The 63559-nt window shown below is 32.1% G+C and overlaps 1 protein-coding gene and 1 pseudogene across 1 annotated transcript; both read right to left on the minus strand.

The window, feature by feature from the left end:
• Window positions 1–27845: 27845 nt before the first annotated feature.
• On the minus strand, window positions 27846–48079 carry LOC108910941 (transmembrane and TPR repeat-containing protein CG31690-like). Its single transcript, XM_023455028.1, has 2 exons — window positions 47137–48079; window positions 27846–27964 (listed from the first exon to the last, which is right to left on the minus strand). The coding sequence occupies exons 1-2, from the start codon at window positions 48077–48079 to the stop codon at window positions 27846–27848; spliced, it is 1062 nt and encodes a 353-aa protein (XP_023310796.1).
• Window positions 48080–62836: 14757 nt separating this feature from the next.
• Window positions 62837–63559, minus strand: part of LOC111691758 — an 8769-nt pseudogene continuing 8046 nt past the window's right edge.

Here is a 63559-nt window from a genome sequence, read left to right on the forward strand (position 1 = left end):
ATAAGTTATCTAATTATCAGTTTAATTAAATTTGAGAAAGTACATAATTTTGAGACTAATCAAGAAAGAAATACGTCCAATTTTAGCGAAAAAAACAATTCACTTTTTATAAACCATTCATTTATTAATATTAAAATAACCTATTTTTACTGAAAAACTGTTAGTTCACATTAAGCTAAGATATATTTCTAATAATCTTATGTCATCTACATCTTAAAATATGTAGATTAATAATAAAGAGGCGAAATGTGATATTACACTAAAAATAAATTAACATTCAAATAAGATTTATTACAAAACTATGAACTTATTATTAGTTACTTTTCACAATATATATGCTAGGCAATATCCAAAACAAGGATTAGTTCATGGCAAACGATATTTATTTAGTCCAAATAAATCCTTTTTTCAGTGTACACCTACGTTTAATGCAAGGTAGTGCGATAATTAACGGCATTAGACGTAAGTGTGACCCCAGCATAACAAAGTGTCATAAACAGTTTTTGCAGTTAAACCTATATGACATTTTAGATAGGTGTTATTAGGTACTAGTTAGTATTTTAAACAATGATACATATTGGTAATCACAAATATATGTAATATATGGTGAATGTAGAAAAAATGTTGTGGTTGCAGAACGAATGTATACCGATAACTTTTCACTTCGGGACCAAATGCAGTAAGATTTGTGACACCCGTTCCAAGTCAAGGTCTTTTTAAAGCATTGCCTCCCGCCATAGGGCCCTACCTTAATGATGATAATACTCATAATATAAAGAAACTGTGACTTTGGATTGAAGATGCATCAGAAACTATTAGTCAGTTGTAGGACAACTTTGTAAATGGGCGTAATTATTTGAATTGGTAAGCTCTCTTATAAAGAGTTTCCCAAAAGTAACGAAGGACGCAGGATAGGCTGTTAGACAAAATGGAGCGCTATTCGACGGAAGACTTAACAATTGCAATATTATCTGCAACCGAACCTGTTTGTTCAAATTTGGCAACTAAACTTTTCACAGTTGAAACAACAAGGCGTTCCTTCTATCGAAAATTCCACGTAATTTGCACATAGTCTCAGCTACACACTCTCTGTATTTCTTCATTTCCACAATATTCACCCGTTCATCCGTTGTATAGCGCTCCATTTTGTCTAACAGCAACGTGTTTACAACAATTCGAATCCTAAGTTACTTTTCGGACATCCTTTATGGCAAGGAAAGAGATAGTCACATCGAACACTTGTGATGTAAGTATTATGTAAGAATATGACTCACCTCCAAAACTTCCTATACGTCCGCACTTTTTTGTTAAGTAAGGTCAGGATTCCTCTTTCTACTCCTTTTAAGCCATACATTTTAATATAACAAGACGGAGTTCTGCTAACTGCTCGTAAAATTTCCATTCTTGAAAAAAATGTTTTATTTTATATTTATAAAGAAATATTATTTGTTATAGAAACAAAATAAAAAAAATTATTCCTTCATAATTGTTCAGCTTAAGAAATAAAGTTAAGTAACGTTCTAATTGCTCTCCCTTGAGACTTCGGCTCCTTGTAACTAGTCCACTTAGTCATAATCTAATACAAACAACTCAGTGACTCCATTGTGTTACCCGAACCAGTAAAATGCCATCGATTTGATTTCCATGCAGACAAGCCAACAACTTTACAACATGCTAAACAATTAATCGACCATTATAGCCGCTGAATGTTTTGGGTCTATCGCTAGACTAGAATCTACAATAGGCAGACAGTTTGCGTTAACATAAGGAGATCTCTATGTTTGATTAAACCGCCCATTTCATTAGGATGTTGTCAGCGCTGCGTAAATATTAAAGTGAGTTTATTCATTTTGCTGTTTGCCACACAACAAAATATTTATGACAGCATTGTACCTACATGTTGTTTCAACATTTTTTGCGAGAATTTATGGCAATGCTATTTTTTAATTTTAAAAATTTTTGATATTATTCAAAGTACATATAAATAAAAATAAACTGAATTAAAAAGTATCAATAAGTTCAATTGAAGAATTGGTTTTTATATTCTTTAAGCTTGTCAAATAAATGTTTCTTTTTGCGTGAGTTTTGACATACAATTCTCAATGCCTAAACACTGAAATTCCCTTAGTCTTAATGGAGGGTCCGAAGACAGGTTCTTGTCACAAATCCTCTAAATGGGTATCCAATACAAGAAGACGCGGTTTTCCAGGAAAAAAATAAATTTCAAACAAAATACTTCCGCATTATAATGGGAAATAAATTCTTGATTATCCCAATTCGATCAATAACATAATGTGATCGGCATGATAAAAGAGAATATTTCGTTTTATTTTTTTAATAGCTTCCTTTAGTAATGGAAAATTTAGTTTCCTTTGAATAAATTTGCGGTGTACACCCAACACTATGTTGATACAAAGCTGAAATTTATATGAATCAGATTTAAAATAAAGTTTTCACATCATCGGCTCCGTAGTACTGATTGTAGTGAAAGAGGGGCAGTAAACAGAAATATACCCATAATGGATATTGATTGATAATTGATAATACTTTCAATAAAAACATTTTTGTGAATAATGACCGCTCTGTTAGGACTCCTGATTATTTAATAAGGTGACCAACAACAACATGTATTTTCTTCTCTATAAAAAACTTATGCTTTACCAAATGGCAGTTAAAAATCCGTAAAAGCTGACTTTCTGAAATTTATGCTGAAATTCCATAAGATCCAATAACTTCAATAAACTGAACAATATTAAATGTAATGTAATGTGCAGAACACAAAAAGTTAGTTCCTCTGCATAAACACGATATTGGCTGGAGAAGCAAACATCAGCATATAGACACTACTCCGAAACGCAGAGCACAAGATTGAATTTGATTTTATTAATAAATGTGAGCAAAAATCATTTCACTGAACTTTCGTTATGGCAATTTTCAAAAATTCCCAACGCAGCATATAATAACCATAAATAGTTTGTAGTAAGTAAAAATTTCATTGGTATTCTGAAGTTATTCTGCGGCTTACTCAATAATAATATGCCGACCCCTCTCCCGCCCAAGTCTCCGACTTCTGGTCTATCTCTTGCGAATAGAATGAGGAGTAAATTAATATTATTATATATATTTAAAAAAAAAAATAAGAGAAATGTACATTTTAATAAAGACAAACCCGGAAAAATATTTGTAAAGAATTATATAGATTTGCTGATATGTATGGAAACTGTCGATTATTTCCTAAAGTAAGACAGCTATCGAAAAATCATGAGATACAAGCGTTTTAGGTTTTTTTTTTTAAATCTATTACAGTAAACAAAAATTAAGTATACAGGGTCAGTCAAAAAGTCATGACGACACAAAGTTGCTTTTTCGGCACACTCTATATATTATTCAATATTTCAATTATTCTCGATATTTTAAACAAAATTCATATAATCATAGAATTTCCAGAAGAATTGCAATATGGAATAATATACAAGGTGTTCTTTTTAAGAAAAATCAACTTTGTTTCTTCATGACGTTTTGACTGATCCTGTATTATATTTTTTTTATTGAAATGGATTTTAAAATATCCTAAAACGTTTTTTTCTTATGATTTTTTAATAGCTATCTTTAAGAGTTAATTGACCTATTCCATTTGTGTCAGCAATCCTGTATAAATATAATGCAAGGAAAGTATTTACATAAGAAAAATAGTTGTAGAAATTAAAGTTTTAAGAAGTGTAAGAGGAGGCGCAAAAATCCTATTTTGGGTATCCGGTATCCAAAAAACTTGAAAGTAATCAAGTCAATTATATATCAAAAGAAAGTTTAAAATGCGTACAAAAATAAAATAATAACAGATTTAGTGACAAATCAAGTATAATGGAAGAATTTTCCATAAAATTTATCCGTAAAACATGGCATTCTAGAAAAGTCTTCTACATTCATTTGTTTATCAGTCTGGATTAAACCATGTAAAATGTAAAATCTATGTGAAACATAAAAAACAATTGCATTTCAGAAAAACTCAGAAACACCACAATAAGTGAAATAAGTAGTACCCATCAATAAAAATAAGCCAGGTTTCTACTAGAAAGAAATAAGAAAAAGTGCAAAAGGCAAAGAAAAGATGGAGCAAGTATGTAAATACCTAACTGGGATCATAAAAAAAAAACAAAAAATCAGCGAGTTGAAGACAAAGATAAATCCATAAGAGAACTAGGCTTGGAATAAAATAAAATCTGTCAAAATTTTATCAGGGCAGAAGTTAAGCAATATAAAACAAATCAAACAAGTAAGGTATAGTTTATATCGAAGAGAAAACAGATCCAGAATGAAAGGCTTAAATATTTTCAGAAACGGAAACGATTATAGGGTAGCTCAGAGATAATAAACAGTAGGATAAAGTTGGTTGGTTGTAGTCACAATCAGAACGACTTCGAAGGCGACAGTCAAAATGACTTAGATTTATAAATTAATTTTTATAATTATAGATTATTAGTAAGGAAAATAAGATTTTGAAACGAGGAATTGTTGGATATTTCCAAATCCTTATTTTAGTAAAATAGATAGCAAAAATTTGCAAAAATTGTGTTGGTTTGGAGAAGTTTAAATTAAAGAAAATAGAAATATAAATTCTGAAGGTGAAGACGCAGATAATTAAAAAATATGTATATTAAATAAATAAATTTATCTGTAGGAATACAACTCACTTCTCAGGCACAGCTAGTCTCTAAACAACTCAAAATAAAAGAATGAAAGTATGTAAAAGATATATCGGTCCTATAATGGAGCCCTGCGGTATACCCTGCTGAATTTTCTCAAATTTAAACGCATCATAGTTGTCTATCTTGAAGGTAAGCAGTAAAAAATTTCAAAGACAAACCTCTTATCCCATAGTGCTCCATTTTAGTTAATAGGATCGTGAGGAACGCAGTCGAAAGCCTTCGTGAGATCGCATAGGACGATGGACGTATGCTCACCCTCCTCAAACCCCCTAACTGCCTCCCTCACGACATGACGCACTGCATCGGATATAGAATGGTTAGGCCTAAAACCAAACTGACCAGCACACAGAACAGAATTATTTTCCAGAAACTTATATAGGCTTTTTTTGAGTAGTCAGTCTATAATTTTACCAAAAATTTGTATAATTTTTAGAATTAAGCTCGTACACGTCAGTACAGAGAGAATTTTTCAGTGATTTAACAGCATACAGAACAGTGTATTCGTTACTGGTTCTATAAAGAAGGAACCAGCAGGAGAAGGAGTACCAGCCAGTATATTTACATTAGATATATTACCAATTGGTAGTGTTTTTTTTTTATTGAACTAGCTATATACAGGGTGATTCATTAACAATGGGAAAATCGAAAGCTGCAGATACCACACGTGAAATGGTGACCATTGGCGCAAACATGCCTTATCCGAAAGTTGATAGTTTCGGAAATACAGGGTGTTGAAAGTTAAAATTTTAAATCGTTTTTTGCGATTATTCTGAAAATATGTAGTTTAGGAACTTGAAAATTTGTGAAGCTATATTTTTTTGGGCGACGAATAAGATGTGTGTTGTAATTTCAGCATTGCTCGTAGAGGGCGTCACTTACGACCCATGTTACCGAAAATTTAGTTAATAACTTTTTACCCTGTATGTCTAACATGAAACTTGATTCAAAACCTGAAAGAGCAATAATTTTTCCATTAATTGTGTATTCTCGTTTCACTACGGTATCTCGATCCGTTTTCGAGAAAAATCAATTTAACGAACACTATGTTTTGATAATACGAGAAATTAAAAGCGAAACAAACCAAATGTTTCTTCGTGTTATTACAACAATTAACAATAAAACATATAAAATTCGTAATAATGATTTAAAGTCAGTGCTCGAAGAATCCACCGTTGACATTTACACACTTTACACAACGTTTTCTGAGAGATCTTCGAGTTTGAAACAACATATTGGGATTGCGTTTGACTTCGTTGGCAGCAATTTGTATTCTTTGCCACAACTCTTCACACAAACCAATAGATTTTTCCAAATAGAAAAATGAAGAGGATTGAAGTCCGGACTTCTGGGTGGCCAAGTAAAAATGCTTCCACGGCTTGAAGAAGTTCCACTTTATTGAAGAAGAGACATGTGGTTCATGCACGACGGAGCTTCACCGCATTTTTCTTGGCCAGTCCGTGCATATTTATATGCAGTTTTTCCAAATCGTTGGATTAGCCATGTAATCATTTTTGCTTGGCCATTCAGAAGTCCGGACTTCAATCCTCTTGATTTTTCTATTTGGTCTCGAATGAAAGATATAGTTTACAAATAATCTATTGGTTCGCGTGAAGAGTTGTGGCAAAGAATACAAATCGCTGCCAACGAAGTCAGACGCAATCCCAATATGTTGTTTCAAACTCGAAGATCTCTCAGAAAACGTGTAAAGTGTATCAGTGTCAACGGTGGATCCTTCGAACAATTACTTTAAATCATAATTACGTATTTTATTTGTTTTATTGTTATTGTAATAATGTTTCGTTTTTAATTTCTCATATTATCAAAACATGGTGTTCGTTAAATCGATTTTTCTCGAAAACGGATCGAGATACCGAAATGAAACAAGAGTACATAATTAATGGAAAAATTATTGCTTTTTCAGGTTTTGAATCAAGTTTCATGTTAAACATACGGGGTAAAAAGTTATTAACTAAATTTTCGGTAAAATTGGTCGTAAGTGGCGCCCTCTATGAGCAATGCTGAAATTACAACACGCATCTTATTCGTCGCTTAAAAAAATATAGTTTCACGAATTTTCAAGTTCCTAACCTGCATATTTTCAGAATAATCGCAAAAAAACAATTTAAAATTTTAACTTTCAACACCCTGTATTTTCAAAACTATTAACTTTCGAAAAGGGCATGTTTGCGCCAATGGTCACCATTTCACGTGTAGTATCTTCAGCTTTCGACTTTCCCGTTGTTAATGAATATGTATATATGAAATAGTCATTAAATTGATTTTCAGATATTGTAGACAGGTTTACTGACTGAACCTTATTTCTCTCCTAGTTGACAATGTTCCAGCGTCACATGTATTTGTTTCACATTATAGACACGCCCACTTTAATAAAATCTTATTAATATTTAATTGTGCAATTTTAATGAAAGTTGTTTTCTTTTTATAATTAGTTTTAGTACATTTAAAATAATCTATTTTCAAAAGTTCTCTAAATACATCAACGTATTGTTTATGTTTGAATTTTCTACACGAATTTCAAGACGAGAGACGTAATTTGTTTTAGTGTAAGAGATAAGAGGATAATTACCTAAAAAGGATATATTATGCTCTGTCCAGATTAAAGAAGTTATCAACACATCTACCCTTGTACATCGAACGGAGTTCAAGGGAATATATTTCAGGCGGGAAGATTGATTTAAATAATACGACTTTCAACACGCCCGAACACATTAAAATATTTCCTCGGTAGATTTGAATCAAATCTACTTCGGATCAGACACTCGTAGGCAAATTTTTCCTGTTTTTACTCCAGGTTATCCTCTCCCTGCTTTTCTACCCTTCGAGTTTATTAGATTTGCATGAAAGGCAACTTTTTCACACCTCCATTAGGGTATAAAGCACGTTTGTGTGTTAATATTAACATCGGCGCAATTTTCAGGTTTTGTCTATTCGGCTTTTTTGATTTTGCATTGCGCTGACTCGTGGGATTTGTTTATTCGGCTTTCGCTTAAATAACGGCCCATTTGTCTGCAAAAAGTGTTTGGGCGTTAAAAATACTGATTTATTTAATTTTACTCAATTGCTGAATTGCTGTTCAGCCTCTGCCACGTTTACTTTTTTTTTACATAAAAAGTTAAACTGATGCTTTATGTAAAAATAGAGATCATAAACAGATGGAGAATAAAAAATTAATGTTTCTGTATACCGTATAAATAATGGCAATAGCCTGCGACTTGAATTCGTTACATATTTCATTGTTCTCAGTTATGAAAAACGTTTTAGATGACTCAAAATTAATGGAAATATAAAAAACTTTGTATTTTGCGGTAGTATAAGGTGTCTCAAACTCGATAGTATGGGCCTACTATGAGGATACAAAAAGTTTAAATAATATTTGAGACACGTGGTGTTAAATGTGATAAGGTAAGCTCAATTTTCAATAGAAAGTATTATATTTGGGATTTGACAGAAACGACTAATGCCGTCAATACATTACATTCCCAATTTTTTTTCTGTTAAAAAGCTCTCTTTTTTCTAATAAACTTTTATTAGAGGATTTTTTTCTGTATTACTTTCCGTTTAAAAGTTATAAACAATATAGCCCTAAAGAGACTCAACATAAATACCACCTAAAAATCAAATTAGCGGTGAAAGGATCAAGTAGCCGTTGGAAAGTAATTGAAGTTCGTAATGTTCGTTATTTAAAGTGCATTTTGGAGTATTTGTCTGAGCGTTACATTGAAAACAAACTTAATTTTACAGGGTAGGAAAGTACCGATGGTCCATCTGAATTTACGTGAGAGCGATAAAGTAAGCCATAGAAATCCATGCGATAGAGAAGGATGGCTATAATGAAGGCGTCTGTTAGTCACCGCCCGTTTCACCCTCCCACAAATAAGATCCACTTCTTATTTGTGGAAGGGCGAAATGGGCGTTGACTATTAGACGCCTTCATTATAGCCATCCTTGTCTATCACATGGATTTCTATAGCTTACTTTGTCGCTCTCACGTAACTTCTGATAGACCATCGGTACTTTCCTACACTGTATAGCTCAAATTGTAGTAAATGTAGAAACTGGTGATCAGAACCTTTTTCGGCACGTTCTTTGGACGGACGAAAGTCGGTTTGTCAGTAATGGTTTGCCAAACAGGCACAACGAACAGTACTGATCCTTTCAAAATCCCCATTTTGTAAATTCAGTCCAGAACCAAGACCATTTTGAAGTAAATGCATGGTGCGGCATCATCGGTAGGCATTTAATTGGGCCCTATTTTTATGAACATACATTGAACAACCCGAATTTCCTACGAGACGAACTTCCTGCACTTCTGGAGAATGTGTAGCTAAGGAGAAACCTATGGCTTCAGCACGACGGGGCTCCACCCCACAAGGCCAGGATTGTGCAGCAATATTTAGATAATATTTTCCCAGAAAAATGGATTGGGCTTAATGGACCTATTCAGTGTCCCGGAAGGTCACCAGATCTAACACCTCTCGAGTTTTTTATGGGGGGTTTTAAAAAATAAGGTTTACAAAACATCTTCGTGAGATATTAATTATTTGAAAGAAAAAATCACAAACGCTTGTAATGTGTTAAACGGCGAAATGTTAATAAACGTAGACCACAAAGAAGTCAGGCGAAGATTGGATATGTGTCTTGAATTGAGAGGAGGTCATATAGAGAATAGATTGTAATATGTATGTAGTATGAAAGCGTTTGCCTCATTTTTAAGTTTAGTTATTATTATCATCACATTTTGTTTTAACTCTATTAAAGAATTATCGAGTTTAATCCTTCTATTTATTCTTAATGACATTTATGCACTTTAAACAACGAACATTCAATTATTTTTCAACTACTACTTGATCCTTCCACCGCTAATGTGATTTTTAGGTGGTATTTCTTTTGAGACTCTTTAGGACGATATTGCTTATAACTTTTAACCGGGAAGTAATACAGAAAAATTTCTCTAATAAAAGTTTATTAGAAAAAAGAGAGATTTTTAACAGGAAAAAAATGTGGCTAAGTTTTTTTAAAAATTGGTGATTCCTGATTGGCCAGAAGGTTAGACTAAGGTAACAAGTTCTTAATTCATGGGATGAGAATAATAAATTATTAATTTAAAGCAGTAATCATATGTTTCTTATGTGACAAATCTTATGGTTCAGGAAAACTTCATACCAATTCTAAACATCTTCCATCCATTCTAAGCATACAAAAAAAGAAAAAATTGAATTGCCGTCGAGCCATTCACTGTACATCCACAGTTATACCTTTTATTATACATTTTCCATACATTGTCATATCATAACAAACATATAATACTGATGCGATGCACTAGCAAGAGACTGAACTGTATCACTAATATAAATTACGAATAATAAGCGGCCCAAAATGGATCCCTGTCCAAATTTGGTACCGCAAACTTGGGTGGCTTTAGCCACCCTGGGTGACTTTGTAGTAATGTAGACTGTTGGTAGTAATTTTAGAACATGAGACGCTACAAAAAAACAGTCGGTAGTAGAAACTATTGCAATTATACAAATGTTAGGTTAGAAGAAGCTATAAGAAATATAAGAGAGGGACGAATGTCTCAAAGACACGCTTCAGAAAGGTACAAAATACCAAGATCCACATTACAAAATAAACGTACATAACACGTACGTAAATTAACAACGTACATACAAATCTACCGGGTGGTCAAACTGTTCTAACGGTAGACGAAGAGAGAAAATTAAAATTTCATATCATAGCTGCCTCAGATTTCGGATTTCCTATAGATGCACTAGACTTGCAAAAAATTGTAAAAACATACCTAGACCGCAAAGGGGTGACTATTCGTAAATTTACAGATAACTTACCAGGGTCGGAATGGGGTGAGACTCTTTCTAAAACGGCACCCCGACCTTACACAGCGATTTGCTTCTAATATTAAAGTCGCTAGGGCCACTGTCACTCCTGAGATGATACACACTTTTTTGACAACTTACAGAGAGAAATAATTGGGGTTGACTCAGTAAACATATGGAATTATGACGAACCTAATTTAGTCGATGATCCGGGTAGTAAAAAAATCATTACGAAGCGGGGTTGCAAATATCCCGAGCGGATTAGAAATTCAACAAAACAATCTACAAGTGTAATGTTTTGTGGAAACGCGTTGGGTGAAACTTTACCACCCTACGTGGTTTACAAGGCTACAAACTTATACGACAGTTGGACGATAGGTGGACCAGATGAAGCTCGTTATAATCGCTCCAAAAGTGGCTGGTTTGAAGCAACAATATTTGAGAATTGGTTCGAATTTTTACTATTGCCACGTTTAAAAAAATTATAAGGAACTAAAGTGATCATCGGTGACAATATTTCATCACATTTAAGTGTACATGTCCTACACCTTTGTAATAAACATGAAATTAAATTCATATGCTTACCACCCAATACAACTCACATCACGCAACCGTTAAGACGTAGCATATTTTCGTCCATTGAAAATTAAATGGAGACATTTGCTCACCTCATACAAATTAAGTGGAAATAACAAAACCGTTTTGAAACAAGATTTCCCTTGCCTTCTAAAATCACTAGTAGATTCTCTAGCAGAAAATGGAAAACAAAAACCTAAAGAGTGGATTTGAAAAGGCTGGCATTTACCCCTTGAATAGAAGAAAAGTTTTAGAGCGAATTCCAGACAATGAAAAGCTAGACCCAAATGTACAGCTAAATATAATAAGTGCCTCAGTAATAGATCTTCTGCAGGAAAGAAGGTTCCCTCAGCAAGCCGAAGGCACTAAGAGGAAAAAAGTACTATTAGCAACATGTTTTCTGGCGCACAAAAAAATATATCTTTCTCCTATCGAAAGTTACAGGGTCCTAAAGTTTGAAAGTGGACCAATGCCATCCAAGTTTACGGTACACATTTTTTTTCAAATATTTCCCCTAGTTTTGTATGCACATAGTCCAAATTCAAAGACCAGTGGCGGAGAAACAAGGATGTCGTTTACTTATATAAAGTAAAACTTCTAAGCCACTGAATTAATTGGTAATAAAAATACATTTTATAATAGTCTGAAACATTCCGGATGAAAAAACATTCTTTTATTTTTGTCGAAAAATGAATGGTTTACGAGTTGTGAGACATATTATTCAAGTAAACAAAGCGTTGAAATAGGGAAAAATAAAACGCATTTGGGTGGTCCAGATTTTAATAGACCAACTTCGGGAAAGTTTTAAATAACAAAAATTAACGTCACTTTGCTATATGAACATAGGCGCAGAAAGCTACCGTTTATGAGATACAGGGCGTTGAAATTAACAAAAATAAACTATTTTTTTTTAAATATCTGGAAAACCGCATCATAATATGTCTCATAACTCTTATACCATTCTCTTTTCGACAAAAATAAAAGGGTGTTTTTTCATCCGGAATGTGTCAGACCGTTGTAAAATGTATTCATATTACCAATTAATTCAGTGGCGTAGAAGTTTTACACTAAATAAGGAAACAACGTCCTTGTTTCTCCGCCACTGATTTTTGGATTTGGACTGTGTGTATACAGAACTAGGAGAAATATTCGAAAAAAAATGTGTACCAAATTTGGATAAATTTGATGGAGCGGATTTCCAGATATTTAAAAAAATTGTTTTATTTTTGATAATTTCAACGCCCTGTATCTCATAAACGGTGGCTTTCTGCCCCTATGTTCATATAGCAAAGTGATGTTAATTTTTGTTGTTTAGTACTTTCCCGAAGTTTGCATATTAAAATCTGGACCACCCTGTATAAATGTCATGAAGAATGTCAGAGGAAATGTCACGTGTTACGGAAAAATAAAAACTTAAAATAAAAATATACAATATTATTGTAGGCGTGTTTATTAATGGTTGACTGCGCAGTTCTGGTTCTCTGGTTGATAGTGCAAATTGGTCAAATTAGGCTCAAACATATACACAATTAATTAATAACGACTGCCAAGAGTAACTCGGCACTGTTTGCTCTCAAATAAGCACGTGACTTTACATTCTCCATATGGATCAAATTGTAGATAGGACAGAAACCATATTTGTAATCTTAAAAATACAGATCGATTTGAGAATTAAGGATTAATCAGTCAGGAGGAAAGAAACTTTTGACCCACCCAGTTCGACTCTTGCTCGATGTTCTTTATCCCGTAATTAAGACAACAGGCAAGGCGACCCTTCTAACCTGCGCAACAAATAAAAATCTCGACTAGGCATCGCCTATAAACTCGGATTTATCCGATCAGTTTGTGTGGGCAGCTGCCCACTCATTGTCAATCGGAAGGGATTTATAAAAGAGAAGAGTAACGCGACACGTATAGTACATTAGCGCAGAAAGAACTCAAATTATTGTAAAAAATTTTCGTCAATTGTGAGGATTGGGTGCAAATAATACAGTTTTCTTTTGGGGGTGTATTATTGTGTTTATAAAAAAATATTTCGAGGAAAAGTTGATGACAAATTTACAATACTATTATTGGGATATTTATTTTGTGATTCTCTTTGGTCAAATTCCTTTCAAATATTAGAAGAGAATAAGTAATTTAAAAATTTTTAAACAAAGACCTGTTTTATATTTTGCTTGGGCGAGTCTGAATATAATTTGTTTTTATATATTTACGGTTATACAGTGTACTAATACTTAATCAATAATTGATTTAAATGAAAACCAATTTAAATACTTTAAAATTTTACTCTTTCACTTGATAAAGTCGGTTACAATTTTATGTTGACTTTTGTTCAAAGGATTCAGATAACTAGAACCAAGAAGAGGAGTTAATTTCTTTTAGATTTGAAATATTATTTATTAATTTCTATATTTCAGGAACATCTTCACTACAGGCAGAATTTAGGTAAAGCATCTTATTTAAAATTTTAGATATTTATTTACCTATAAGCTTATCAATAACGATATTTATTTATTAACATCGATTAACTTAATATTATAGTAACGTAAAAATAAAATCAATAGCTATAATAAAAGAGTAGGTTGATCACAACTTTTTAAGAAATAAAAATGATAGTATTTTCATATATTTCTATCTTTCTACCTTTTTAAAATTAATTGATCTTGATTCTAGATTTCAAGATTTGAATTTATTACTCTCCAGGGGTATGTAGGTACAACTATAATGTATCTATCTTAATTTATCCTTAATAAAACTAATATTTATGTTGCTAGAAATAATCCAAGAAAATAATTTCTGAACCTATTAAAGTATATCACAATCATTTCATTAGACCACTTTGAATGTACTCGGTAAGTTTTTTTTTATAGTAAAGTACTATACGTTTATACAGTTGGTATTCGAAGAATCTCAAATTGCATAATTGTTGGAATCGTAAAAACGCTTATCATACAAATTCATCCAGTTAGGAATCGTAAGTAATATAAATAAATGTAGCTTTGCCTAGAAGTTGACATGAATTGAAATTTAGTATTATTTTTTATATAGGTAGCATTATTTTTTATTTCAATAAAATATGTGAATGGAATGTCAATCATATCGGTTGTGACTAGATTGAATATAGGCAAAGTGTAGTCATCATAGAATAGTCCCGTTATTGCTGATATTTTTTAACTACTTACAAGTCCTCAGGTTTTAATGAGGAAATCACCTTGATCGGTAACAGATGACAAAAATGTGAGATGATAATATATTTTTTAATTTATACGGAATTTTTAGACCTTGATAATAATCTTGAACCAATAGCAGGTCCCAGTGTAATCACTATAAAGGAAAATTAAAAAACTGTAATCTAACAAGCTTCTGATAACAGTCTCAATGTTGTATCCATTACATCATCAATTACAACATCAAACCTTCGTAAAGGTAGGCCAAATAACAAAACCGTAAAACAAGTTTTTTAAATATACAGGGTGTTTGTAAATAAGTGCGAAATATTTTAGGGGGTGGTTGACGAAGTTATTTCGTGGAAAAAAGTTCATATAAACGTAAGTCGAAATATGCTTCGTGTCCGAGATACAGAGTGTTTAAAAGTGTTTTAATTCTTTATTTATTTTTATTAATTATTTCAAGTTTTAAAGATATTGACTCGAAATTTGAAAAACGCTTTGGATGGATAAATGTGCATTTTTTGGGGTGATCCGAATATTTCTATTTGCACCAGTGGCGTTCGTGCGAGAATGCCACAAACCTTTTTAATAAAAAAATGGAACTCTGAAATAATTAATAAAAATAAATAAAAAATTAAAATTTAAACACTCTGTATCTCGGAAACGAAGCATATTTCAACCTACGTTTATATGAACTTTTTTTCACAAAATAACTTCGGTAACCACCCCCTAAAATATTTCGCACTTATTTATAAACACCCAGTATTTAAATATTTTTGAATTTCGTGTAACAAAATCGAAGTTTTCAGAATAGTATACTCCGGACAAATCCAAAATGTGATTGAAATAATAAATACTAAAATCCTCAACGACGTTAGGACTCTCAACATTATCAAGCAAACAATTAAATATAAGCGATAAAAGGACTTAATTTTGGCTACATTTAGAGGCAATTTGCAAGTTTTCACAATCAATTTTGCAAATATAATTGTATCGACTGCATATGGAGGCTAGTAAACATTTAGACCTTTGACAATACAGTTAATAAATATAAATAGGAGGCTTAATATTGAACCCTGGGGAACACCAAACGTTTGAAAGGAATAATTTGATTCAAATTCTCTACTGAACAAACTATCAGCGATATAACATTGAAGCAATAGAACTAGTGTTCTATCCTTATATAAAAGTCGGCGTTTCGTTGCTTTATTACATCTTCAGTCTACGGATATCAAACATGATACAAACACAATAATTACATTTGTCGTAATACAATAATTGACTTTAGATTTGGAAAAGTTCTCAAAACATGAAAGGATCCAAAATTCAGATAAAAAAAATTAAAAGCACATATTTAGACAGATTGATAATGCCGGTGGTGACAGTTTTTCTTCTATTCTGCAGTGTAGCACGAAGTTGTAACATAAAATTATAAATAAGAAACCCCTACCCCATAAAAATTTTAAAAATTAATTTAATATGTAATAAAATATGTTGAATCCTGTATCTACGCCACTGACTGAGGCACTTGACACTTTTCACGGAAATGTGAGGTTGTCACGTTTAATCNCACATTTGGGTCCGTTGTACTCAGTTTCTACGAACTAACACAAATGTCTTGTTTCACCATAACACAAATGCTTCACCATAAATTAAAACGATATCCATCAACTCCGAGTACACGCAAACCATTTTTGACACAAACTACCCATTTTTGACACTAACTATTAAAAACCTGTTGTAATCACCACAGATAACAAGTAAATATCGCAACGACGATTACAAAATCCGAATTCAGTATTCCGAGTCGCTGAGGCCACGTGGCGAATAACGCTAGAGAGTACAGTTGTCCAGCTATGTAGTGGTTGAATGTTCTATAACTTTAATATTTTTTTTCTCGAAAACTATAAGGATTTTACAAAAAATTTTTTTACGATATTGATTCCATTTCTCTTGCTGCATCTATTCCCAACTTTTTTTGGATAAGTTGTGAATCTCCCTGTATAAACCAATGGAAACTGTAGGCTTGTTATACAATAATTTAATAAAAAATATGGTTTGTGATTACTACACATCTGCGTTTTACTACCACTTTGTATTAAATATCCACATCTGTCACATACAATGTTCTTATAATACCGTTTATAATGCTATAAAGGAACAAGGCCCATTCTTTTCTCAGTGTATTTTATCTTTTTTCATTTTTTGTATTTAAAAAAATATTATATCAAAAGTTGTTTAAAATAACTGCAATAATGGTGAATATGTTATTTCCGTTTCCATTTAATCACCGCCACTTAATTTTAAAAAGTTCCGAGGATGCAAAACTAACTTTGAAAAAGAAACCATATTTGATCTTTAAAAAAAACGAGCATACACATATCTGAAACCACTGAGTTTCCAAAAATTGTTCTTATTGTAAAAGTTGATTAGAATTTACTGGGTTTTCAAATTAAACACTTTAAATTTCTAGGTCGCTATGAAGAGTATGCTAGTACACTTAGAACTTAAATTATTAAGGTGTACCATACGACACTTATGTTTTCGAGATATCGCGTTGAGGAAGTTTAAACGGGACACCCTGTATATACAAATAGACAATAATGCAATAGAGAGACAGATAGGTATTTAATTCCCATAAAATTCAATTTGTCCAGCCGATATAAACGTCATTATTGTGCGGACCCCATGCACTTCTCCCATGTCCTATTTGTCGCACATCTCGTTGTTTTGCGGTAGATTTGCTCCACTTCAACAGTCCGTGTTGCCCCTCGCAACGCAAAACGACAACGCGTTGTGAAAGACCGCTCTCGATGCGGACCACTGTAATGGACCCGTACCAGGTCTAATGGGACAGAACGGGCTGGATTGCTGACCCGTTATCACCAGTCTAGGGCTTAATAGGGTTTGGGTAGCTGCAAGCCCGCTATAAACTACTTCAAACTGCGATTTGCTAGCGGAACCCCAGCCGCAAAAGCGAATTTTCACTTCGGAATCCTGTTTCTAATCCGTCGACGGTCCAGATATATCCAAATGACAATGGCGAATGGGAAATTTATTCCGATCTCTATTTATTTCCATTAACAACGCATTCATATGCGCAAGTCCTGGGTTTTATGGCTGGTTCTGAATGGGGCCGTTCTTTGAGTATCTTTCCGTATGCTTCTGTTTGTCATATATTTGTATCAAACTGTGACCGAAAGAGTTTTCCAGTTTTTTAGAATAACATCATCTCCTAGTACAATCATCATAATCAGTTTATTAAAATTTTACGTAACAATGCTCTTTCGTAGTTATTTACTATATTTACTGCTATATAATTTATTTAAAAGTAGAAGAAATAAGATATTACTTATAACGGTATAAGAAATATAAAAATAAAAAGAGATATACCTACCGAGACCAGTAAATGGTAAGAATGAACTAAGATAATTTGAAAATAATAGTTATGTCTCGTATAACAAGTGCAAACATATATTTCTTACTTATCCTTACAACACTAACTGACAAGGAAATAATAAAAATATGTACCTCAGTGTTGTCATTGTATAATACAGGGTGTGGCGTTTTTAGTGCAGAAAAAATAAAATGCAGATTCCTAGGAATATATGCAATAAAAAAAGCCTTATATAAGAAATTCATATATCCACGATTTGTCAAGAAAACTGAACTTCAATTTTGTTGCGAAGAAATAAATCTTAGTACGGTCCTGGTCAAAAAATGTCATGCCATTCGATTAACATCAGCGCACGCTTGCCGAACCGAACTTAACAGAGAGTCAAGCCTTTGCGCAAATCAGTGTTGCCAAATTAAAATGTATGAAATACACACAAAAGAGATAAAATGTTTTAATGCAATAAATAATTTTGGCCAGTTTAATACAATCCTCTCGTTTTAATAAAAAGGAAAAATAAACAAAATTTAATCAGTTATTTCACTGTAAATGATAATGTGCAATCAGACAAGAGGTTTGTAGAAACAAAGTACATGATGTTACAGAAAAGTCTACTATCATTTTAGCAAGTGATAGGTTGGATCACGACAAACAAAAAATATGCAAACTTACCGCTATCGTTCGATTGTAGTAAACGTATTATTATTGTTGTCCTCGTTATCCGTTGCCGATTTAGTTAAAACAATAACTTAAAAAATAAAAAATTAAGAAACGTCTTTAATAAACACTTAACGTCTAAACAGTAGAAGCGCGATCTTTTTGACACAACTTAGCAGCAATTCACCCGCAAGTCAAAAGCGTACTGACACTGACACTGACTGGCACTACACTCCACAGGTGCCGTACGGAGTGCGGACTAGATCAATGTTTTTTGCGCTATGTTAAACAGGACCGGCATTAACATTTTGTCACTTCTTGTAATTTTTTGGAAAATATTTTAGATACTCAAATCTCATAATCGCCTTATGGTAGCATATATTATTTTACTTCATTTATTGTCAAGAGTTTAGGCTTTTAATTTTCTGCATTAAAGACGCCACATCCTGTATATTTTCTTATATATTATATTTGGAATTGTATAGAAATAAAAGGTCTTTTAAGGTCTTAACTATAAAATCCGTATAAATAAATATTTTCTACAGATTGCGGGAAAATATAATCTTTTTTTTTTAATGAAAAGTTTTCGTTTAAAAATTACTAATATACTTGAAAACCTATTTTAACTTGGATTTTTTTTTTAATTATTGTCAAATTTTTTCTAAAAAAGCAATTTGAACGCTTTTAACGCTTTTTCTGCCAGAGTGTATCATTAAAATTTATGAATTTGATAAGATTTATAATTTTTTGTATGTTTAATTTGCTTGTGTTTCACATGTACTAAATCTTTTTTGATATAACCGGGTTGCCATTTTCTACATCGTAGTAAACAAACAACAATATAAAAATATCTTATCCTGTTTTATTTTTATTAAAAATATCCTGTTTTATAATCGATTCCAGACGAGTCATGTTCTTTGGGGTGTGGTCTACAATCTGCTTCCTTGTTCATTAAATAGAGACATAGGAACTAATAGCTAGTTATAGGAATATTCCGATCCCGGAATATATTACCCCGGGCGCTTAAAAGCGTATATCGGCTTTCGCTTCAGAAATCTGGTGTTATATTTTTATTAAAAATACACTGTGCCATATGAATTTCTCTATAATAATGAGATTTTATATCTATACCTTATATAGTGACGGATAATCGATATGCAATGTAGATACTAAATTATGAAACAAGTTTATTGCATTTACCTAATTCTCATAATTTATATAATGTAATCTATTAATAACTATTTCTAAATCTTTACAAAGAGGCAGAATTATTACGGCTTTCCATAATTCAGCGTCTATAACAAAACACATATCTATTGATTGTCTCAAAAACAGAAGAATATTATCAAATCCGAGCAATCAAATCGTTTACTACTTCCAGTTGCAGTTACATACGTATCGATAAATTAAAGAATGTTGCAGAGTATTCTTGCAATAAATTTTGTGTGATTACTGGTTCCTTTCCAAAAGGCGATCTTTGCAACAAATAAGGTACAGGCACATTTTCCTCAGGCAATATTTAAACAGAACTGCTAGAAAGTTTCCTATAAACCGTTAAGTAGCAAATATATATGTGCCATGTTGGTGCGATGTGAATATTCTATAAATTTGTAAAGAGAAATTTTATACATTCATTCCAAACAGACAATCAGTTATCTAATTATAGGATATACAAACAATTGTGAATGATGAAAAACTGAAAAAAGAAAAATGTATTAATTAATGCGTATGTCGAATTTAAGGTTATTGGCGAACAACAGAAATTTACTTCGGGTAGACCATTGATGACAGAAAAAAATAAAAGCAGTCCTAAGTAGGAGCTTTGAGGTATACTTGAATTACATTTGAGTAAGGCAAATACTAACATAATATAAAAGAACATAGATAATAATATAAAATGTATTGTTAAGTGCTGTTCTCACAATGTTATAGTTGTATTTTTTAAAATAAATATAAAAAAGTAACATTTTCGTACTTTTTCGCATGTGTCTATACGCTTTTTAGTTGCTGTAGAATAGAGTATTACATAATAAACAATACTTTCTATATTATTTAAAATCAATTATTATAAATCCAGATCGAACAAAATGTTTTCGATACAATAACTCTGTATCAATGATTGTTCCAAAATCTTTTACAGAAGTTACCCTTTCCAGTGTTCATCAAATAAGGAAGGAACCATAATTGGGGCACTATTTACATTTAATTTATTATTATTTCTATTAAATATACCAACAATGTCGTCTTGCAATCGTTTGCGGAATTGTAGGTCTTTATTTGTTTAAAAAAAATTAAATCAGATGTACACAATAAACACATTGAATTTGTCACTACTTTTGGTAAATCATTAATAAATTAACAGAACAATAAAAGCCCCAGGTTTGAACTTTGTAGAAAAAACAACGAATTGTTATTTATCTACAGTCAGTCAATCACAATAATTATAATAGTTTCATAAGATAATAATAACAATATTTAATAGTTAGTTATTGTATGTATACGCCAAATAGACTATAGAGTTTGGTTACTCTCCACAAACTTTCCACAAACCTCGATCAATATTCTGCAATAGTAATTCTATGGAATAACTATTAAAAAAATTATACACGGATAATTTAATCTGTTCCTAAATTTCGCCTTTCCACTTTTGGGTCCTTGAATGAAACAAATATTTTTGGAAGTATGTCATGTATTTTTTGGCTTATAACTACTTTGAGAAATATGATACACGCAAATTAAATATTATTCCATTAAAGGTGACAAAAATTTTTGTTAGAGACTTTAAACTAAGTAAACTTTCCTTTTAAATTAATAGCAATTTTAAGCAGCATAGCTACTAAGATATGTAGATCTTGTTGGAAAAAGTTTCTAGAACTCTACGTACAGGTTTTAACTTTTATAGTGTATTATTGTTTTATCACTTTAAAAGCCTTGGTAACTTTCGGGCGAGGTATAATTTCGCCTTTTGTTACAATGTTTTTCTCTCTAGACACCAAGTGAAGAACGAATTAAGGAAACATGAAAACGTTTCACAGAAATAAACACATCAAAATTTTATATTATCACTGTTATCATTATAAGTTTTATAGAATGTATCAATTTTTGATATAAATTGCTGTTCGTGATAACGTTATTATTAATTCAACACATATTTCATGAATTCCGCTCTTGCAATTGAGCAATATTTTTATATAATATATCGAAAGCAATCTCCATTATTTTCTCCTCCGGTCTTGTATTACAGATTTATTTTACAACAGTTTTACATCAATTGGTATATGCTTTTAGAAATTTCTGTGGATATCCACTGAAAGAAATGCGCTTTATTCTTTATTAGAATTCTAATTGTCTTTATAAGAACATGTATATTATATGTGACAGATAAACAGGTGAATATTGGAAATAAAACGCGTATTGCCAACACAGTTGTATAGTGACTATAAACCATATTCTTTATTAAATTATTGTATAACTAGTATACAAAATTGTTTATATTCTTAACGAAATGATAGCTATAACTTTTATTAAAGTATTCCATACACGTTATTAAAAGATCTAGTACTAATTATAAGTTTTATGTATAATAATAAATGTATTAAGCTGTTGTATGTGTTAAGAACATATGACTTTAAATTTTGAAAAATTTTATTGTAGAAGTTGAGAGTCTAATGAAAACAGATAACAAACACTTATGTTTTAAATATGATGACAAATTGCTCTCAAAATTGGCCAGCTTTTCGTCTTAGAAGAGATGCACCAGTGCCTTTATATTACAATACATTACATTACATGGGAATTTACGTTACAAAAAGTGAAACATCCCCTGAAAGGTTGACTTTCCTTGTCATCGTTAACTTTCTGTTCCCCCATAAAGCTTAACATCAGCGGTTTTTAATAGGGCACACAAGATAATAATTTTTAAGATTTATACAAGAAGATATAAAAAAAACGAAACATTTACGAACTATAAAACAGTTAGATACTTACATAAGTTTCCACTTCACACAACGCGGTTTGATCATGTATCCCACACATCATGTGTCTATACTGTCAATTCTCATCCAACTAGAAGGAGCGTAATAGTCGCTGCATAGTGCACAGCGGATTTTACGATCATAACCGATTATGCATCAAGAGGTTGGTTAACCTATTATTATAAGACGCATTTGGTCTTTATATAACAAACCTTCCCTACTATATAAATGGTACATAAAGCCTATAACACATAATAATATATAAATAATTCATTTTTACCTTTATTTCGAAGATGCATAAGGTCTATTAAGCCCTTTACAGTTATACTCATTGAATAATGAGTTTGGAGATGATTGCTTTTTTCAAATAAAGGTTGTAGATATTTGTTACAAAAGTTTTAATATGCGGTGTATACAATACATAGGCCGACAGGAACTTTACCCAATAACACGAATATACTTTCTAAACAATTTTGGTACGCCGAGGTCTAAATTTCTCAATTGACTCAGATTTAGAGAGACCCTAACCTAAAAGTGCCAAAATTGCGATTTTTTGACATATTTGAGGTTATATCATTTTATTGCTAAAACCATTAATGAGATCGTAAAGAGATAATAAATTCGCTGGTATCGCCACCTACCGGTTTTATAGCTACAACTTCTGTCGGAAATTTAAAGTAACATAGTGACTGAAAGTGTATATGTCAAATACAAATGATAGTTAATACTTCTTATTTAATTAACGTAACAAAGAAGTTATTAGATCGTAATCTATGAATAATATCAGTAAGTAAACAATTTTATTCGTTATAATTATTATTTTTAAGATTTTGCACTTCATTTTGTGATTATGTTGACTGCGATTATTAGAATAGGAGAATTTTCCCTCCAAAATTTAATTATACTTGCAATAAATAAAGAAATGATTAAAAATATGGTCTAAATAGCAATGTTTTTTATTTATTTATTTATTTTTCTAGTTTTGGAAAAATGAGTATTTCAATCAAACTGTGATCAAATGACTACTACAAATTACATGACTTTTTTTAGGTAACCATCCTGGCCCATGATTAAATGCTCTACCTACAACAACATAAAATTTTAATTATTATTTAGATAGATTTTAAACATTAATTTTGATCCACATATCACAACTTACATTTTCAATCAATGTCTATTTTAAAATTGAAGGTTATATTTACTTACTTTTTTCTAATTGCATCAATCCATTTTTGTCGTTGACCCAGTTTATGAGTAGCTTTAGGGAATTTGTAAAATACACAGTCACTATTGTAACCGTAATTGTAATTTTATAATCTTTGATACAACAACTTGTGTGTCCCATTTAAAAATATCCTTATGCAGAAGATTTTTAAATTTCCGACCTAAGTTCACTAAGTTGACGCTACTAGCGCTCGCAAATGTTTGACTATCCCCTCTACCCACTTGCTCACAGCGAATACTTACTCTTTAAAACGCACTTGGATTTTTCCTGACGTCATTTTTCGTCTTTGAGAAATCACATGTTGAAATTTAGTAGTTTAACTTATTTCTTGATTTTTTAATATACTCACAACACAGTACCACAAACTCTATGGGTTTATGGGCTTAGGGTATCGGTAGATAGGTTTTATGAGTTCGGGATTGAGCGTGTTAGTCTCTTTTACGTGTAAAGTATTTCCAGATGCGTAAAATAATTTTTAAAAATTTTTTTAAAATTCATTTCAAAATTTGACAGGATACAGTATTTTAGAATTCAGATTCATGATCAGCGACCTCAAAAACATGAAAGATCCCTACTTCCAGATGCTGATGAATTTAGGTTTGTGGTGTTGTGTTATCAGTATATTAAAAATCAAGAAATTAGTCAAACTATTAAATTTCAACGTGTGATTTCTCAAAGACAAAAAATTATATAGGGGAAATTCAAGTGTGTTTTAAAGAGTAAGTATAGTACTTTACGACCCATTAATGGCAAAAGCAATAAAATATACCTATCCATGTCACATTACCTCAATATGTAAAAAAATCTCGATTTTTTAGGTTAGAATATCTCGAAAACCAGAGCCAATTGATATGTTTGGACCTCGGATTCGAATTCAGCGCACCAAAATCCTTCGGAAAAGTACATTCTGGTTTCTGCGTCAGAAGGTCAGTCAAAATCAGTGTTATTCTTTTGTCTCTCCAAATATTGCCCGAAAATTAGCATATTCTATGATATAATTTTGCACTTTAATAGTGCAATTGGTGATAATTACAACATTGCAATTTCTAAATTAAACTAAAAATTCATGGGGAAATTTATAAAAATTGGTATCTAGTAGTAGTAATATGCACTCATGCAAACAAAACAGAACTTATTGGAAAAATATAATCTATTAATGGTCCTTCCAAAAATCGATATCTACATCCACTTAATAATTAATCGCCCTTTTCTGTATTATCCTGAACGATTATTCAAATTTATTCTGACTTACACAATAGATTGTTTATTCTGTCTATATAATTGGTAGATTTTGGGTGGCAGGGATAGGAACAGTCAATACAGTCACTAGTGGTGCTGGTCAGTGTTATTGTGACGGTTGTAAATTGCTGTTAGAATTATTATGGAAAATATATGTCAATAAAAATCTTTTAAAATATTTGCAATTTTAGTTATTTTGTAATCTAATATTACTTTTATCATAAGAAACCTTTTTAGTTTAACTTCTTTAATAAAACTGTTAATCTATACAAATATATAAATCTTTAATAGACATTAGTTTTTGAGGCACAATATTGTTTAATTTTTTTAAGTAGCTTTACCTTCAAGAATTATTTACAGAATTTAGAGGATTGGTGAACATACATATAAAGTGTATACATTTTTCCGTTCTATGCTTTATCGTTTATGAAGATGATGGGAGTATTATTTTGAAAGTAGTGTATTTCTATAAGAGTGTCGAGTTCTTACTGATGAACTCGACACATATACAAATTGGTACTTTAAAGAATAGAACTTCTTAATTTATTTTTACTATAATCTTTCCTACAAGATTATGGAACAAAAATATGTATGCATATTATTTATATATTCCAATTCGGATGAGTTGGCACTATTGTGTAGGATCACATGTTAAAGTAAATGCACCTTGTGGTTAGACAAAATGGAGCGCTTTACGATGGATGAGCGAGAGAATATTGTGAATGTGTACGAAGAGTGTGTAGCTGAGACTGTGCGCAAATTACGCAAAATGTTTGGTAGAATGAAACAACTGCGAAAAGATTAGTTGCCAAATTTTAACAAACAGGTTCGGCTGCAGACAATAATAAACAGTCCGGCCTCGCACCGGCCGTTCAGCTGAAAATATTGTTACGGTGAGTGTCGGAAATTTTCGCAACCTTAGTGTGCCGTCGGTCACTGCAATTAAAAATTTCAAAAAACATAATGCAGCGGATTTTAACAAAAGATCTGCAACTGCATGCATTCAAGATTCAGCCAACCCAGGAATTGAAACCAGACAACCATTTAATGCGCCATTCGTTGATTGGATGCTGGAGAACCTACAAGTGAATGATGATTTTGCTAAGAAAACCATCTTTAGCGATTAGTAGGTATGTGAACAAAAAAACTGTCGAATTTGGGGCAGAGACAATCCTCCGGTCATTCAAGAACTACCACTGTTTATCAAAAGAGGGACAGTGTGGTGTGGATTTTACGTTAGTGGGATGATTTTTCGCCTCTTTCTTGATAATGATACTGGAAGCGCAGTGCTTACCAATGGAGAACGATATCGAGAGATGCTATTAAATGTGGCCTCATTTGGATGGCATGAATTTGTATAACAAGTGGTTCTGACAGGATGGTACCATCTGCCATATAGTACGTGAAACTATTCATTTGTTACGGCAGAAATTTAATGGATGACTCATCTCACGTAACAGTGAAGTGACTTGGCCACCAAGACCATGCGATCTTATGCCATGCGACTTTCTTCTGTGGGGATTCCTAAAGTCCAAAGTTTATCCTGCTCAAATTCCTGAATTAAAGGCAGGAATTCGGAGAATTATGAATGAAATTCAGGGGGAGGTTCGAAAAAGGTATGTGACACAGAATTTTCTTAGAAGAAATCGAGAATGGCAAATGATTGGTCCGATATCCTCTTCCATATTTAATCTACCCTTTAAAAACATGTAAAAATTTGCCAAATTTTTATTTAATAAAATCTTTTTTCCTCATATGAAATCCTTTTTCTTTTGGGACATTCATAATTTTATTTTACCTTTTGACTTTGCTTACCTACTTGTTCTTATCCCGACTTATTGAATTTGTTAATTGGGGTCGTAATTAGGAAAATTTGCAATTTGAATTTAAAAATAAATTATGTCATTAATTTTCTCAATAAATATTTCATAATTTCCAAAATTACATTTTTTTCCATGCAAGAAAAATTTGTTTTGACACATTTGTGAAGTGTTTATATTTTTTATTAGGGAAAGAAGACTAAAATACATGAGTGGTAACTAGGTGTGATTACCTGATATAGAATATTTATTGAATCAAATCAACAAATAGAGTGTGTTTAATCATTGAAATAAATATGATATACGTATCTGTTTACCTCTAACAGTAAACCGATAGTCTCTTATAAACTTTGTAGGCTTTATACCGTAAACGCCTAAAGTATGGAATAAATTCAGTAAAAACGAAACCATTTTTTTTTGGGGTAAAAAACAGGTCGATTTTTAATTTAAAAAATACATATTTTAGCATAAAAGGCGATTTTCAACCGTCATTTGTCTTCGAGTAATAACGTCATCGACATTTCTATTAAATAGCAACCCCCTATTTTTTTTCTTGATTCTGAAAGATCGTTTCATTGTCGATCCAGCAGTATTAAAATGTTGCCATCTTACATACGAAAGTGTTCGAGTAAAAGACGATTGAATGTTGGAAAACTCAAATCAACTAAAATAAAGCAAAAACGTAATCAAATTTAGTTTTTCGAAATGCCTGAAATTTTTTTATGGATCACGTCGGTGTAAATCTTTACAAAGTGTCACTGTCATACCGACTTTCTAAGTATTGTAAGCGATATAAAAATTATTGTTATCATGAAAACCAAAAGAGTAAATATAATTTTTAGAGGTGAAGGTGAAGGCGTTTAAAATAACCTTCATTATTATATTTTAAAGAAAACTTATAATATCACTTATCTGATCACCATGCGCATGCGAAATATATGACATCACTTTTATTGAAAAAGAGAAATTATTAGTGATTTTTAGATTTTAGACGTAATTTTTCCATCATTTACGCTTTCTGCTTCTGCCTAGAGCAAATAATTGGGCTTGTGATGAAAACATCGTTTTATAAATTATATTTTAATTAATAATGAAGGGTTTGTAAGGCCCACACAAATGGCGAAGGGGTCGTAATATATTTTTAATTGTCTTCATTAATCTCAGCGGAGGAAATGGAGCCGCAAACGCAATTATAAGGAAATTAGCGTTGCTAAACAACAATAGGTTACTTACAGATTATAATGCACGTCGGCCATGTTGGGTCTGAACTGAAGGGCCTTTCTGAAGGCCCATTCCGCCTCTGCGACTCGCCCTTGACTGCTGAGAACGCTGCCCAGATTTCCATAAGCTGAAAAGAACAAATCATCGTTAAACCTTCTATTAAACAGGGTGTCAACAATGAAATGTTCAACGCATTGCCATAAAATAAGGCGTCAGCTGCAAAATACATTATTACAAATAGAATTTAATATACAGGGTGTCCGGAAAGATCATGTAAAAAATGAAGGGGAGGTCAAAATAGTTGTAGTACTTCATAATTTTTTTTTCCGATTGGAGTTATTAGCCTTCAAAGAACGAAGTTTGAAAAACAAATTTCAATTATAACTTCTAAGTTGTTAACATGACAACAGTGAAAATTGGGCAATTAAAGTAAAGTAGTAATGTTCATTTCCAAGCTTAAGTTTACGATCAGATGAAATTATCTTGTACCGTTTTTGAAAAAAATGAACACTAGACCAGGCGGTATCTGTTTTGGTTTGGGTGAATCGTATATCCACGGAGATTTTTGGCTTTTTGGCTTTCAACTATCACTAGTAATGAAAATTTTTCTATGCGCATAAAAAAAAACGTGGGCTTAACTTTTGGCGGCACAATATGTTAAAAAAATTGGAAAAATGTCATATTTTTCTTCCTATTTAATTATGTATCTTTTTAAGAGTTGATTTTAGGCGAAAATGGAAGAGGAAAAAAATGTTTGTAATTAAATTTTTTACAATACATGACTGGTTACAAATCGAATGAATCAAGATTATTATGGTAAAAATCGAAAAAATCACAAAAATGGGGCTAAAAAACAATACTTTTTTTGGTGTATTTAAATTGGGTGTAGGACCTTTATACTTGGCTCAAGAAAACTTCATGTTATGTAGAATCATCACACCAAATTTCATCAAAATCGGTTCGATAGATTTTGCATAATAATTTTGCAATTTAGGGACTTGGTATGATTGTTAGAACTAACGAACTAATGGTTTATTTATTTTTTTATTTATTATTGGTTATCGTTAGTTATTATTGGTCGTGGGTTGAATATTTTGTTCTTCTATTACTGATGTTACTTAAGTTGTTATGATATTATTTCTTTTAGTGTGGCTAGTTTCTGGCTACTAGATCTTCGCCAAAGCAAAAGCAGTGAAAATTTGTTTTTTACTTATTCTCGCGGTATAATTAAAACCTACAATATATTATTTTTATCATATATATATTTTTTTTATATAATTTTTGTTTGTGTTAATGTATAGGATAAGTATTTTTTTTTGTTTTAGAGCTTAACAAGCTTTGCTTCAGCTCTTAAAAGTTCTTAATAAATATATAGTTTTGTTTTATTTGATCTAAATGGAAATGTTATAATCATGTTGCTCAAATCAAAATTAGGTGTGAATATCTATTAAATATAATGTATTATTGTTATTACCTCAGATGTTTTTTCACACTAACGTCATGCTACTTGGCATATTTCTCACTACGAATCGTCCATATCCTTATTTCATGCGACTCTTTTTCTACACTAGGCACAGAAATTAAGGGATATTTAAAGAATCCCAAAATTTTGAGTGATTTTCAAATAGCTGTAACTTGAAGAGAAATGGTCGTAGAGAGAATAAAAAAAAAGAAAATTGAAGCTTCAAGTGTCTAGTTTTTCGATCTTGAGTTTAAAATTTTTTAGCATCAATAGTTTTTGAGTAATCATAAGAAAATCAACGAAAAAGAAATTGCAAATTGTTGCTTATCTATTTGCCTATCGACTTCAATTTTTTTTTTTTTTTAATTACACCATAAAGCTCTTTTAGATAATTTAATTCTATTTTATAAAAATTTAATAATTTAATTAAGTGAAAATGTTGGTTAGAAAAAACGTAAAAAATTGACTAACTTTTCAACCTCAAATTGTCCTAAAGAAACCCTGATAATTTCAAAACGCTGCGATTTTTTTTTACTTTCAGGAATGTGTAAATTTGTCGTTTTTGCTGAAAATCCACGTAATAAGTAATTTTTCAATTTTTTTTTTAAGTTAAAAATGTTATTTTAGCAATAATCCATATTTTCCTCATCAAAAAACGTTCATTGTTCTAAAAAATAATGAAAATATTTTCCTCAAAAATTATTATTTTTTAAATTTTTTTTACGTATCCACAAGCTTCACAAATGTCAAAATAAGTTGGTTGATTAGACGTTGCAGACCACAATTTAATATCGCAAATTACCTGTTCCCGATCACCGATTTTAAGCGGTCTCGCATATTAATGCACCGCCTGATGTCTCGTTGCGTAATTCCTTGCCAAGTTTGTAGAAGAGGTCAATTGAAGGTGATTTTGTATTAGCGGATAGTCTCGGCGTCATCTACGCACGAGAATGTTCTAAACATGCCCAATGGGGTTCAAGTCGGGACTCATAGGTGGGTGGTTGAGAGTTACCACGTTGTTGGCGTGAAGAAAATTTCTCGTACGTTCTGCAGTATGAAGACGAGTATGAGAATGAAATGATTCCCCATGCTTGTACGCATGGCAGGACGTGTGGTTCAAGGATTTCGGTGACGTACCTTTCAGCAATCAATGATGGGAATGATTACCAACTGAGTTCTGGTATTAATGGATACGTCTCCCCATACCCTGAACATACCATAATGAACATTTTCACTTCAAAAATTTTTTTTAAACCAATAATCACAACTTGAAGAGAATACTTTGCAGTTTTCAAAACCCTCAAAACCCTGCTTGGATTTTCTGTACGACCATTAATTCCCGAGTCATTGATTGCCATAATCCAAACTGATTTTTTTGCTTTGATCGACGATAGCTCAGCGACAAATCATCGTACAGGGCTCTGGAAACGCTCAAATTGAAGAGAATTAAATTATCTAAAAGAGCTTTATGGTGTAATTATCAAAAAAAATGTTTGAAGTCCATACGCCTTTTTAAAGAAAAGCAAAAATTTGCAATTTTTTTTTCGTTGATTTTCTTATGATTACTCAAAAACTATTGATCCGAAAACTAGACTTGAAGCTTCAATTTCCTTTTTTTATTCCCTCTACGAACATTTACCTCCAAGTTAAAACTCTTTGAAAATCACCCAAAATTTTGTAATTTTTTTTAATATCCTTTAATTTCTGTGCATAGTGTATTTACCAAAACCTATCGCTAAGTCTTCTGCTACCAAAAATTTGCTATCACTCGAATTGTACACTGTGAATTTTATTAAGATAATTCTGGAGCTTGGTAGAAAAAGAGCCAATGTCCAAAAATTACATTTAACAGCCAATAAGTCTCCTGGATTTACATATTTGTATCACAAAAAGGGCCAATGTCAACAAGTATTATAAGCCTTAATTATTTAAATTTTAAAATGGCCTAAGTCCATCTTAGTTTAATAGAAAAAGGGCCAATGTATGGACTTTGGTCCTTGAAATACTTTTAAAACGTTTGACAAACGACCAATGTCCACTGCAATGAACATTGACCCTTTTTCTACCAAGCTCCAGAATAAAGAAACTAAATCTCGTAAAATATTAATAGCCCACACAAAAAAAGATAATTATATTTAGCCTCTTATCCAGCTTATTTATAAGTTTATATTTATTTATAAATAGCGAACCATTCGAGAGTGTTACATGGTATAAGAAATAATTTGCTTTGATGGTTGTTTTCAAAACGGCCGCATTTCTCTGCCAATCGTGTAATTCTTCAACTCGTTTGCCAAAGTTTGGGGTTTAGGATTACAACCTAGTTGATTTATCCTTAATTAAAGGGTAGTTACCAATTAACCGCAGTCGTATTTATACTGCGGAGGTAAAATTTATATATGCTCCTTCCAGTTAATTAAAATCTAGGGGATTCAAATGCGTGGGAAAATTGTATGAGAGAAATTCATTTCCGATTAGAACTGCTCTTTACTGATAATCCGAACATGAGATTTGATCACTTGTTACAGTTTTTAGAGGGAAGCTGAAAAACACCCTAGTAAATCTATAAAAAAATAACTTATTTGTGTCATAATTATCTGTTGGGAATTATCATAACAAACTAAATTTTGTTGCGTATTCTGTTGATAAAAGTTCACAAATGACTTGCTTTTAAAATACAGTTTATATAATATTATGTTTTGTTTAATTTTAAGTTAATGCTGTTATTTTTTTGTTTTATTTGATTTATTTTGGGCGCCTTTATTTTTATGTTGTTGTTGATATGAGACTCACTCAGCGTGTGGGTTCCTTTTTTAATTTATTTTTATCTGGATTAGAATTTTTATATTATTTTCTTACTCTAATTTTTCTTAAATGAAAGATATGTTGTAGGTTACAAATATCAATATATTACAATATGATTTTATGGATTATAGGTTTTTACAATTGACAACCGTTTTACTTCTTACACTAGATCAATAAAACATGAAATTTCCCCCCTAAATTCTACTGTTACAGTGCTTAATAGTATTTTATACTGTAAGTAGTTAAATTGGTTGACAATGAAATTGGCCTTAATTATACACAATTGCAGTGAAATTTTGATGTAGAAATTTTTATAGCGCATTATTTTCAAATTTGCAAATTTGTTTAGCTAATTGTGTCGACACTTATGAACGTAGAATTATTGCTGGTTATTTAATCTGCATGTAACCGCGCTGCACTGTAATTCCACCTGCATGTAATCGCACTGATCTGGAGTTTCCTCGTTGAAACGCCGTCACGCCACGAAGATATCCGTAGTTTCCTTGGATGTTTTACTGGAATCCTTACAGATGAAAACTGCACTGCACTATTCTACTATTCTATTATTAGATTTCACTTATCACTTTTTATTTATTTTTTTTAACCTTGTTCAAATTTGTTGTTTCACAATTACTTATGTTGATGTTGCTCAATGAATTTTCGTACTTATGAAACTTCAACTAATGTGAATTTCGGACTTTTGACAGTAGTATCTGTCCGTGACATTTCTCCACCAAGATGGCTTGATAAGTATGACTTTTTTACTAACTTGTTGATTCTTATTGATTGCAATGGTTTAATCTAGGAGCAAACTAGCGATGTTACTGCTATAGGTAAACATGGAACACTGGCTACCTCAAGCCCGGAGATTAGTTTTTATAAACGTGAAAAACAAGTGAATATTTCTATGAAAATAATAACAAGCATTTTTGAAATTTTATTTATGCAAATATTGACTTTTGGACTGAATTATGATGCATGAAATTTACATTTTCAGCTTCCTTGAATTTTTTCGAGTCTTTTAACACCAATTGCACGTTTATAGGTTAACTTTAAAGTCATGCCAAAATTTTACTTATTTTTACAAATTTCAACTAAATTTTAATAAATAGCTTAATTCTCAGCATATCTGTCCGTTCAATGTCTTTAGTACAACCTTTTTAACACCTTTTATACAGTATTTACTCGTTATTCAATTGTAAACGAAAGAAAATTTCTAGGTGCTCCGGTCCATCAAGTATTAATAAAGTCTACACAACAATTTTAACTTTGGTTGGAGTCTAAACACAGTTTATGAAGTTATGAGGGTCTTTTACACTCTGCACATATGATTTTGCAGTCTTACTACAGTTATACAATTAAAAATTTACAAATTCCAACGGAACAACAATTGTCAACATTTAAATGATACATAAAAGTTTTCACAGATGCTCAGGTTTAATTCCACACATACATTCTGGTCACAGGTATACTATGATTTGTTTATATACCAGGTTTATTGCATGAATTATTATTATACATATGTGAAAAACCTTCATCGTCCGTCGATGACTTGTCAAAATTCCACTATATTTTTAAATGTGCTCATGCCAGAACTTTTAATTGACATTTAATATTGTAATATGGTTCTTCACTGTTCATTATAACATAATTGTGCTACATGAGTGCATTTAAATAGTTTTATGAGTAGCAAATTCAATTTTTGTCACAATTTTGACAGTCGAGACGTTTTATCGTGAAAATTTAGTAATTACATCATTTCAACTTATACTATTGATAAAATATCCTTCATTTAAATTCATTACAGTCATCCACACCCTGTTTATGTCTATTTCAACTATATATCATCTCAAAATTTGTATTAATTCGACATTTTTGTGATTCGGTTTCCGAGAAAAGAATCGATTATGTTTTCAAATTTAATAAAACATAACAATAAATGGATATACTTTTAGTTATAAATATATAATCTATACTGGCCAGTTAAGTCATCAGATTTGAAACCAATCCAATACATTAAGCGAATACATAGCCAATGTTAGCTAATAAATACATTATTATAGTTATTAATGATACTAGTTCGATATGAATGAAACGGGTGTAATGTTAAATCACGAGGCGTTAACCGAGTGATTTAGTTACACAAGTTTCATTAACAAAGTTTATATCGAACATGTATCATTTAAAATTTAATCTACGAAGGTCCAAATAGATTTGCTTTGCAAATTCGATTTATCTTAAAATATCAGAAACGTTGTTATAAATTGAAATTCAAAATTATTAGGTGTTCTTATTTGACGTGGCCATGATAACCACAGTTATTGATTGTTTTAAATTTGACTTTGACAACATCATCGTCGGCGTCCAATTTTGTATCATACGTTCAGTTTTAATGAAAAGATCATTAGGCAAATATGGGCTATTCTGATTTCGAGTGTCCATTCGGATATCGAAGACATTGCGCAAAGCGTTCTCAATACCATACTTCTTGAAAACTCAAAACAGACGTATGAGCAAAGTTATGCAAAACTTGGTGTAAAGGGAAAGGAATCTAGAATAGCAGCAATGAAAAGGTTCTTCTGGCATATTTCGTAGATTTTTCAAAAATAGCAAGCCTTCGTAACTTTGGTTATAGAAAACTCAATTTTTGCTGACAGCCGACGATAAAACTCATTTTATGATAAAAGTTGCATTGATATTGAAGCTTGCAGGTCTTGCACGCGTACTAAATTGACAAATCTACACCTACAAAATGTCAAAGATGAAGAAAATGGAAACATTGAAGAAATAAATATGGTTCGAAGATATATAGCGATGAGGTCAGACAACATAGATCATACTCGATTTTTGTGGGATATAGAAATGGAAAATTCATCAAGTAGCCAGTTGGCATTACCTAATACTTTTGGGAAAATGCCATGTAATGTAGCATTGTTCCTGGGTCTTCCAAATCTTTAACAATATACTGGACATTGCTTTCGTAGATCATCTGCGTCATTGCTTGTAGGCTCAGGAGTCGATTTATTAACTATAAAGAGGCATGGTGGTTGGCGCTCTAACACAGTGGCAGAAAGATATATACAGGGTGTTCCATAAGCACATGATCAAAAAGGTACTGCGCCATTCTTTGACTCAAAAGAAGACGATCTGACCTAACTTCCATTAAGAAAAAATGTCTAGCTCCTCTATTATTGACTGTCAAAGTTCTTGAAAAAAAAAAATGTTTTTTGTAATATCTGGAGAATGTTACTATGGATTTTAATGAAACTTGCTGCGGACTTATTCCTAAGTAAGACTAATGTCTTGATGAACCGCGTCCATCCGCCTTGGGCAAGTGGTATATTCTTGAGTGTATTGGTACAAGAATAAGCAGAACTTTTTTACTGGTCGTTAGAATCAATTCATTTTTTTATTAATACGTTTTTCAAGATTTCCGTGCTCTTGATAAAATCTTGTAGCATTCATAGTTTTTACGCAAAAAACTATTTTCTGTTTCGTTATGACTTAACAATTTTAGACGTATCGCAGTAAATCTGCCTTTTCGCAAGAAGCGGCATTCTCTAATAATTATGTCAATTCTTTTACCCAGGAATCAATATTGAAAGTAAAATGGTCACGATTTTAAAGTCTGTCATGATGCGACGGATTGAATATCATTTTATTTCATTAGATTTATTTTTTGTTAACGTGCAAAAAATGTAAAGACGTACTTAGGAAAGACATAATTCTCTTTATTGAAATTGGATGATAGTTGCAAAGATACGATAGATTGTTACAAAGATACTATAGATGAATTACAAAACATGTTCGATATGCCCGCCATTTTCTAGGATGCATAACTGGATCCGTCGATTAAAATTATATTGAGCCCTCCTGAACATTTCTGGATCATTCCGTATTACGTCCGCTTCGTTTTGAATCCTCCGTAATAATTCTTCCTGGGAGGCCTCAGGAGTGTCGTAAACTGTATTCTTTAAGGATCCCCATAGAAAAAAATCTAACTAAGTCGGGGGTCCTGGGGGGCAATTCGACAGGAACATTTCTCCCTCTTCTTCCGATCCACTTGTATAGAAAAGTATTATTTAAATATGCAGTTACATCTGCACTAAAGTGCGGTGAAGCACCATCGTGCATGAACCACATCTGATCACGAAGATCGAGACAGACATCTTCCATTAGAACTGAAAAAGTATACGTTAAAAAATTGAGATAATTTTCGCCATTCAAGCGGCGCGGCATGACATAAGGACCCAGAAGGATGTCACCGATGATCCAGGCCCAAACATTTATTCGAAATTCCACCCGAAAGTGGTTAATACGCCTCGCCTGAGGGTTTTCTTCTGCGTAATGGTGGAAATTACGTGAATTAAAGACACCTCTTCTGGTAAAACCAGCTTCATCAGTGAATAAAATTCTGTTGGTGAAATTTGGGTCACGTGCCCGCGCTCCTTCAATAAAGCAGCAAAATTGAAGTCTTCTCTCAAAATCGTGTGGTAGAAGCTCCTGAATAGACATCGCATTATAAGGATGGAAGAGCTGCTGTCTTATGATTCGATTAATTGTACTTTTTGGTACGCCAAATTCCACTGCCAGACGGTGAGTACTGATATTTGGATCTTCAGGGACCCTTTTTAAAACGTCTTCCTCAACGGCTGCATTTCGAACTTGAGGACGACCCACACGGTCAACGGCTCGAACACCAAATTGCCCAGTCTCCCGCAAACTCCTTTCAATCCGTGCAAATGTCTGGTAATTTGAAACCCGTCGATTTGGGTATCGCGCCGTGTAGACCCGTACACTACCACGCAAGTTGTCTTCGCAAAACCTTAAGACTTTGACCATGTTGGTCATCTCTTCGTTAGAAAACGCCATTCGAAACGAATGTGTCGGACTGTCTGACCAACGTCAACAGTTTGACAATTCATTTATTATAAAATGACATCATCGCTTACTACGATAGTAGTGATTGTAGTGAGTACCTAGTTGTACTTGAGTAGCAGTAATAATGAATGTCTAAAATTGAAAACATTTTTTTTTTCGTAAAAACTATGACTGCTACAAGATTTTACCAAGAGCACGAAAATCTCGGAAAAGGACTGATGCATCAATAAAAAAAATGAATTGATTCCAGCGACCAATAAAAAAGTTCTGGTAATTCTTGTAGATACGCAAGGCGGATGGACGCGGTTGCTTCAGCAAAATATGAGTCTTACTTAGAAACAAGTCCACAGCAAGTTTCATGAAAATCCATGCTAAAATTCTCTTTTGACAATCAATAGCAGAGTAGACAGATATTTTTTCTTAATAGAAGTTAGATGAGATCGTCTTCTTTTGAGCCAAAGAATGTCCACAGTACCTTTTTGATCATGTGCTTATGGGACACCCTGTAGAAGATTCCAAATAAAATAAGAAAGTGGCCTCGAATATTTTGCGCTTCAGACATTGAAGGAAATAAACTTACTTTCTAAAAATACAGCTCATTTATCATCTGCTGGAATTAATTTAATAAATTGTTCAGAAGTTGTAATTAATGTTTACAACAAATAAATGTTGTTGAATAATAAATAATAACAAGTAAAAGTGGTGATTAACTTTGTTTTTGTTTATCTTCTACTTTAAAATTCGCGTGTTATTATGAATTTATAATGACACTGATTGTGAGTGTTATTATGAAGGCCATAATGGCATCCAAATGAGAATGCTAAATATGTCATAATGACACCGTCGTAAATTAAGAATATAACCACATTCTGAAAACCACCCAAACAATTCAAAAATACAAAAATCAAAAAACGAATAAAGCAGAGAAGTTCTTTTCTAGACAGAGAAGTCAGTGTTGCAACAACAAAAAGAATTCGAAGGGATTAAATGTTAAATTTAAAAAATTCTTAAATGCCTTAAATTTAATGGACTATTTTAGAAAAGGATACAATAATACCCTGTATATAATATACTTGTTTTAATAGAAATATATCCAATTTACCTAGACATTACAATGCACCCTTACATTACTCCCACACTGTCAGTGCAATTTAATGATATTAATTGTATGCTAAAGTCTGAAAAAATATCATCCCATAGAAGATATTTTTTTATTTTTACTTTTTTTATTTCAAAGGCCTACGCGGATTTCGCAATCCAGTTTTTCTCGAAAATCGAGCCTAAAACAATTACATTTTATCTATCTTTTCAAGAAATATGATAAACTCCCGATGAGAATGTCAACATTTACTTTAAATTTAAGACGATCTTACGACCTTTCTTTCTACCTCAAACTAAGAGCAAAATTCAGAACGGATGTGTCTCAATCTTCCGTTGTATTACCCACAACAAATTTGGACACTTTCTAATTAGTTTTTGACAACAAAGATGTACTTAACGTGCCTTGTAACCTATTGATCAGCTTTGACGTAATTGTTTCGGCTCGCCAGCTTCAATAATTCACTTCTATGGATTCATTCATATTGTCAGGAAGAGATTACTCTTTAATAGAACTGAAGAGAAACTATGCTAAGGAAATGTAAATAGGGTTACAGCTAGAGATGCGTTATGCCTCAACTTTGGAGTCCATGTAAGTTAAGTTTTGGTACAGTGTTAAAAACTGCTATTAGAGAGTTAATTTTATTTCAAATTATATCAAAATTTGGTAGGCCTAAAAGGCTCAAAGGGCCCTTATTGTCTAGGAAATTCGTTATAACTTTTTTGTTTCCATTTTTTTCAAAAAATAAGTGACAAATTTAAATTTTATAAAGGCAAAAGTCCTCATGTATGAATGCCATATGAAATACGATTGAAATAGAAAAATAATTTTGGGATTCAAAAAGATAATATCGTTAATCAAAAACCATAGTTCATATCTGATAAAACATTTATTTTCCTGAATATTTTTGCATTTGCATTTTTATTTACTCCATCATTCTAAACCTGGCAGGTCTTACACGACTTACCTTGTAAAGTCACTCATTTTCAATGAAAACTCAAAATATTTTGATAACGCGTACAAGTAAGAGGGAAATAGTATCCAATGTTCTTGATATCGATTTTTAAAGTAAACAAGTAATTCAAAGTCTGTAAAATACCTACATTTCAAAGTTATACCCTGAAGAATTTTTTCTATCGAAATTAGTCAAGGTCAACTATTAAAATAATATTTTTTATATTTTATAAAAGTATACTGCAAATTCAAACTTTAATTTTAAGGTTAGCAACAGGGATTTTGCTCCAAAATTGAAGTTGACTGCGGTACTACCTGTAAATATTCGAATAGAGAGATAATAGAGCAACAAAAAATATGCGATCACGTTTAGGACAACGGTCATAAAATTCAATAGAAATTAAGATATTTCCGTGCAGGAAAATAATGCCTTTAAAAGAAAATTAAGACCCCAATTATTTTATTAGACGGTGAAAAATGTGTTTCAAACGACTCTGTGAACTTAAATCTCTGTTGGCTGCAAATACACTGCCTTCATAAATGATTACCAGCCACGTGACCAACAATTTCGTTTAGAATTGTAATTTTATTTCCTTCACGTTGGCAAGTAAACTTCCAGAAAATTAAAAATTTTCAAACACAACATTCTATTTCACCGGCTGGTGATTAGTGTAATTTTTCACGAGAGTTTATTTACCAATCAGCGATTACAGTCTCGGAAGCATAGACGTAACGGTTTGTCATTGTTCATTGTAAAGGAACCATTAATATTAATCGCACTAAGATTTAGGGATTTTTAGTTGGCAATACCAGTCGGGCAATGTTGGTTGCCTAAGTTCGGCGATCAATTAGCTTGAAATTATTTATCTGTACTAAAATAATTAAATGATCATATTATGACATCTTCACTTATGGAAGCAACGTTAACTTATTGTATTATATTTTTTTTGTCAAATTACAAAAATAAATATTAAAAAAAAAACAGTTGACTATAGTCAATCAAAATTTCGATTTATAAAAATTTTGCACCGGTGTGTACAAGATGTCAATTTATGTAATATTTGAAAATTTGAAGCCTCAGACATAAATGGTAACGTTTTGCAAAAAATAAAAAATAAAATTTTCTCGGAATTCCTTTTTCTAGCGACCAATAAAAGTTACATTAAAATAGAAGATATTATTAAAGAATAGTGCTCGTGACTGTACAATTTTTTTAACCAACTTATACATCTTGAAGAACATAAGAATATTAAAGAAGGAAGAAAAATTTGAGAGATGTATTATTTGTCAAGATGCACTAAAATTTGTTAATAAGTACGGCAGAGAAATCACTACATGAAAAAAATACCATTATTTTGATGGAAGGTGATAAATATGTTTCTAACAGTTCACAAATTTTACTAATTGTTGGTTGAACATTTTCAGTGACACACTAAATTGTAATCAAAAATATATATTGCATTATATTTTCTATGAAAATTAGACTTTTAACACTGATAAAATTTAAAAAACCAACGCTTGGTGTTCAATCATCCTAAACAAATATACAGGGTGATTCACGACTTATCCAAAAAAATTTGGGAATAGATGCGGCATGAGAAATGGAGTCAATATTGTAAAACAAATCTGTAAAATCCTTATAGTTTCTGAGAAAAAAATTATTGAAGTTATAGCACATTAAACCACTACATAGATGGACAACTATAGTCTCTAGCGTCATTCGCAATACGCGTGGAGAGCCATGTGACTCCTAATACTGAAATCCGTCGTTGCGGTAGTTTTTACCTGTTATCTGTGGTATTTGCATAAGTTTTTTAGTAGTTAGTGTCAAAAATAGCTTGCGTGTCTAGCAACTCAGTTGATGGATATCGTTTTAATTTATGGTGAAGCAAGACTACATTTGTATTATGGTGAAGTATTAGTGTTATGGTGAAGCAAGACATCATTTGTGTTAGTTCGTAGAAAGTGAGTAAGACGGACCCAAATGTGTATACACGTGAGTGGATAAAAATTTGAACAATTGCTGTTGCAGCATCGGATATGTCAAATGATTTTATTATTTAAAAACACAAATTAAGTTTATTAATAATTAATAAAGGCAAAAGCATTTGAATTTGCCGATATAAAATAGGTGCAATAAAATTCTATTTACATATTTCTTTCCTTGCAAAAGTTTTTGTCCGTTTTTATCACGCCGCCATACCGGTCGCATTTTGCGAGGTCAGGTTTTACAGTGGACCAGTTTCCAGTGCCGTGCAGAAGTGTATTTTTAAATCAATTTCGAACTGACCTTTTTGATTTTTTCTTTACAAAATTGTATTTGTAAGGGTTCCCTGTACATCCAGATTTTTTTTTTTTTGGATAAGTTCTGAATCACCCTGTATGTAGAATAAATAATAGAATAAAAGGTTATGATGAAAACTGATATAAGCTTAGAAACGAAAACTAGTAATATGCTAGATGGTTTAGCGAAATCAAGAATATGTTTCTGGTCTAGGCAAAAGTAAATAATAAAGACAAGTGATCTGATCAATTTATCACAATTTATAAAAAAAAATAGTAATAAAACAAATCTCTTTTATACGATTAAGTCGTTCATTGCGTTGCAGGAGTTTTTTCTTCTTCTTCGTTCTGATATTCTCTCGATCCTCAATATCGCTTTTTCTTTGTTTACAAGGAATGGGCGCTGTGACGTACCGGACGCGAGCAGAGCTAACTTCTATTAACAAGTCAGAGATCAGACCGAGAGAAATGAGCTGAAAAGCAAACATCTCATCGGAATCGCACGAATGGTTACGTCTGGCTTTACATTCGAAGTCTGTTGTCTCGCATGCGACCGACTTAGATGCTATATAATGTAAGTTTTATACCCTACACCAAAAAAGATTGGGATAAGACAATAAATATTTGTCAGAAGCTTGGTGAGGAGCTCAAGAAGTGTCTAGCAGTTAATAATTTTTTTCGGTCTCTGTGGTTACATTGTGTTAATTTTAGTAAACTACTAAAGAAGAAATAAATTTTTAAAAATTAGTAAGAACATGTGAGGGCTAATAATAGCATATTATGAGTTTGAAAGAACTTATGTAATTTTGATTCTAGTCCTTGTAATTATTTATTTATAGAGAACAAACAGTTGTATTTCCTCTTAGGTGCCTTCCCCTAGTTCTGAAAATGTAAATAATTTATAGAAAATATCATCATTGAAATAGGGCAATAAAACAAATGCTCGTATTATTCTGTCCATTGGGATTTGCTTTTATACATTTTTATAAAAAATAATAACGGGTGCTCCTAGAAAATATATTTAAACAATTAATTATTGCTGTTACGACTTCAGTTTATTCTTTATTAAATGGAACTTTTACTTTGTATTTTATTACATGATTATCCAATTTATATTACTATAATATATTAATGGCAATTTTACTACCCGCATTCTGTGGACTGAAAACTTTAAGAGATACCTTTCTTTTGTTACCTGTTTTATTTAGCAACTTGCGCACTATTCTAAGCGTGCAAAGCTTTCCTTATAAAATAAGGAGCTACATTTCAGCAATTATCCACGACATCTAATAAAAAAGTTTTGATAGAGTTTACTTTTTATTCGCCATGTGGCTGTTTGGGGATTACGGTTAGCGCTGTTATAAGTTTGAATGCAATGGGATGGGATTTATTGATTATCGTCCGTGAAATACTGCGTTGGTCTTCGTGAACGATATAGCATAGTTTTCACCTCTGTTTTGTCAAAGAGAAACGACCGCAGACCACATCAGTCGGAAATGTTAATCAATTACTACGGATTTTTCTCCTTCCAAGTTAATTTAGGCTTTATAGATTAGCCTTTATGTAGGGCAGGGTTCATCGAACTGTAAAATATTATGTAAACACAAATACCGGCATTCCAACAGGGGATAAGGTAAACAAACTTTTTATTGCCGATTGCGATCTAATTTTGTATCAACTGAAAATAAATTACGGTGTTTTATCACTGGAAAAGTAAGCAAATTATTTAATTTGGAAAGTGTAAATAGCAGAAAATTACGACAAAATTAGATATTCTTTCAAGTTCCACTGCTCTCTTAAAAATGTAGTGAAACAAAAATGTATACCATGAAACATCATTTAAAATACAAGAGTGTAAATGACGATATAAAATCAAATTTTCAGTATTCAGATTCAGGCATATTACCATGTAAAATTTTAAAGAAACGAAGATATCGATGTACATACTGTAAGTATTTTTGTTGATAAGAATTGGAAAAATATGAATAAGTAAATAAATTTAAAATAATTTTCATTCTCTTCCATTCTCTACATTCAAAGAATTGAAATGTACAAATTTTTATATATAAAATGTCAGGCTTCAACGTGTCGGGGTCCCCGCACGGTCTTTATGATAATGTGGAATCGTAAGCTGTTGGTTTTGTATTACTGACCAAAAATCTCCAGAGTACTTGGGTCCGAAAATAAATTATTTTCTACTTATAGCGGTCTGAATCAGTTCTGCTGATGATGGTTTCAAAGTAATTGAGTAGAATATAGTGTAGTGGTCGCCGAGATTTCCGGACTTGACGCCATTAGAGTTTTTTTCTTTAAGATTTGTTGAAACAAAAAGTTTATAGATCAAGGCCATAACCTGTACACGAACTACGTGCTTGGATAATGCAAGCGTGTGCAAAAATGACCCCAAACCAAATACAAGAAGTAATTACGAACGTATGTAAAAGAATTGAGGAGTGCATAGAAGTAAATGGTGGATTGATAGAAATGACAAGGAGATATTCCTCATAAAAAATAAGAACAAAATCAAGTATAATTTTTTTACAGAGACGCGTCATAATCGAAATATAGGGCGTTAAAGATTTTTAAAAAAATTCGAATATTTTAAAACACTTCTAAATGAAGAAGGCTATTTAAGCCAAATTTGGCATGACACATTTTCTTATAAGATACCATTTTTCCATAGAAGTAAAAGTCCCGCAAGCAACCAGTGGCGGAGTTATGGGGACTCAGACTCATTAAATTATAAAAAAAAATCGGCCCTACCGAAAATAAAAAATTATGCTGTTTTTAGATAGAACAGTTTGTTATTGACAAAAAATGTACATTCACTTTTTTCCTAACTCTTATAGTTTCATGGCAAAATTGATTTTTCGGGAGGGTGCTTCTGGATTATGTAGATAAACTTTAAAATGAACCTAAACAAAAATATTCGAGTAGGCTGCTGTCAAGCAATGTTAATTTGACGTTTTAAATGTTATTTTGCGAATTGTTGCATAATTTATCCATTAGATAAAGCGTTCAAACTAATAATAAAAATAAGTTTAATAATGCCGTTCATATTTTCGAACAATGAATATGCTGATATGGTCTTTGTATACGGTTTTTGTGATGGAAATGCCACGGCGGCTCACCGTGAATGTGCAGTAAGATTTCCTCATCGCAGACTACCAGCAAAGGAAACATTTTCAACGACATTCAGTCGTCTCAGATAAACTGGGTCTTTCGGTATTCCAACTTGTGCTGATGGACATTTTGCCCCACTTCAGGACGAAGTAAGATCGAATACTATTTTAAACCATTTCGATGAAAATCCATCCACGAGTGTCAGAAGATCTAGCTATCTAGGACTCTTCGGGCTGATGGACGCCAAGCGTATTATATCCAGCGTGTGCAACATTTATTGCCTTAGGACATACGATGCAGGCACGTGTTTTGTGACTGGATGTTAAACCAAGCAGAGAATGATGATCAGTTTACGCAAAAAGTAATGTGGACAGATGAGGCAACATTTACTCGAAGGGGAATTTTAAACCAAAAGAACAACCGTATTTGGTCCTACGAGAATCCACGGGCGGTAAGGGAACATAGTTTTCAGCAAGAATTCCAATGTAACGTGTGGTTGAGTGTGTTGTACAACACTATAGTTGGTCCCTACTTCCTTCCGCATCGGTTAAATGCTGACATGTTTGCCGAGTTACTTGAAAATGGTTTTCAAGATCTGTTAGAAGATATTCCGCTTAATACTCTAATGAACAGTTGGTTTCAACTACATGGTTGTCCTGCCCATTTTTGTAGAGGTCCTAGGGAGTGGTTAAACATTAATTATCCCAGGAGATGGATTGGTCGTGGAGGACCTGCAGCATGGCCCGCACGTTCACCGGACTTGACACCGATGGATTATTTCGTTTGGGGTGCTGTTAAACAAAAAGTCTACGAGGTGCCAGTTGAAGATCTGTCGAGAATTAACTACAATTCAGTGTCGATCGGCCACTACCTCCATAATTAGAAGATGTCGTCTACACTCTGGAGGCGCCCATTTTGAAAAAAATATTTTTTAAATCATTTCATTTTTGATTCACTTTTCGCTTTGTATAGGTATGATATTAATTGTTAATTTTTTGGTTGTTTCAATTTACAAATAAATTTTCATGTATTGTTTGCCATTTTATTTTATTTAAAAGTACACAACACAAGTAAATGAAGTGACTACAAACCGCCTGAGAAAATTTAGGAGTATTACAAGGCTCGTTACGTTGTCGCATTACGACATAGTCACATTAGATGTTAGGTACTTAAATATTTCTATTGTTTTCATCAACATCATTTTTTTAAACACCCTATATCTCAAAAACGAAGCATCTCCTAAATAATTTTAATACTATTGGTTAAACCCAAGGGAAGGGGAGATAAAAAGGCTTATTTGACTCACACATACTCGAGACTAAGACCAATTTTAATAGGTACTATATTTTTTTTGGTTTTATGAGGAACGTCTTCCTAAAGTTTATCGACAGAATCCAGAAGCACCCTTCCGAAAAATCAATTTTACCATGAAACTATAAGAGTTAGGAAAAAAAGTGAATGTACACATTTTGTCAATAACAAACTGTTCTATCTAAAAACAGTATCATTTTCAGTAGGGCCGTATTATTTTTTTTATAATGAGTCTCCATAACTCCGCCACTGGATGCTTGCGGGACTTCTACTTCTAGGAAAAATGGTATCTTATAAGAAAATATGTCATGCCAAATTTGGCTTAATAGCTATACCTGTAGGCATTCTTCATGTCGACCTCAAAAAGTCGACTTATGAAAGACTTCGTGAAAATGTGGATAAAGTAAGAGGTGGTTTTAAGTAGGTAATTAAAAATAGTCTTTCCACAACTAAATGACGCGAAACTGGAAGAGTTGTCTTTACAGGACCTCAAATAATGAAACGCGTTTATGAGCCACACTTCAAAGAAAATCTAAGGAAACAAAAAAAAACAAGTGACTTGGAATTGTTTTGTAAGTATGGTAAAAGAATACCAAAGATGATAACTATAAAATACTCATACCTAGAACTTTTAAATGAATCACGAAACCCTAACGGCATATTTTTGGAATTTGAGATTTTTTCTGAGAACATAGGTGCAGTTAATTACAGACAAGGACAAATTGATATTCTATAAAGATTATTAATGACTGTTGCTGGTTTCTCAAATGATACGAAGATTCGACTTCACACAATATTACTGATATTGAATGAAAGATAGAAAGAAGTGTTTTATTTATTTATTTATTTTTTTAATCTAATGTTATGTTCCTCTGGTATTTTTTATTATTTTAAAATATTCTAAACTACTCTTAGGATATTCTAAAAATGAATTTGTTCCTGTTTTCAATAAGTAACATATAATGGTGTGTTATTTAAATTCATATATCTCCATAACAAAAAAAGCTAGGAAGTTGTGCTTTAAGCATTTTTTCATTTAGCCATATAAATCTTTTAGGCTTAGAGAATATTCTAGATGTTCCAAAAAAAATTCTTCTTTCGATCAGCCATGAAAATAAGCCATATAAAAATATAGCGGATGCAATTTGATGTCGTTGTGGTAAAATTAGAATTGAGAACGACTCGTTCTTTATCATCTTACACTCGTATACGTAGAGTTTACCACAAGGCTTTAAATAATATTTGATTATTGAATAGATGCTTATATGTATACCTTCAGTAAACGTGGCATAGATGTCTAGAAATACAAGCTATCTATTAAAGCTTCAAGGCTGCCTTTAATGAACTAAGGGACGATAACTACTAAAGCAAATCAATTACCTACCTTTCGGTGGGTTGACAGGGATCGCCGACCTATAGAGCGACTCTTCGTCGTGCCAGTCCCTATTCCTGCAAACAGTTTTCGCACTGAATGCCACTAATACAATCACCAAACTAAACAAGGAGACCACCCGGTGCTTTCTGTAACTATTCCAAAACGTAGCACTCGCCAGTCCCAAAAGCAAACACAACCCCGCACTTGAAATATACAGAACCCTTTCTGCAACCACGAATCCCACGTAAAAGAGTATATTCGTTGCAGGTAGAAACGGAAGCGCTAGGAAAGCCACGGAGAGCAGAATCGCTCCGCTTGCACTCACTTGCTTTTTGTCAGTCCTGTTAGCAAGCTTAATACGTTGATTGACTGTCAGACACACACAGGAGGTTGATTGGAAGTTAGTGGCGTTATTATTGTTCGTATTCCGACAAGATGAGGAATGTACATCGTGAAAATTAAGGTGGCACACTGTACAAGCCAAGTTTCTGTCCACTTCCTTAACCGCATCAAACTTTTTAGGTTTATGCTTCTTCAGGCTCCTCACAATCCTAACCAAAGTTTGTCCTAATCCAAAGTAGAAAGCGAAGGACAAAGCGTTGCGGCCATCCCTTATAGTTGTGATGCGTGGGATGGCGTCCATCCCCCAGTCGAAACTCAAGGTGTTGGGAAATATTAGCAGCCAGAAATTGAACACGGGCAGATAAGAAAAAGTGAGGAACCTCGTGAGGAATTCCGCCTCTCTTGCTGTGGGGTTGTCCGCTGTGGAAAACTGGGGCGTCCGCGTCTGTAGTCTCACGGCTAAGATGATTGACAGGGCTGAGGCCAGGATCAATAGACTGTGAGTTTGTTTCTGGAACAAAAGTGGAGCGTTAACTAATTGGTTAGAGTGTTTTGGGTGGTTGTAGTTGTGCGACAAGTTAATTTCAGAAGGAGATTTGTCCAGTAGCATTATATTTTAAAGTGTTAGATGCGTAATATACAGGGTGTAACTAAATAAGTGTAAAACGTTTAAGGGGGTGATTCCTCATCGAAAAAAAGATAGGATCTTTCATATAAAGAAACTTCAGTGGAGCATCCCTTTTTAAGATACAGCCCCTTAAAGGGGGTACATAAAATTTGTTTAACAATCTTTTTCACAAGCACTAAACAAGTTGCAATATTGAAATTAACCTGACATTTTCTACTACCAAAAAGGCACTTAGCCAGTAATTTATTTGGTTTACTCCATGGTTGTAAGGGGTGGAAAACGCAACCCCTAAAATTTATTTCCAACGTAACTTTTTGTCTTATTATTTGTTTACCATTTAAAAATTTATTTCCGATAGCCTGTTTCATTCTAAAAAAAAATGTCTCTTGAATTTTTTGCCCAAATTAAACCAGTTCGCAGCAAAAAATTATTTTACGAACAACTACAGAGATACATCGTCATAAATGCGGACTGGATTTACTGTTATTTTGTAGTTACTACCTGCATTAAATGATTAAAGGGGAATAATCAAAACTAATTTAATAATAACAAAACATACAACATGTAGAAATCATAGTAAATGTTCAATATGTCTACCTTCAGACATTACGCATGCGTCTAGACGTCGGCGCATTGAGCCACGTATTCGCTCAAATATTCCTGGAGTCTCTCTAATTACCCTGCACGCATCGATAATGCGGTTTCTTAAGTCCTCTACATCGCGAACAGGAGTACGATAAACCAAATGCTGCAAATGGCCCCAAGTAGACAAATCCAGAGGATTGAGATCCGGGGATCGAGCGGGCCAATTCTGTGGTCCTCCTCGACCTATCCACTGATTTGCATATGTTTCAGTTAAATGCTGACGTGCTACTTGACTAAAATGGGCGGGAGCCCCATCATGCATAAAAACCATATCCCTTCTGACGCCCAAAGGAACTTCCTCCAGCAGTACGGGGGGATGCACTTTTCTTAAAAATTGAACGTATGCCTCACCATTTAATCGAGGAGGTAGAAAATGAGGCCCAATTAAATAATCCCCAATAACTCCGACCCACACCTTAAGAGAAAACTGTTCTTGATGGTTAGTTTCGACAATAGCGTGATGGTTTTCATCAGCCCATATGTGGTAATTATGAAAATTAATAATCTTGTCCCGAGAAAAACTACATTCGTCTGTGAATTCGATCGTCTTCAGAAAGTCACGATTTCTTCTAATCATTTCCAGCATCCAATTGCAAAATTCAAGACGGTTCGGAAAGTCTCGCGGTAACAGTGCCTGTACTCGTTGCAGATGGTAAGGGTATAAGAGATGTTCCTTTAAAATTCGAAATACCGTCATATGATCAACATTTAGCTGGAAAGCAATCTTTCTAGTACTGGTAGTAGGTTGTTCTTCTATCAAATTAAGTACTGCTGCCTCAAGCTGTGGTGTTCTTACTTCTCGATGGCGACCACAATCCTGCGTTCTTTTGTTGAATGAACCATATTCACGTAATCGTTGATGAAGTCAGACAAATATTCTATGTGAAGGATGCTGCCGTTGAGGATACATTTCAGCATATCTTGTAGAAGCTTCTAACCCATTCCCCTGCGACAGACCGTAAACGTAATGCATATCAGCCATTTCCTCATTTGTGTATGCCATTTTAATAACAAGTGAATTATTAAAGTAACAAATTAAGAACAGAACAATACACAATTAGTATTACTTCAATTTCAAAAATTTACAAACTGACAGCTTGATTCCAATTTAATTGTCAGTATCGCTAATGGCGGCCTACTAGATAAATTAGTTTCGTATTTTCGTTTTATGGCGATATGTATCTTGTTCGTAAAATAATTTTTTGCTGCGAACTGGTTTAATTTGGGCAAAAAATTCAAGAGACATTTTTTTTTAGAATGAAACAGGCTATCGGAAATAAATTTTTAAATGGTAAAAAAATAATAAGACAAAAAATTACGTTGGAAATAAATTTTAGGGGTTGCGTTTTCCACCCCTTACAACCATGGGGTAAACCAAATAAATTACTGGCTAAGTGTCTTTTTGGTAGTAGAAAATGTCAGGTTAATTTCAATATTGTAACTTGTTTAGTGCTTTTGAAAAAAATTGTTAAACAAATTTTATGTACCCCCTTTAAGGGGCTGTATCTTAACAAGGGATGCTCCAATGAAGTTTCGTTATATGAAAGATCCTATCTTTTTTTCGATGAGGAATCACCCCCTTAAATGTTTTACACTTATTTAGTTACACCCTGTATATAAATAGCTTTAAATATATCCTAAAAAAATTATTTATCCAGATTATTAAGGTTAGTTGTAAAAATAAAATATTTTATACAAGGTGTACCAAACTTTGAAAAATATAGAACTTGCGAAAAATATGGAGGTATAAATTTATCTATTAATGGAGTTGAAAAAGGGAAAAACATTTACATTATTTATTTACTGAAAAAAGTCGTTTCATATCTATTACGCAAAAATATAGTAACAGCTGTCCTTTACAAAGAAATAATTTGAAATACAGTAGTTGCCTGATTTTATCCTTAATTAAGTCAATTAAATATGTACGGCTCTATATGTACGTATTAAGATTAGTATCAACAAGAGAAAAAGTAAGTTAATATTTTGATATTTTGGAAAAATGCTGTATGAAAAATTAAGTAGGCCTTGCTATAAGCAGAAACAAGAATTCTCTATAGTCAGTGCTACATACAACGTACCACAAAATTTTATCGAGAGAAGATATTTATTTACAATAAACCATATACCAAATTTGAAGAAAATCGGCTTACTTTTACATTTTCTGTTTTGATAAATTACCGGACTGCAAAATCAAAATAGATTACCATAGAATTTTGAACATATGTATACTTTTTAATTTTAAACAATTTCTAATAAGATGTTTCCCGATTTCTTTCACAAAAAGGCACGTGATGGTGTACAATCACAATGATACAATCATTTTATAACTAATTAATGATATTTTTAAAAAATTTCGACGATCTCTAGCGCCCCAACAGTGCATTTTTGCATAGGAGAAAATCGAGTCGATACTTTGATCCCAGGAATATAGACGCGTTGCTATAGAAGTAAATGGACTAAGAAAGACCGATGAATTGACGTCCGCTATTTTATTGTTGAAATGTGCAGGGGAAGGCAGTAGAAAAGGTGTCTCATCTCGTGTCAACTTTTTTCATTAGCAACATTGTTTTTTTAACAATTTGGGTGGAAAAACAAATTTTTCCTATATATTGGAAAAACTATTGATTTTAGAGAAAAAGACTTGCAAAATGCAGCCTGATATATTAAAATCGGATAAATTGTTTAAAAGTTATTGCAAAAAAACATAAAACGTGGAAAAACAGCATTTTTTTAATTATCCTTAACTTGGTTGTTATTTGTTGGAATTTTATAAATATGCCTAAAAGTTGTGAGTTTTATTGTTATTCAAAACTGTGTGAAAGATGGGCGCTGTGGGCCCAACAGTTTTTGCACAATTCTATTATTTCCCGTCAAGGGCAAAAATGCATAATTTTAAGCTTCTCTCTCCGAAAGTTACTAACAAAAAGGGTTTAGAAAGTCGATTTTTAAAGCTTAAAACCTAACTTAGCTCTGTATTTAAATGGAATTTTGATTTATTACCAGGGGCTCTTTTGAGTTTTATAGAGGCGCTGTGATTTTTTAAAAAAAAAAGTCTAACTCGGCTCCAAAAGGGCGTAGGGAATCTAAATATTTATAAAAACAAGTGGTAAAACAAGACTATTTTTTAATGTAAAAATAAAAAGGGCCCCTGGTAATAAATCAAAATTCCATTTAAATACAAAGCTAAATTAGGTTTAAAAATCGACTTTCTAAACCTTTTTTTGTTAATAACTTCACGAGAGACAAAAGGATACAGTTATGCGTTTTTGCCCTTGGGATAAAAAATAGAATTTTGCAAAAACTATTGGGCCTACAGGGCCCATATTTCGCGTTTTGAAGAACAATAAAAACAACTTTTAGGCATATTTATAAAATTTCAACAAATAACAACCAAGTTATGGATAATGAAAAAAGCTGTATTTCCATGTTTTTTTATGCTTTTTGCAATAACTTTTAAACAAATTATCCGATTTTAATCTATCAGGTGGTATTTTGTAGGTCCTTTTATTGCGCATATTTCGTCTGGTGAATACTTTTCTCTAAAATCAAAAGTTTTTCCAATATATTGGAAAAACTTATTTTCAACCCAAATTGTTAAAAAAGAACAATTTTATTAATGAAAAAAATTGACTCTACTGCCTACCCCTGCACATTTCAACAATAAAATAGCGGACATTAATTCATCGATGTTCAAATATTATAGCGACGCTACTAATATGTGGTGGCTCGCTAATATCGGTATCTCAGGGATGAATTTAATGAATGAATTTTTATGTGAAAACTAAGTTAAGTGGAAAAATTAAAAAAAAATTATATCGATTTTTGTACATTTTTCTCTCTTGCCAGAATTATTTTAAGGTCTATTAAATGTGTTGTGGTGCAATGCGTTCGTGGTGCTATATATATGGGGGCCTTGGAGCAAATCCCTTCATTCTTATTAATAGATGGCATATCGTCGTTGAAAAAAATTGTTTCTTCAACGAGGTATTTATGGCATAGTAAATTCACATCATCCGCATATTGTGAAGATGATGTGAATTTACTGTGCCATAAATACCTTTTCTGACTGCTTAAAACTCCAACACTGTTTAAATGGCATAAACGACGATTGGTGCAAAGTATTTCCTATTGTTTATAACTATAGTGTCAACGGCAAAGTTTTAAATCGACCAGCCTCCATTAAAGATCTAGGGGTTACATTTGACACTAGACTAACTTTTAGCCTACATGTAAACGAAGTTATTAAACCTCGTATAAAAATTTGGGATTTGTTGTCCGTAATTCAAATGGTTTCACTGATACACAAATTAAAGTTTGCTTTTCAATGTCAAATTTGAACTCGAATATGCGTCATTAGCATGGCAACCTGGATACAGTATATATACAGAAAGTTTAGAAAACATTCAGCGGCGTTTTTTAAATTTCTTTCTTTTAAGCTGGATGGTAGATACCCTTGAATTGGAACTCCTCAAAATGAGCTCTTAAGTAGTTTTCTGTAGTGAGCCTTCAAAATCGCAGAAAATCTCTATCACTGATTTTTCTGAATAAACTTATAAACAATAAAAAGGACTGCCCCCAATAATTACTTGAGGTGCTCAGATTCCTTAACGGCAACCCGACATAACAGTTTATTTTATCTACCCACCGTACCCGCGTACCATGTATTACAATTTTCGCCATTATATTTCATTTTCATAAGCAAATAAATAATTAAATAAATAAATAAATAAATAAATACCGCCTAAGTACAAAAATTCCAACTTCTCAGGAGACCAAAAAAACTGCTTCGTAACTGTGATTAATGAAAACCTGATCTAGTTTTAGGTTCTTAGCATCAAAACAACCAACAAATTATTACTTCAATTGCAAACTCTTCAAAAATATTAGGTGTAATATTAGGTGTTTTGTGGGAAATAAAAATGTCGCCTAGGCGGTATTGTTTCTTCAGCGACGATATATTATTTATGCCGGATCGTCCTTTCACATGATCACATATCTTACAGATGACTGGATCAATATTTCTGTTGATATATTCACTTCTTCTGAGAACTGCTCGTAATGACATAATTCTTTGTCCTATTGTTCTGGCTCGCCGCACCATGCTGGAGGAACTACGTCATCCTAATCAGCTCTGAGAGGAAGTGAGTACACCAACAGATGGATAAATAAAAATCAAGGGAAAGGGAAAATATCTGGTTACTACAAGAATGTACTGATAAGATAAATTACAACTTATGAAAACATGATATCGACACCATCTTACGATACTTCAGAAAACATACGTCATTATTCAAGACTTCAAGCTCTCAATGCGTATGGATAGCATCCCAGTACATGTGGAAAAGTTGGGCATACAGGGAAATACCCCAGAGAAATCAGCAGCTACTGAGCGTAAGACATATATAAGGGCATATACTACATACGTATATGTCATTACTTTCTTTGGTCCAATAATTACTATTATGCATTCAAAAACTAGTCTTTCAAATCGCAACTGAAACTATTAATAAAGTTATGTGCAACTAATTCGCCTGCAGTGTATTATCTCGTAAAAGCATTACCTAAAATTTAATGTAGTAAATAAAACGCTGTCTCAACAAAATAGCTACGTAAATCTCTAGAAACAGTAGGTAATATCCACATCCCAAACTGTTGAAATTTTTAACGAAAGAAACACCTTCTTTTATCATTGGCTTCAAATATATTTTATAATACATACATGATTCCATACATACACGGTGTGACATATGCCATTTTTAAATAAATAATTTTGTTTCCGAAGTTACAAGTATAAAAGACACTTACCCTACTAAGTATTTATAGTTTGTTGTTCTTTGGGGATTTTATTTGAGTTTTAAAACCAATTTTATTCGAAGTTCGTATTCAATCCTCGATCTGTTTCAAGTAATTAGTGTTTGATAACGCTAGTGAATTTTCTAAAATATGCCATAATAAAACACTAATCAATTATTTGCACAGGACAGTTGGGCCGATTTCGAGGAGAGGGGAGGGATATACTGAAACTGAACATTCATGTACTTATTTTAAATGTTACAAAGATAAAGTAAAATATGTATAATTCAATTTTATGAAATATTTTGTTTTCGACGTGATTTTCATTCCTTATTGAAAAATATATAGGCCGAGTTACAAGGAATTTTACTTACTTCTACCGTGTAATTTGGATTCATAAAGAGAAATATCAAATAACCATTAAAAATGTATATTTCGTTTCTTTTCGTTGGATTTAGACCAAAAATTATTTTCGGTTGAAAAAATCAAATCAGCGTAGCTACCAAAAGCAAACACATTTAATTAAAATTAATTCTCGCTTCAGTTACATTAATGCTATCTTTTTGTCTAATTAAATAATTTTTAAGTTTTTCTATGTTAATTATTAATTTTCTCATTAAGTTTTGAATTTACAAAGTACAAGTACAATAAGAAAAAACTACAAACAAAAGTTATAAAATTAAAACTATACAACACAAGGCGAACTCAGGAACCAAAGGAAAAAACTGAGAAGTTATTAAAAGTTAAAATAGGATTTCAAAATGAAATTCAGTTACCCTAATATTGTTAAACGTGTTATTGATTTCCGGATGGTCAACTGATTGGTTCTAATAAGGCTACAATAATAAATAATTCGAGAATGTGCCATTTTCTCGCATATAATTAAAAACTAATTCAAACATATGACTTGGAATACGATGCTCAGGAAAACTTCGTTGGTATTCTCTAACAACGGCTTTACAATTCTCATTTTAAAATACAGAAACAAAAATAATGTCTATGTACCCTGCAATTCAAGACTGTTGAGGTATTTTAGATTAAAAAAAAACAGAGAATATACTATATGTGCAAATAACAAGTAGGTACATAGATTTTTTTGTAGAAATCCTAAACTCTGTATAACATAACATGGAAAAAACTAAAGTAAAAATAAAAATTAAAAAAAAAACACGATGGGAAGGTCTTGGTACATTTTACTATTTTCTGTCACTTGTAGTTATTAATAAACTTCTGTTCTTTCTTTGGTTATGTATAATTTTAGTTTATTAATTTTGTTTATTTTTCTTTACTGTATGTACATACAAATCTATTTATTATCTATTTATTTAATTATATGAGAAAATATAAAAGATAATAAAATAAGTATGATTTTTTTTATTTTTTTGGTAGTTGTATTCGCATCTAGTTAAAAAAAAAATTAATAACAAAAAATTAAAAATTATGAAATACAGCCCTGGAAATTAGACAGTAATGTAATTTAAAATAAATAAAAACTAAATGTAAATGTAATTGTAAAAAATAAATGTAATTGAAGCAGGCAACTATTTGCAATTATTATTTTTTTTAATTTTAATATTTGGTTACATTAAATGTTGAATTTCAGTTCTAATCAGAATTGATTATTTGTAAAAAAATTGATTAAAAGTGTTATATAGGTAAATGTCAAACATTTAACTTTCAATGTCCACTTTTAAAAATTTAAGTTACATTAAAAAAATCTTATGCAGGATGAATTTTTAATACAAACTATGAATGTTTGAGAATGTCAGTGCAATGTCAGCCAAACCAAAAAAATTAGGGAATTTGAATATATGGTATCAAAAAGAACTTCTGGCCTATATCTACAAATGACTCTGTATATTAATAAAAGAAAGGCGCTGTTTAATGGTCATTTGATATTCCCTTTAGTGAACTCTATACACGGCAGAAGGATGTAAATTTCCTCGTGACTCGCCCTGTATTATGTTTAAAACGAGTTCCAGTTAAAGAGTAGTTACGACTAATTTTGGATTAACACCGCACGCGTTGTTTTAATTTACATAAACAACGTTCAACTTTAGATTAGTTTCTGTTTAATAAAATTTTTTGCGTTCACAGAGAGATGGAATTCTTCCGCATGCCGTTTTATGAACAGAAATTCCAGTAACATTCGTATCATACAGTCTGTGCAGAGAACCCCGTTCTATAAAAATATGAAATTGAGCTATCCAACGTGACTTATTAAACAGCTGGCGTAATGGAGCATGAGAGTGTGCACATTTGTTAGCATGAAGCGAAAGGGGACGGCGTACAACCCTCGACACTGATTTCATCCCCAGTAATAGGGGTTAAAATTTTAAGGCTGCAGCTGTTCTGATCATTCTCCGATTTCTGATAACGCCCTCTATATTACTTGAAATTACGAAAATAATTAAAAACCACTGATTACAGTAATTTCTTAGAGCGTACACTGATAAACATTGAGGTAACTATTGTATATTTTCTTTTTGCTGTATTCTTATCTTTTACGTTGTACTTTTACATTTAAATTGTATTATTCCTGATCCTTTATGTGTTTTAACTATATTTGATGTAAATATACGAATAAAAGTGTGAATTTATATGAACCTCTCAGTATATAATCATTTAATGTTATTGAAGAGTATGAGACACATCAATAATAACCATATTGAACTTTGCCTAACATTTACATTCTGTCATTCAGATTACTATTTAAGACTTATTTACTTATTGTTTTACTAACCCTATATTTTGTTCTCAGTTTAATGTTCTCAAAAGAAGTGGCCATTACTCTCGAAATGGTTAAAAGATTCCAAAAATGTATATTTTTACTCTAGAAAATGTGTCATTTACTTTACTATTTAATTTTACATTATTCACTGTGGCATCCAAATAACCATAGTGTGTAATTTTACATAAAAATTTTTTGATTGTAGAAAATAAATTGTTTCTCACACACTGATATTTGAAAGAAATAATTCTAGCATCAATGTCAAACCTGAATTCATGCTAAAATTATTTCATAAAATTGATAATATAGAATGTGAGAAATTACTGATGTTATACATACTTGTATATGTACTAGGTGATTCTAAAATATGTAACCAATATTATATAGTGGAAACTAGAAGCGAAAAGGGACTATTTGGATATAAATTATTTATATACCAAAATGCACCCTTGAAGAGTTACAAGCTCTTAAAGTTTAATTGAAAGGAGTAACATTAATATCTCCTAATTGTGTGGACTTTTATTTTCAAATTTTATCAAAGTCATCATAAAATATCTTCAAATAGTGTTGGTAATTTAGGGATATCCACCATTTATTTCATACCTATTTTGTTATATTTCGTTCTTGGATTATTTTCAGTTTCGGTGGATAAAAAACATTAGGGCCACGCGCATTGTTAGCTATTGTATGTGAATAGTATGATAACTATGTTCATTACGTTCGCTCTGTACGTAAAAAAACAAGACATAGTGATATATTAACTGTGTTTGCTGTGTTCGTTATGTGCATTAAAAATAACATCATTATTTTTAAGCAGACGTGGTCATATAAATACATATTTATACATAAATAGGTCGAAAAAGATTTGCTTTTTAAATATTGGTGTTCATTCAAGTAATACCTACCGGCTATTTTTGATATGTGTTTAGAGATGCTATACCACAGATTCCTGAAATCAAAATAAGACGATCTAGTTACCAACAAAGAACATTCTAATAAAAAGGACGGATTTGGAGTAACGATTAAAAAAATGTCAAAACACGTAAACCTTGAATTTAAAGGTGATACTTTTCTATAATAAAGTCAATCTCATAACTTCGTTCTCTTACAAGGTGTAGTTTAGAGAAAGACGTATTTGATAAGACTCATTTTGAAATAATATGACACAGACTAGTATTAAGTTTTCTTAAATTATAGAATTTAAACATAGCTTTCCTAAAAAATCAATTTATACAAATTACATTAAATCTATTCATTCACAGATAATGTTTGAAATTGTTTATGCCACTTTGTGATATGTGTGTCAGGTAATCGTAGTAGTAATAGTAGTATAGTAATAATATAAAGGGTTATCCATTTCGAGCTTGGGATAGTAAAGCCCTGCCAATTGATATTTGTCAAATGTCACTATCATCCAGACTGGTATTTGTTTAGTTAAAGGTTTGCCATTTTACAATATGGAACGTAATAAATTATACTACGAAAATGGTGGATCTTCGGTGGCTGCATTTTGCGCATTACACCGATACAGTGAGGAAATTCCAATAGACTGAATCGGTAACAGACATCGTAAGACCTGTGCATCATCGTTTTGCCCGTTCAATCGAAACATAGCCGCGGTGAATGAAAGTGTTAACGATAACCCGAATTTTTCGACTTCAAGACGAGCTCAGCATTTAGGCATGTCATACGACACATTGTGGCGCCATGATCATCGACTTTTTTATCCTGAAATTGAAGATTTTGATCTGGGCGATATGTGGTTTCAACAAAATAGGGCCACATGCCACACAACGCGGCCAATTATGACTCTATTGCGCGAGAAATTCCCAGGACGCGTAATTTCGAGATTCGGCGAAGTGGCTGGGCCACCAAAATCCTACGATTTAACGCCTTTGGATTTCTCTTTGTGGGGCTATGCGAAAGACCGTGGTTATGAATGAATTGTGTGAAAAAGTTTTCGAAAAAACTTCAAAAAGATTGAGTCCTGCAAACGGTTCCGTGGAGGACATTTGAATGATATTGTTTTTCACGCATAATGGCATAGTCCAAACTTTATTATGAAATAAAAGTTCCATCGAAATTTAAATATTCAGTGTGTTTTTTTAAACTTTACTTTCCCAAGGAGAAAATGGATAACCCGTTACTAGAAACGTTGCAAACTGCTTGGATAATTTTCCCTTGAAATATTGTTAACGCATATTAGGGAGGCCAAAAAAAAGAATTTTTTTTCGTGTCTGTTGTGAGAATATGTTAGTTTATCATGTTTTAAGAGCTCCCTTAAAAAATCAGCTCAATAAAATTTTCTTAGAGTGCGCCCAAGATTTTTAAAAATTTCCAAAATAGTCAAAAATTGAATTTTTTTTGTTTTAATTTTTTCTCGTTGTTTTATCATTTTCTAGGTTGAAAAAAATCTCGATACTGAAAATTTCAAGTCAATATTTTAGTTTCTAAAGGTCACTCATAATTATTTTAACTTTCAAGGTAGTGTATGTTTTCGAACGACCTCTAAAAAATAAATATCAACGAACAAAAATTTTTTTTATTGAATCTGATGAACAACAGAATAGAAATAAATCACGAGACACTTAAATTTTAAAAAATTAAAAAATTATAAATATAAGTGGCTCGTAATTTCTATTCTTTTGTTCATCAAATTCAATAAAAAAAAATTATTATTTCGTTGATATTTATCTTTAGAGGTCGCCTTTTAGGTACACTATTTTTAAAGTTAAAATAATTACACAGACACACACAAAAAAAGTAGTCTGTACTTTTCATGCGACATATGTTATCAGTAGTATTTTTGCCTCCTGATCACGAATTCGGTGTCAGAACTGAGCTATCACATCACAGGAATTTCCTAACCTCAAAAAAAATAGGTTAAAAATAGCAAAAATTCACGGAAAAGTGCTAGGAAAAATAGAAAAATATTTTATTTCTATATTCAAATGTTCATTTATACAAGGTGATTCAGTCATAATGTCATTAATTTTAACCATGTATTCGGAAGGCTTAATAAAGGCAGAACATCGGAAAAAAATTTTTTATTCGACTTTTAAAAATGAAGGAAATCAACCCATAACTCCCGCTACGAGGGCGACCCTGGCCGATCCCCGGATACTCGGAAAAATTTGTAACGTAATGTCACGAACAGTTGTCGGCTGAAGCGAACAGCGTTGCCAAGTTCACATCATAATGTGTCGTTCACATTTACTGTTAAACGTATTCAAGTAAATAAAGGAGCATGCATATTCAATAATTTAATAAAATATATTTAATTTATTCCAATTTATTTATACCGTCATCGTCAGTGGTAATTCGTGAATACATATTTCAAAACGGTATCAATTTCAAAAATCGTTTTTGTTAAAATCTGTATTTTTGTATAAATGGATTGTTCCTTGCCATTCAGAAGTGCCAAAATAACGCGTGACCTTGAAAATTTTAAAATTTTTCGCCTGCGGCGCCATTTAAAGACTCTCCCAGCACTTAATATCACGGAATTCAATTCAACAAATGTAACAACCTTAAGCAGAACACATTCAATAAATGTTCACGCGCCGCTACTGATATTATATTGCTTACAGTCAATATTTAAATACTACATACATTTCACCCTCTCTTTATAATTTATCTAGAGAGTGTTGGTTTTTTATGTCATTATTTCTGTAATGAAAATTGAAATGGCTATGAAATGAAATTTAAATTACTTGAACTCTTGGAGTTTTGTGACTTCAATATTAAATTTTATTTAAAGTGAAACAGAGCTAATTTCTTTGCAGCCATAATAGTCACATTTGGTCAGAAGAAAATCCGCATACTACTCGTCGGTTTAGCTTTCAGAGGAGATTCGGTGTCAATGTATGGGCAGGAGTATATGGCGATCGTTTAATTGGGCCGCATTTTCTACCTGAACATCTGAATGGGCCGCGTTACTTTCAATTTTTAGTAGAATTGTTTGAAAACCTTCCCCTTCAGATGCTACGGGATGGTATATGCACGATGGAGCTCCGGCCCATTTTGCTCGCGATGTCCGTGGATTTTTAGACGATCAGTGTCCCAATCGGTGGATAGGGAGATGAGGGCCCATAATCCTATGGACTTCTGTATATGGGGTTATATGAAATCTGTCATGTATCACACCAATGTAGAGAATGTAGAGCAGTTACGGAATCGTATCGAAGATACCGCTGAAGAAATACGTAACAACCCTGGTCTATTCCATCGCATCCGCCGCTGATCTATCCAACGTGTATACTTGTGCATAAACGGTAACGGCACAGCTTAATAATATAAACGGTAATGTATTTGAACCTTTGCTGTAAGCCCGAATGCTTACAGCGAATTAAAAAATTAACATTATGATAATAAAAACTGATTTTTGGCAAGGCATGCCCAGACCTCCTCGAGGTTCTTGCTGGGCAACAATAACAATTTAATGTGTTGATTGCATAATTATGAAAAGTAATTTATAGCATTTTAAATTATTGTTGGCTGATGTGAGCAAACCGTTTATTTATTGTCTTTATATGAACGAAAATATATAAATATGGCAAGGTTGCATCTAGGGCGCGTTGTTCATTTCGTAGCCGTGCGCAAATTGTGAATAATCGACTGACGTCAGCCGGTCAGTAACAGCCTGAAAAGGGCGTTAAATAATGATTTGAAAATTATTTTTTTTTGCTTAAATATGCATTTAATTTTTTTTTAATCACGCCATCGTTTTATACTCATTTTTCTCTATCTGCTCTTAAAATTAATGACATTATGACTGAATCACCTTGTATAGTTAAGACCCCGCCGAACGTGAAGTAGCGGTCAGAATTGGTGGTTCTTTTTCTAACCTCAAAAAAAAAAAACGGGTCAATTAAGGTCAGATATCACGAATTTTCAAAAAATAATAAATTCGCGCCAAATTTCGTATACGGGGGTTTTCAGGGTCGCTGATTACGGACCCAAGGTCAATTTTACAGAATTCAAGATGGCGGATCCAAGATGACCGACCAAATTTTCAAAAAATAACAGATTCGCATCAAATTTGGTATAAGGGGGTTTTCGGGATCGCTGATCACGAATGCGAGATCAGATTTACAACCCGTGAGTAGATCTTTCAAAGAAAAAAGAACAAGCTATAGCCGAAAAAAAGTAGATTAACATGATTGCCCACATAGCAGAATGACATGTAATGTACATACATTTAATATCCATTTTATGCATATGTATATACCTTGATGGTGGAAGTAAAGTCTAATGTATATGTAATAGATATAGAATTAATATACATTGCATATACTTTTGTCGCCAACTTTCATGTTCATTTCATATCCATTATATGTACATAGGTATATATTATGTACATTCATTTCACATGAAACACATATGTATGTACATAATTGTATATGATATGAACATACATTATACATTATTGGTATATTTAATGAATATTCATTACACATGANTATTATTTTTAAAATAACTGGTAGACAAATAAAATATGGTGAAGGAAAAATCAATCATATTAATATTCTTCCTCTGAAAATTACTCTAAAAATTATTCCTAATATACCCTTTAATATATAACTTTATTCTTCTATTAAACAATGTAATCTTAAATAATTAAATCTTCCTGTTAATCTATAATATGATAAACGAAATCTAATAACACACTGTTAATCCAATAGAAATATAAAAAAGCAAACAAATTACTAAATTTAATAAATTTATAGACATAACCTCAACAATTAAATCTTTAGAATAAAAACCAGATAAAAATGGTAACCCACATAAAGAAAAATTACAAATATTAAAAAAAGAACATACCAAAGGTAACTGATTAATTAAATTTCCTATATAACGAATATCTTGACAATTATTTATTGAATGAATAATTGAACCTGCACATATAAATAATAATGCTTTAAATAAAGCATGTGTTAATAAATGAAAAAAAGCTAATTCATAACTCCCTAAAGCTAAAATCCTTATTATTAAACCCAATTGACTTAAAGTTGAAAGTGCAATGATTTTTTTTAAATCAAATTCAAAATTAGCCCCTAATCCTGATATAAACATGGTTAAACTTGCAATTAATAAAAATAATATTTTTAAAGATTCTCTAAAAACAAAATTAAAACGAATTAATAAGTAAACACCAGCAGTAACTACAGTTGAACAATGAACTAAAGCAGATACAGGAGTAGGAGCAGCTATAGCTGCAGGTAATCATGAAGAAAAAGGAATTTGAGCTCTTTTAGTTATTGCTGCTAAAATTACTATTAAAGAAATTAACT

This window comes from Anoplophora glabripennis, unplaced genomic scaffold (genome assembly GCF_000390285.2).
Source record: "Anoplophora glabripennis isolate ALB-LARVAE unplaced genomic scaffold, Agla_2.0 scaffold458, whole genome shotgun sequence".
NCBI lineage: Eukaryota > Metazoa > Arthropoda > Insecta > Coleoptera > Cerambycidae > Anoplophora > Anoplophora glabripennis.

Coding starts and splice junctions, on each gene's coding strand:
- LOC108910941 (XM_023455028.1), bottom strand. CDS start 48,079: ATGCTACTGGACAAATCTCCTTCTGAAATTAACTTGTCGCACAACTAC. Junction 27,965..47,136: donor CCCTGTCAACCCACCGAAAG/GTAGGTAATTGA, acceptor TGTTCTTTTCAG/CTTATGGAAATCTGGGCAGC.